Raw genomic sequence first — 72,089 nt, forward strand, 5'->3', positions numbered from 1 at the left:
TCTTGTACTAATGTTATCACAAGTTTCTGTTTAAGTTTTGTGTTGTGAAGTTTTCAAGTTTTGGGTGACGTTCTCATGGACATAGAGATAAGGAGTGGAAGAAGCTCAAGCTTGGGGATGCCCAAGGCACCCCAAGCCAAAATCAAGGACACCAAAAAAGCCTAAGCTTGGGGATGCCCTCAGAAGGCATCCCCTCTTTCGTCTTCAATCCATCGGTAACATTACTTGGAGCTATATTTTTATTCACCACATGATATGTGTTTTGCTTGGAGCGTCTTGTACCATAGGAGTCTTTTATTTTTGTTGTTTCACAATCATCCTTGCTGCACACCTTTTTGAGAGACAGAGACATGCACTCATCGTGATTTTGCTAGAATGCTCATTGTGCTTCACTTATATCTTTTGAGCTAGATACTTTCGCTCATGTGCTTCACTTATATCTTTTGAGCTAGATACTTTTGCTCACGTGCTTCACTTATATCTTTAGAGAATGACGGCGCGTGATTTGGTAGTTGGTTTATGCTATGAAAGTAGTCCCATGTGCTAGGTACCCAAAGAGTATGCAAAAACCTCCATCTTCATGTGCATTGAGTAGAAAGAAAAGTTTCAATTCCTCTCAATTAGTTTTGAGACATGGATTCGGTAATATTAAAAGCTATGTTAGTAGGGTGTTGTGAATCTAGAAATACTTGTGTTGAAGTTAGTGATTCCCGTAGCATGCACGTATGGTGAACCGCTATGTTAGGAAGTCGGACCATAATTGATCTATTGATTGTCATCCTTTGTGTTGAGGTCGGGATCCAGCCATGGTTTACACCTACCAACCCTTCCCCTCGGAGTATGCGTTTAGCACTTTGTTTCGATTACTAATAAAAACTTTTGCAACAAGTATGTGAGTTCTTTATGAGTAATGTTGAGTCCATGGTATAGATGCACTTTCACCTTCCACCATTGCTAGCCTCTCTAGCGCCGCGCAATTCTCGCCGGTGCACAAACCCACCAAATTCCTTCCTCAAAACAACCACTATACCTACCTAGTATGGCATTTTCATAGCCATTCCGAGATATATTGCCATGCAACTACCACCGTTCCTTCTCATGACTTGTGCCTTCACTCTCATATTGCCATTGCATGATCATACTAGATCATTGCATATCCCGGTACACTGCCGGAGGCATTTCCTATGGAGTCATCATCATTGTGATCTTCCAGCTATGAGTAAATAAAAGTGTGATGATCATCATTATTAGAGCATTGTCCCATGTGAGGAAATAAAATAAAAAAAGAGCCCAAAAAGAAAAAAAGAAAAAAAAGAGGCCTAAGATCCCAAATAAAAAAGAGAAATGAGAGAAAAAGAGAGAAGGGACAATGCTACTATCTTTTTCCAGACTTGTGCTTCATAATAGCACCATGTTCTTCATGATTGAGAGCTTCTTGCTTTGTCACTACCATATGCTAGTGGGAATCTTTTATATAACTTGGCTTGTATATTCCAATGATGGGCTTCCTCAAAATTTCCCTAGGTCTTCGTGAGCAAGCAAGTTGGATGCACACCCACTAGTTTTCCTTTTGAGCTTTCACATACTTATAGCTCTAGTGCATCTCTTGTATGGAAATCCCTACTCATTCACATTGATATCTATTAATGGGCATCTCCATAGCCTATTGATACGCCGATTCTATGTGACCATCTCCTCCTTTTTTGTCTCACAACCACCACCACACTCTATTCCACCTATAGTGCTATATCCATGGCTCGCGCTCATGTATTGCGTGATAGTTATAAAAAGTTTGAGAAAGTAGGAGTGCGAAAACAATTACTTGGCCAATTCCGGGGTTGTGCATGATTTACATTAGTTGTGTGAGGATGATGGAGCATAGCCAGACTATATGATTTTGTAGGGATAACTTTCTTTGGCCTTGTTATTCCAAAAGTTCATGATTACTTTGCTAGTTTAATGGAAGTATTACTGTTTTCATGTCAATATCAAACTATTGTTTTGAATCTTACGGATCTGAACATTCATGCCACGTGAAAGAAGTTGCAAAGTACAACTATGCTAGGTAGCATTCCACATCAAAAAATCATTCTTTATCACTTCCCTACTCGAGGACGAGCAGGAGTTAAGCTTGGGGATGCTTGATACGTCTCCAACGTATCTATAATTTTTGATAGTTTCATGCTATTATCTTGTCAAACTTTGGATGTTTTGCATGCCTTTTATTTATTTTCTGGGACTAACTTATTAATTCAGTGCCAAGTGCCAGTTCGTGTTTTTCCCATTTTTTTGACCCCTTTCAGAGGAGATTTTGAAGCGGAGTCCAAACGGAAGAAAATCCCTGAAAAGTTTTTTTTGGAACGGAAGAAGATCGGGGGACTTGGGAGCCAAGCCAGAAGAGCCCCAGGGGCCCCACAAGCCCCCACCCCGCGGCCAGGGAGCGCGCCATGCATGCTTGTGGGCCCCGTGGAGGTCCCCTGACCTAGATCTTGCGCCTATATATTCCCAAATATTCCCAAAAAAATCAAGGGACCATCGTAATCACTTTTCCGCCGTCGCAAGCTTCTATCTCCGCAAGATCCCATCTGGGCACGTCCTGGTGCCCTGCCGGAGGGGGGATTCGGACACAGAAGGCTTCTCCATCAACACCATGACCTCTCCGATGATGCGTGAGTAGTTCACCATAGACCTACGGGTCCATAGCTAGTAACTAGATGGCTTTTTCTCTCTCTTGGATCTTCAATACAAAGTTCTCCATGATCTTCATGGAGATCTATCCGATGTAATCTTTTTTTGCGGTGTGTTTGTCGAGATCTGATGAATTGTGGATTTATGATCAGTTTATCTATGAATCTTATTTGAGTTTCTTCTGATCTCTCTTATGCATGATTTGATATCCTTGTAATTCTCTTCGAGTTGTGGGTTTTGTCTGGCCAACTAGATGTATGATTCTTGCAATGGGAGAAGTGCTTGGTTTTGGGTTCATACCGTGCGGTGACCTCACCAAGTGACAGAAGGGGTAGTGAGGCACGTATCGTGTTGTTGCCATCAAGGGTAAAAAGATGGGGTTTTCATCATTGGTTTGAGATTATCCCTCTACATCATGTCATCTTGCTTAAAGCGTTACTCTGTTCGTCATGAACTCAATACACTAGATACATGCTGGATAGCGGTCGATGTGTGGAGTAATAGTAGTAGATGCAGAAAGTATCGGTCTACTTGTCTCGGACGTGATGCCTCTATACTAGATCATTGCCTTAGATATCGTCATGACTTTGCGCGGTTCTATCAATTGCTCGACAGTAATTTGTTCACCCACCGTAATACTTGCTTTTTTGAGAGAAGCCTCTAGTGAACACTATGGCCCCCAGGGTCTACTCCACACCATATTTTCAGCCTTACACTTTTTACTTCGTTGCACTTTCCGCCTTCAGATCTCACTTTTGTAAACAATCTTGAAGGGATTCACAACCCCTTTGAAGCGTTGGGTGGAAGTTTGTTTGTGTTTGCGCAGGTACTCTGGACTTGACGAGACCCTCCTTCTGGATCGATACCTTGGTTCTCAAACTGAGGGAAATACTTACTGCTCCTGTGCTGCATCACCCTTTCCTCTTCAAGGGAAAAACCAATGCAAGCCCAATCTCCGTCAACGTGTCAATTTCTGGCGCTGTTGTTTGAGAAGTAGCATTAACTCCTTGAGAATCTTGTTCAATTCTCCTAGGATGTCCCTCGGGATACAAAGGTTCCCGAGTCATTCTACCACCTCTAGTGACAACTCTAACAGAATTGTCATTCAACTCATTGAGCAAGTCATTTTGGGCCTTAAGTACTTGTTCTACTTGAGTAGTGACCATAGAGGCATATTTACTCAAAAGCTTAAGATCATTGACATTTCTATCCACACAAGCACTTATATGATTAATCATGCGAGCATTTTGTTCCAATTGTCTGCTAACATAATCATTGAAACTTTGTTGTTTGGAAACGAAGTTATCAAATTCATCTAAGCATAAGCTAGCAGGTTTATCATAAGGAATATCACTCTCATTGAATCTACGAAGAGAATTTACCTCTACTACCTGTGTCGGGTTATCAAGACCATGTAATTCTTCAATAGGTGGTAGATTCTTAACATCCTCAGATTTAATACCTTTCTCTTGCATAGATTTCTTGGCTTCTTGCATATCTTCAGGACTGAGGAATAGAATACCTCTTTTTCGGAGTTGGCTTCGGAGGTGGTTCGGAAATAGTCCAAGCATTATCATTGCTCAAGATATTATTCAATAGAATTTCAGCTTGTTCCAGAGTTCTTTCCCTGAAAACACAACCAACAGAACTATCTAGGTGGTCCCTAGAAGCATCGGTTAGTCCATTATAAAAGATATCAAGTATTTCATTCTTCTCAAGAGGGTGATCAGGCAAAGCATTCAGTAACTGGACAAGCCTCCCCCAAGCTTGTGGGAGACTCTCTTCTTCAACTTGCACAAAGTTATATATATCCTGCAAGGCATCTTGTTTCTTATGGGCAGGAAAATATTTCTCAGAGAAATAGTAGATCATATCCTGGGGACTACGCACACAACCAGGAGCAAGAGAAGTAAACCAAGTCTTAGCATCACCCTTTAGTGAGAAAGGAAACAACTTAAGGATATAGTAATGGCGAATTTTTTCGTCATTCGTGAATAGGGTGGCTATATCATTCAGCTTAGTAAGATGTGCTACAATCGTTTCAGACTCATAACCATGAAAAGGATCAGATTCAATCAAAGTGATCAACTCAGGATCAACAGAGAATTCATAATCCTTATCGGTAACAAAGATGGGTGAAGTAGCAAACTTAGGATCGTATTTCATTCTAGCATTCAGAGATTTTTCTTTCCACTTGCGCAATAAATTCTCAAGATCATAGCTATCCTTACAAGCAAGAAAGTCTTCAGCTACCTCTCCCTCCATAACATAACCCTCAGGTATATTAGGCATTTCATATGTAGGAGAGCTAGGCCTAACAGGTGGAACAACAGGTTCTACTTCAATAATTTCATCAGTTTCAGAAGTATCATCACATTCAGCAGTAACTCTAGCCATTTGTGCATCAAGAAATGCATCGAGTGGCAAATCATTATCAAGCAAAGCATCATCATAGGCATCATGGATAGCAGAAGTAGCATCATCAAGCACAGGCGACATATCAGAATTTCTAGTATGTGGTGGTGTTGCAAACTTACTCATAACTGAAGGTGAATCAAGTGCAGAGCTAGATGGCAGTTCCTTACCTGTCCTCGTAGTTGAGGGCAAGACTTTAGTTTTTGGATCTCTCGGATTCCTCATAGTGATTGCTACCTCTTGAGCTTGCGTTGGTTTTTCCCTTGAAGAGGAAAGGGTGATGCAGCACAACAGTAGTAAGTATTTCCCTCAGTTTGAGAACCAAGGTATCAATCGAGTAGGAGTATCAAGGCAAGTCTCCAAAGTACCTGCACAAAAACAGCAAAATTGCACCCAACGCTACAAAGGGGTTGTCAATCCCTTCACGATTGATTGCAAGGTGAGATCTGAAGGCGGAAACTGCAACAAAGTAAAAGTATAAGGCTGAAAATATGATGTGAAGTAGTCCCGGGGGCCATAGTGTTCACTAGAGGCTTCTCTCATGATAGCAAATATTACGGTGGGTGAACGAATTACTGTCGAGCAATTGATAGAACCGCGCAAAGTCATGACGATATCTAAGGCGATGATCATACATATAGGCATCACGTCCGAGACAAGTAGACCGATACTTTTTGCATCTACTACTATTACTCCACACATCGACCGCTATCCAGCGTGCATCTAGTGTATTAAGTTCATGACAAACGAAGTAACGCCTTAAGCAAGATGACATGATGTAGAGGGATAAATTCATGCAATAGATATAAACCCCATATTTTTACCCTTGATGGAAACAACACGATACGTGCCTCGCTACCCCTTCTGTCACTGGGTGAGGTCACTGCATGGTATGAACCCAAAACCAAGCACTTCTCCCATTGCAAGAATTATAGATCAAGTTGGCCAAACGAAACCCACAACTCGAAGAGAATTACAAGGATATGAAATCATGCATATAAGAGATCAGAAGAAACTCAAATAAGATTCATAGATAATCTGATCATAAATCCACAATTCATCGGATCTCGACAAACACACCACAAAAGAGGATTGCATCGGATAGATCTCCATGAAGATCATGGAGAACTTTGTATTGAAGATCCAAGAGAGAGAAGAAGCCATCTAGCTACTAGCTATGGACCCGAAGGTCTATGGTGAACTACTCACGCATCATCCGAGAGGCAATGTTGTTGATGGAGAAGCCCTCCGTGTCCGAATCCCCCCTACGGCAGGGCACCAGAACGTGCCCGAGATGGGATCTTGCGGAAACAGAAGCTTGCGGCGGCGGAAAAGTATTTTCGTGGCTCTCTCCCGTGGTTTTAGATTTTTAGGAATTTATAGGCGGAAGAACTAGGGCAGGGGGGACACAGGGGGCCCACAAGCCTGCTAGGCCCGCCCCTAGGCCGGGCCTGGGTGGCTTGTGACCTCCTCCGAGGTCCCCTGCCTTGGTTCTCAAGTCTCCTGCATGTCTTCTGTTATGGAAAAAATCATTCCGCAGGTTTTATTCCGTTTAGACTCCGTTCAATATTCTCCTCTGAAAAAGGTCAAAAACACGGAAAAAACAGGAACTGACACTTGGCACTGAGTTAATAGGTTAGTCCCAAAAAAAGAAATAAAATAGCATATTCATGCATACAAAACATCCAAAGATGACAAGATAATAGCATGGAACCATCAAAACATATAGATACGTTGGAGATGTATCAAGCATCCCCAAGCTTAACACTTGCTCGTCCTCGAGTAGGGAAGTGATAAAGACTGAATTTTTGATGTGGGATGCTACCTAACTTATTTGTCCTTTGTAACTTCTTTCTTGTGGCATGAATATTCAGATCCGTGAGGTTCAAAACAATAGTTTTCTATTGACATGAAAAAAATAATACTTGAAGCAAACTAGCAAGGTAATCATGAACTTTTGAAATAACAAGGCCAAAGAAAGTTATCCCTACAAAATCATATAGTCTGGCGATGATCCATCATCCCCACACAACGAATTTAAATCATGCACAACCCCAGTATTGGCCAAGTAATTGTTTTTACACTCTTACTTTCTCAAACTTTTTTCAACTCTCAAGCAATACATGAGCGTGAGCCATGGATATAGCACTATAAGTGGAATAGAGTGTGGTGGAGGTTGTGAGGCAAAAAGGAGGAGATGGTCACATCGACTCGGCGTATCAAAGGGCTATGGAGATGCCCATCAATAGATATCAATGTGAATGAGTAGGGATTACCATGTAACGGATTCACGAGAGCTATAAGTATGTGAAAGCTCAAAACAAGAACTAGTGGGTGTGCATCTAACTTGCTTGCTCACGAAGACCGAGGGCAATTTTGAGGATGCCCATCATTGGAATATACAAGCCAAGTTATATAACGAAAATTCCTACTAGTATATGGAAGTGTCAAACCAAGAGACTCTCTATCATGAAGAACATGGTGCTATTTCGAAGCACAAGTGTGGAAAAAGATAGTAGCATTGTCCCTTCTCTCTTTTTCTCTCATTCTTTTTTTTGGGCTCTTTGGCCTCTTTTTTCTCATTTTTTTGGTGGGAATCTTTGGCCTCTTTTTTTTATTTCCTCACAGGAGACAATACTCTAATAATGATGATCATCACACTTTTATTTACTCACACCTCAATGTTTAGAACAATGATGACTCTATAGGAAATGCCTCCGGCAGTGTACCGGGATGTGCAACGATCTAGCTTAGCGTATGACGTTGAAACATCTCGCTAGCTATCTTACGATCATGCAATGGCAATATGAAACTGACGGCACATGTTATGAGACGGAACGGTGGGAGTTGCATGGCAATATATCTCGGAATGGCTATGAAAATGCCATAATAGGTAGGTATGGTGGCTGTTTTGAGGAAGGTATATGGTGGGTTTGTGCACAGACAAAAGTTGTGCGGCACTAGAGAGGCTAGCAATGGTGGAAGGTGAAAGTGCATCTATACATTGGACTCACATTAGTCATGTATAACTCATATACTTATTGCGAAAGTTTTTATTAGTAATCGAAACAAAGTGTTAAACGCGTACTCCTAGGGGAAGGGTTGGTAGGTATTAACCATCGCGCGATCCTGACCGCAACACAAAGGATGACAATCAATAAATCAATTATGCTTCGACTTCCTAACATAGCGGTTCACCATACGTGCATGCTACGGGAATCACTAACTTCAACACAAGTATTTCTAGATTCACAACATCCTACTAACATAACTCTAATATTACCATATCCTTGTCTCAAAACTAATTGAGATGAATCAAACTTCCCTTCACTAATCAATGCACATGAATATGGAAGTTTTTATTATATCCTCTTTGGATGCCTATCATCTTTAGGACTACTTTCATAGCACAAGCCAATTACCAAGCTACTCAAAGAGAGCACTCTCAAAAAGATATAAGTGAAGATCGAGAGTTCTTATTTCTCCAAAATATGACACCGCCGTGCTCTTAAAATATCTAAGTGAAGCACTAGAGCAAAGTTATCTATCTCAAAAAGATATAAGTGAAGCACATGCGAGCTAAATTGCCTAACTCAAAAGATATAAGTGATGCTCAAAGAGTATTCTAGCAAAATCATGATGAGTGCATGTCTCTCTCAAAAAGGTGTGCAACAAGGATGATTGTGACACAACAAAAAGGAAAAGACTCCTATAATACACGACGCTCCAAGCAAAACACATATCATGTGGTGAATAAAAATATAGCTCCAAGTAACGTTACCGATGGATTGAAGACGAAAGAGGGGATGCCTTCTCGGGGCATCCCCAAGCTTAGGGTTTTTGGTGACCTTGAATTTGGCTTGGGATGCCTTGGGCATCCCCAATCTTGAGCTCTTTCCACTCTTTATCCCATTTTCCATGAGAACATTACCCAAAACTTGAAAACTTCACAACACAAAACTTAAACAGAAACTTGTGATATCATTATCTTAAGAAAACAAACTACCAACTTTTTAGATACTATAGCAAACTTGATTTCTATTTATAGTGGTGTTATATTACTGTATTCTCACTTTTCCATGGATAGTACCCCCCGATACTATCCATAGTTTCATCAAAATAAGCAATCAACACAACAAAAACAGAATCTGTCAAAAACAGACCAGTCCATAGCAATCTGTATACTTCGTATGTTTCTGTTATCTCAAAAATTCTGAAAAATTATGACAATTTGTTAAATTTTCATATCAACCAGCAGCAAAAAGAATCAACTCAAAATCTCTTTCTGGATAAAAATGAAAAATACTTTCGTGAGCGAACAGTTTCTGTCTTTTTCAGCAAGATCAAACAACCACCACCAAAACTAGTCATAAAGGTTTTACTTGGATCAAACACAAAAAGAAACACAAAAAACACAATCATAACAGAATTATGATGGTGTGGAAGCAAAAAAACAGAAAGCAAAAAGCAAAGATAAATTGAATGGGTTGCCTCCCAACAAGCGCTATTGTTTAACGCCCTTAGCTATGCACTGATAATTCAATGATGCTCACATAAAAGATAGCAATCGGACACGAAGAGAGCATCATGAAACATGTGACAAACATGTAATAGTCTAACATACTTCCTATGCATAGGCATTTTATAGGAAAACAGATTGTCAAGATAACCAATAGTTACCATATGCAAGGAAGAAGAACGAGACAATAGCAATCTAAACATAACGAGAGGTGATTTAGTAACATGAAAGTTTCTACCACAATATTTTCCTCTCTCATAACAATTACATGTGGGATCATATTCAAATTCAACATTATCGATATCACATAGGATATTATTTTCATGATCCACATGCATCCAAAGTTGACGCTCTTCAAAAATAGTGGGATTATCATCAACTAAAGTCATGACTTTTCCAATCCCACTTTCAATATTATTGCAAATATCATAATCATCATGAGGCTTAAACAAATTTTCAAAGATCATAAGAAAGATGATTACCCCAATCATGATCATTGCAACAAGTAGTGGACATTCCAAAACTAGCATCCCCAAGCTTAGGGTTTTGCATATTTTTAGCATTATTGTCACTAATAGAATTCATAGTGAAACCATTGCAATCATGCTTTTCATTCAAGGAGCCCTCGTGAATCACTTTGTAAATTTCTTCATCACGATTTTTCAGATTCACGCATCTCAAGCAAAACTCCATAAAGATAGTCAAGTGCACTCAACTCACTAGCAATTGGATCAACATAATTGGATCTCTTAAAGAGATTAGCAAGTGGACGAGGATCCATATCAATAGATTTTCAGCAAGCGAAGATGCAAGCATATTGAAGGCACATAGCACACAAGCAAAGGAAAGGCAAACAAAAAAGGCAAATATTTTTGTAATTTTTGTATTTTAGAAGTGGGGGAGAGGAAAACGAGAGGCAAAAAAGGTAAATGCAAGAGATGAGTTTGCGACAGTTACTTGGATAAGCTTCACTTAGAAGAGTCCCCGGTGCGAGAAATTGACACGTTGGCGGAAGACTATTCTAGACTTGATACTCCCGGCAACAGCACCAGAAATTGGCACGTTGACGGGAGATTATTCTTGTCTTGATCCTCCTCCCCGGCAACGGCGCCAGAAATTCTTCTTGCTACCTCTTGAGCTTGCGTTGGTTTTCCCTTGAAGAGGAAAGGGTGATGCAGCACAGCAGCAGTAAGTATTTCCCTCAGTTTGAGAACCAAGGTATCAATCCAGTAGGAGTATCAAGGTAAGTCTCCAAAGTACCTATGCAAAAACAGCAAACTTGCACCCAACGTTACAAAGGGGTTGTCAATCCCTTCACGATTGATTGCAAGGTGAGATCCGAAGGCGGAAAGTGCAACAAAGTAAAAGTGTTAGGCTGAAAATATGATGTGAAGTAGACCTGGGGGCCATAGTGTTCACTAGAGGCTTCTCTCATGATAGCAAATATTACGGTGGGTGAACGAATTACTGTCGAGCAATTGATAGAACCGCTCAAAGTCATAACGATATCTAAGGCAATGATCATACATATAGGCATCACGTCCGAGACAATAGACCGATACTTTTTGCATCTACTACTATTACTCCACACATCGACCGCTATCCAGCATGCATCTAGTGTATTAAGTTCATGACAAACGGAGTAACGCCTTAAGCAAGATGACATGATGTAGAGGGATAAATTCATGCAATAGATATAAACCCCATCTTTTTACCCTTGATGGCAACAACACGATACGTGCCTCGCTACCCCTTCTGTCACTGGGTCAGGTCACCGCATGGTATGAACCCAAACCCAAGCACTTCTCCCATTGCAAGAATTATAGATCAAGTTGGCCAAACGAAACCCACAACTCGAAGAGAATTACAAGGATATGAAATCATGCATATAAGAGATCAGAAGAAACTCAAATAAGATTCATAGATAATCTGATCATAAATCCACAATTCATCGGATCTCGACAAACACACCGTAAAAGAGGATTACACCGGATAGATCTCCATGAAGATCATGGAGAACTTTGTATTGAAGATCCAAGAGAGAGAAGAAGCCATCTAGCTACTAGCTATGGACCCGAAAGTCTATGGTGAACTACTCACGAATCATCGGAGAGGCAATGGTGTTGATGGAGAAGCCCTCCGTGTCCGAATCCCCCCTCCGGCAGGGCACCAGAACGTGCCCCAGATGGGATCTTGCGGAGAAAGAAGCTTGCGGCGGCGGAAAAGTATTTTCGTGGCTCTATCTTGTGGCTTTAGATTTTTAGCGAATTTATAGGCGGAAGAACTAGGGCAGGGGAGCCATAGGGGGCCCACAAGCCTTGTAGGCCCCCCTAAGCCGGGCCTGGGTGGCTTGTGACCTCCTCCGAGGTCCCCTGCCTTGGTTCTCAAGTCTTCTGCGTGTGTTCTGTTATGGAAAAAATCATTCCGCAGGTTTTATTCCGTTTGGACTCCATTGAATATTCTTCTTTGAAAAGGGTCAAAAACACTGAAAAAACAGGAACTAGCACTTGGCACTGACTTAATAGGTTAGTCCCAAAAAAGATATAAAATAGCATATTCATGCATACAAAACATCCAAAGATGACAAGATAATACCATGGAACCATCAAAAATTATAGATACGTTGAAGACGTATCAGTGATCAACAGACGTAAATCCCAAGTGACTCGGAGAATAGAGCTATGCTTCCCCGGCAACGGCGCCAGAAAATAGTCTTGATAACCCACAAGGATAGGGGATCGCAATAGTTTTCGAGGGTAGAGTATTCAACCCAAATTTGTTGATTCGACACAAGGAGAAGCCAAAGAATATTCTCGAGTATTAGCAGTTGAGTTGTCAATTCAACCACACCTCAAAGACTTAGTATCTGCAGCAAAGTTTCAGTAGCAAAGTATTGTGATTGTAACGGTAGCAGCGGTAACAGTAGAAGTAGTGACTTGTATAGCAATTGTGACAACAGTAGCGGTAAAATAACTTAGCAAGGACCAGTAGGAAAAACTCGTAGGCATTGGATCGGTGATGGATAATTATGTCGGATGACATTCATCATGTAACAATTATAAGATGGGGAGATATGTAACTAGCTCCAGTTCAATGTAATGCAGGCATGTATTCCGTATTTAGTCATACATGCTTATGGAAAAGAACTTGCATGCCATCTATTGTCCATCCCTCCCGTGGCAGCGGGGTCCTAATGGAAACTAAGGGATATTAAGGTCTCCTTTTAATAGAGAACCAGAACAAAGCATTAGCACATAGTGAATACATGAACTCCTCATACTATGGTCATCTCCGGGAGTGGTTCCGGTTATTGTTACTCCGGGGTTGCCGGGTCATAACACATAGTAGGTGACTACAACTTGCAAGATAGGATCAAGAACACACATATATTGATGAAAACATAATAGGTTCAGATCTGAAATCATGGCACTCGGGCCCTACTGACAAGCATTAAGCATAGCAAAGTAGTAGCAACATCAATCTTAGAACATAGTGGATACTAGGGATCAAACCCCATCAAAACTAACTCGATTACATGATAGATCTCATCCAACCCATCACCGTACACCAAGCCTACAATGAGATTACTCACGAACGATGAAGAGCATCATGGAATTGGCGATGAAGGATGGTTGGTGATGATGACGGTGTCGATTTCCCCTCTCCAGAGCCCAGAACGGACTCCAGATCTGCCCTCCAGAGGAAGAACACGTGGTGGCGGCGGCTCTGTGTCGTGAAACGTGATGAACTATTCTCTCCTATTTTTTTCCGGGCGAGAGAGAATATATAGAGCTGGAGTTGGAGGCTACGGAACCACGAGGGCCTCACAAGCCTGCTAGGCTACGGCCGGGGGGGGGGGGGGGGCAGGCCTCCTGGGCTTGTGGGCTCCTGGCTCCGTGTCTCCAGGTGATTCTTGCGCCGGTATTTTTTATATATTCCAAAAAAATCCTCGTAAATTTCCAGGTCATTCCGAGAACTTTTATTTCTGTGCAAAAATAACACCATGGCAATTCTGCTGAAAACAACGTCAGTACGGGTTAGTTCCATTCAAATCATGCAAATTAGAGTCCAAAACAAGGGCAAAAGAGTTTAGAGAAGTACATATGATGAAGTCGTATTAGTCTTCATGGATGATTCTTCCGTTTACGAACTTCTTTTGATGATTTCTTAAGCAACCTTTATCGAGTTTTGGGGAGATGTGAGCAATCTAACCTTGTCATGAATTGGGAGAAGTGTCACTTTATGGTGAATGAAGTTATTGTCTTGGGTCATAAAATTTCCAAATGAGGTATTGAGGTGGATAAGGCTAAAGTTGATGCAATTGAGAAGATGTCATGTCCTAAACATATTAAAGGTATTCATAGTTTCCTTGGTCATGCTGGTTTCTATAGGAGGTTTTTTAAAGACTTCTCTAAAATCTCTAGCCTCTTACCAATCTATTACAAAAGGATGCTCCTTTCATTTTTTATGATGATTGTGTAGAAGCCTTCGAAACACTTAAGAAAGCCTTAACTTATGCACCTATTGTTCAACCACCTGATTGGAACTTGCCTTTTGAAATTATGTGTGATGCTACTGATTATGCTGTCGGTACTGTTCTAGGACAAAGAGTTGATAAGAAATTAAATGTCATTCATTATGCTTGTAAAACTCTAGACAGTGCCTAGAGAAATTATGCTACCACTGAAAAAGAATTCTTAGCAGTTGTTTTTGCTTGTGATAAATTCAGATATTACATTGTTTATTCTAAAGTAATTATTCACACTGATCATGCCTCTATTAAATATATTATGGAAAAGAAAGATGCTAAGCCTAGACTTATTAGGTCGGTTCTCTTGCTACAAGAATTTGATTTGCATATCATTGATAGGAAAGGAGTTGAGAACCCAGTAGTTGATAACTTGTCTAGGTTAAAAAACGTTCCTGATGACCCACTACCTATTGATGATAGCTTTCCTCATGAACAACTAGTTGTGGTCAATGGTTCCCATAATACATCGTGGTTTGCTGATTATGCTAATTACATTGTTGCTAAATACATACCACCTAGTTTCACCTATCAACAAAAGAAAAATCCTTCTTTGATTTAAGACATTACTTTTAGGATGACCCACATCTTTATAAAGAGGTAATAGATGGTATTACTAGACATTGTATACCTCAGCATAAAAAGGAGCAAATCCTTCAGAAGTGTCACTTCGAGGCTTATGGAGGACACCATGCGAGAGATAGAACCGCACACAAGGTATTACAGTCTGGATTTTATTGGCCTACTCTTTTCAAAGATGCTCGTAAGTTGTCCACTATTGTGATGAATGTCAAAGAATTGGTAACATTAGTAGACGTCAAGAAATGCCTATGAATTATTCACTTGTTACTGAACCATTTGATGTTTGGGGATTTGATTATATGGGACCTTTTCCTTCCTCCAATGGGTATACACATATTTTGGTTGCTGTTGATTATGTCACTAAATGGGTAGAACCTATTCCGACCAATAGTGCTGATCATAACACCTCTATTAAGATGCTGAAGGAAGTTATTTTCCCACGCTTTGGAGCCCCTATATACTTAATGACGGATGGTGGTTCACATTTTATTCATGGTGCTTTCCGTAAGCTGCTTGCTAGATATGGTGTTAACCATAGAATTGCATCTCCCTATCATCCTCAGTCTAGTGGTCAAGTAGAATTAACCAATAGAGAGATAAAAATAATATTGCAAAAGACTGTTAATAGGTCCAGAAAGAATTGGCCTAAGAAATTAGATGATGCATTGTAGGCTTATAGAACAGCTTATAAAAATTCTATGGGTATGTCTCCTTATAAAATGGTTTATGGGAAAGCATGTCATTTACCTCTTGAGTTAGAACATAAAGCCTATTGGGCAATTAAAGAACTCAACTATGATTTCAGATTTGATATTAGCTCATTAGATGAATGGAGAGCCCAAGCTTATGAAAACGCCAAACTATTCAAAGAAAAGGTTAAAAGATGGCATGATAAAAGAACCCAAAAGCGAGAATTCAAAGTTGGTGAATATGTTCTATTGTACAATTCGCGTATTAGATTATTAGTAGGAAAACTTCTATCCAAATGGGAACGACCATATATTATCGAGGAAGTTTATCGATCTGGAGCTATTAAGATCACTAATCCCAAAGGCACTAACCCGAAGGTGGTCAATGGACAAAGAATAAAGCACTACATCTAAGGTACACCAATTATGTTGAAACAAATATTATCCAAACGGCCATGACACCGAAGGAGCACATTAGAGAGACCTTCTAGAACACTCTAGAACCCTTAAAAGGAAGAGGTATGTGATACGGTAAGTAAACGTGCTTAGAAAAATCCGCAAAAATATTTTTTGGCAGTTTTGGAATTTTAGAAGATTTAGGAAACTGAGAAACACATAGGAAGGCAACCTAGGTGTCCACTAGACACCAAGGCGCACTTTCCCCCTGGCACGACCTGATGCCTAGTGGGCCCCTCACGTACCCTCCGACTCCGTTTTCTTGTGGATCACATATTCCCTTGTATAAAAATTCTCTGTCTGTATCTCCCGATGATTTGACCCCAGTACCATGGAGAAATCCTCTGTTCTTGTTTCGTGCTATTTTTCTGACAGATCTAGATTACCATGGCCTCATCAATCTCTTGCAAGGACAAGTTCTCCAAGAAGGTCATCATCCCCTATTTGTCAGAGGTGATGAAGAACCCTCAGACTATTGAGATTTGTAATGGGGTGCTTCACATCCGGATGTTCAAGTGCCAAATAATATGGGAATCGTGGAATCTAGGCTTGAGGCAATGGAGCGGGAGGTCTTCAGGTGCCAAGGCATGGTGGAGCGTGGACTCAATGCCAACCACACCATGATCATGGAATTCACCCATGATCTAAAGGTGGATGGCAGGCCCTTGGAGGATATCGTCTTCACCCTCAACGATCAAATCAGTTTTCTGCAAGGCCAAGTCTTTGATCTCCAAAACTAAATCTTTGAGTATGAAGAAAGGTTTAAAGATATGACTTTGGATGCTAGTTGCAAGACTTTGGAGACTCGTGTCTCTTCTTATAATGGTGAGCCACTGCCATGGAAGCCGGAGGACAAGTTTGACGCTACCTCAACATCTACACCACCACCGCCATCTTCATACCCAAAGAAGGATACTTGAGTTCACGGGTATGGGCACCCCCCTTGGCTTGTGGCAAGCTTGCGGGAGGTGCCCGTGTAACGTATCACCATACCCTTCTTTTTCTTTATCCTTCCTAGTTTTATCTTTAGCTATTTTGAAATCTAGTCAAAGAAAGGTTTAGTTCAATCTTTTTCTTTTGAGTGCTAGTTTTGTGATCTATATGTCTATCTATCTATCTATGTAATCAAGTGAGAGTTATATAATAAAGTTTAGTTTGAGTTTTTGTTCTTTACCTTCTCGCTACAATCAAAATAAAGTAAACTAATGAAAAAGATCATATGCCAATCTTATAGTAAGTAGTGATCTCACATAAGGAAACGTATAAGTGGTAAAATTTGTTGAAGGTTGACAAACATAGCATTGGCCGGTGATGCAATACTTGAAAGAATTAATAAGAGAAGAGAAGATTTACATGCAAATGCACTATCCTTGACATCTTTTGTGATTCTGAGCCCCCGTTAATTATAATATGCCAAAATTGTTGACATTGGACAAGGAAGACTACATAATGATTTATGCTTGTTCATATTCACACAGAAGTTATATTATTATAGATCCTCTAACACGTGGTTCTTGCCCAATCCCTTTTCTAGCCAAAAACTTCGCACTAAGTAGAGATACTACTTGTTTCGTGGGTATAAGCCTGACAGTAGATGTGTAGGGTACGAAAGGATGGGCAGAGCCTTAGCTACGGCGAGGTCGTATGAGTTCAGGCCCCTCTATGGTGGAGGTAAAAGCCCTACGTCTCAGTGCTCTTGGGAGCTTGTTGTCGAGTGGAATATGGATTACAGTGAATTGCTAACCCTTGCACCAGTGGGGAAGGGTGGCTTATATAGAGTGCGCTACCCTTCACAACGGTTCGGTGCACAGGGGTGGAGTAGTGGCGAATAAATGACTACGTTACAGGTAACGTATGTCTTAAATGCTAATAAAGGCACAGGGAAACGTATGACCGTTTCCCTCCAGGGGGCTTACGATGCACAGAGTGGAATCCAGTCGGTTAGTTTGATATACTCCAAATGCTCATCTCTGACTCGATGGAGGAGGATTCGTTACCGACTGGATGATGGGAAGTCCTTAATTCAGTCGGAACTGACTAAGGGCCTTATCCCTTATGAAGGGTAGTCCTTGGGTAGGACTTATAGGGCAGGCCTATCACCCTACCCTAGGACTGTAACCCCATCATTAGTCCCCGAATGGATTGGGGTTGGAACGGCGAAGCGATGCTTGGAGTACGGATCCGACGGATACGGATGCGACTTTGGCGTTGCTTGCCTCGATCCATTTTATCTTCCTTGACCAACGATCCGAGTGGATGTATTTGTGAAACGAACTGTCGTGGACCGAGTGCTTCCGAGGTATCTTTTGACGTGACCAGTCAACTGGCAACGGCGGATTTTCCGGGATCCTCAAATTTTAGTTGCCGCGCGCTCAGCGGGGATGACGACATCGCACTCGAGTAGTACCTGACGCCTCGATTCCCGCGCCTTCATCTTCTCCACTAATATCGCAGCAACCGGTCGGGGGATAAGATTTCGGGGCCACTTGCTAGTGACCCAGTCGGAACCTCGTTTAAACTTCTGCGGCGAGGGTTTTTTGTTACGCTCGCCGGATAACTTGCATTTGCCCTGCTTCTCTCGCCATCTCTTGCGCATCCCAAGCTCCTTCCTTCTCCTTCTCCCTTGCGGGTCTGCAGTCTCCGCCATGACAAAGGGGCAGACTAGCAAGTTAGAGGCGCGGAAGATGAAGGGGAAAGCGGCGGCTCCTGCTCAGCGGCGGCAGCGAGCGCTACCGGCGGGGTGGATCCAGGGGGATTTCCTCCCCTCCACGGTGACGGAGGAGAACTTTCTGGAGTTGGTGGAGCACGGAATGATTGCGCACAAGTCGTTGAGGTTGCCGGAGGAGGGCGAGACTGAGCTGGCGCCCCGGGAGGGGGAGCGTGTCTTGCTGCTCAGCCACGTGCACCGAGGTTTCTCTCTGCCTCCTCATCCCTTCTTCAAAGGTATTATGAACCACTTCGGGGCGCAGCTCCACCATTTTCCCCCAAACGCCATAGCTCATCTCTCTGCCTTCGTCGTGTTGTGCGAGTGTTTCATCGGCTGTCCTCCCCATTGGGGGCTTTTCAAACACATCTTCTCTGCTAGATCCCAAACTATCAAACGACTTAACCAGTCGGATGATAAAACTCACCTCCTCCAGCTCTGCGGAGGCTTAGGCTTCCAAAAGAAGAGTAAAAGTAGCTATCCCGCTCTTCAGTTGAGTGAATATGTTAGGAACTGGCAGTCGACATGGTTCTACTGCCAGGACGTTGCTTGCCAGAATGCCACGACAGGACTGCCTCCCTTTAGCTTAGACCGACCGGCTCCGCCTAAGCAGCTCACGCTCACGAAGGCGGAGAAGATCCATATCCAGCCTTTGGTCGATGCGCTTGTAGATGTCGTCCGAAGGGGAGTCACCGGCATAGATTTGCTGGAGGTTTTCCTGGGTCGGCGTATCCATCCCCTACAAGCTCGACACCACGCCATGTGGCACTATACGGGGCCTGAAGACTCCACTCGGACTAATGTCGAGTGCGTGACCGGGGAGACGGTGGCGTCGTGGGTCCTCAACATCACGGGTGCCTGCAAAAACCCTAGAGGGGCCCGGCGAGTGAAGGCCTTCCGCGCGGACAACCCTCCTCCGAATGAGGTGAGTAAAACTTGTCGAGTGCATCCAATTGTCTTAGATTTATCGCTTTTTCTTGTTTTACCAACTGACGTCTGATGTTGTCGACTGTATCTTGTGCAGACGTGGACCAACTGGTTCTCTCCTGTCTCAAACGAGAATCCGGCCGAGGAGGAGGAAGGCAGCCAGGAGGGCAGCGTGGAGAGCGTCGAGTACGTCTCTGACAGTGGGGAGACGGAGGATGAGTCTAAAGAATAAGAGGAGGAAGATGAAGAGCAGAACTCGCCACCCCCACCGCCAGAGCTTCGAACCAAATGCCGTCATGAACCCCCGGCTCCTTCGGCCCCTCCAGCATCCTCGAGTGCCCCGCCAGCCGCTCATGTGGTTCCGAGTGCCTCGCCAGCCGTTCCCGTGGTTCCAAGTGCTCGGAGCACCAAGAGGACCAGGGACGCTGCTGCTGAGCCTGCGGGTCAGCCCTCTAAGGTAGCCAAACCGAGTGGATCTAAGCCTCGGAAGGCTTTGCCGCGGATGAGGGTCACAATTCCCATCACCTCAACGTAAGTGCATTGTTCTTCTATCTTCTTCCGGTATTCGATTGAACTCCTGCTTATTGGTCGAATGAATTTCACTCGACAGAGTTGCCACCTCTGCCACCTCTCCGGCACGCCAGGGGGACGATCCCATGGACATGGACAACGTTGTCACATCCCAGCCAGGTGCGTCGTGGCGATTCCGAGAGTTTACATTATTGCATCACGACTTCTGTCTTTGGTCTTGTCTTTTTCCTGTGGTCTCACGCCGTTCGGTCGGGTTTCCCTCAGGGGTGATTTATGTGGAGGAGGGCGACCAGAGGAGGTCCGAGCAGGCTGCGGTGCCTGTCCTTGAGGCTGTTCCGTCGGTTACTACTCTCGCCATGGACGCGCCGCCGACTGAGGCGATGCCGTCGACTGAAACGGCGCTGATTGCTGCTGAACCGACTGGAGCAGGCCTTGGGATGCCCAAGGAGCCTCCTACGATGCCAGGCCCGTTGACTGTCGAGTACAACGTCCAGCGCCTCCCGGAAGATCAGGTGGGAGCTGCCAAGGGGGCCATGGTGCAGGCGGAGCTGATGGCGGGAGAGGCCAAGAAAGCGTACGACTCCATCGCGTCCGTGTACAAGCGAAGCTTGGAACTGCGGGACGATATCCGAGTAAGTGGGCTAGTAAGTATTTACTTTCCTCCTGTAACCCACTGGGTGTTTGATCAATGCACTCGGATATTGTATGATTGTTTTGCAATGGGTTCACTCTTAGTGAACCCAGTGGGTGTAGTCCCCGAGACTTCTGTCGAGTGCTTGCACCGGCAGTTGTCTTTATACACATTTTCTTTAACTTGATCAGATCAAAAACTAATCTGTTCGAATGTTAGCAGTGGGGGCACTCCGAGTGCACCTACTGGATGAGTCCCCGAGAGTAATTTTACTCAGGTCGGGTAGTAGTAACCTCATAGGCTTGTTTGTTGTCATGTATCTCAATAGGGCGGACCTGTTTGAGCTTCATCCAGTGGGGTCACTCTTAGTGAACCCACTGGGTGTAGTCCCCGAGACCGCTGTCGACTGCTTGCGTTGGCAGGGGTCTGAAGAACTTAGAACGTTTATTGTTGTCCTTGTTGAATTTGGCTGATCGTCTCTTGGCGCTGACTTGCAGAAAACTTGCGAGATGGGAGCAGCGTACGAGACTCTGAGGGCTGAAAAGGTGCAGTTTGCTGGGGAACTGGATGCAGCAATGGTTGCCTTGGCTGGTATGAAGGATGTCCTGGCTGAACGAGAAAAGTCCTTGGAGGAGGCCCGTGAGGCAAACAAGGTGTTGACTGCTGAAGTGGATAAAATGGGGAAACAAAGGACCGAGCTGATGGGACAGATGAAAGTGTTGAACAGGCGGTGCATAGCACAGGAAAATTATGTCAGTGACTGGGCCCGGAAGATGATAGCGCTTCTCGGTGGTAAGTTCTGTTTTTCCGAGTGCTTGTGGATTGTGCATTTCATTCTGCGCTGACTGTTTGCTCGTCCTGTCTCTGCAGATTTTTGCATGGACGCTGAGGTTGAAGCAGCTGACGTTGAGCGGTCGATTCTTGCGAACGTTCCACTCGGCGAGGATGCCAATCGAGATATGCTCCGAGCGCACATTCGCCTGGGCAAGGTGGGGCCTTTCATCGGTCGACTGAGAGAGGTCGTCGGCCGAATCGACAAGGAGCTTTGGCCGGAAGACGAGTCTCGGCACGAGATGGAAGGCTTGATGACTCGGCTGGAGGAGGTCCCGAACCGAGTGCAGGCGTGGAAGAAGTGTGCGGCTCGCTGTGGTGCGGACGTCGCTCTGTCGCTGGTCCGAGTGCACTGCAAGGAGGCTCGGGAAGAGAAGCTGAAGGTGTTGCAGGTCGCCAACATGAAAAAGCTTCAATTCGAAGACTTCATGGAGACCTTCCTTGAGAGCGCCACTCGCATCGCCGACGGGATCGACCTCGACACATTCGTGGAGCCTGCCAGTCCCAGTGCCAGTCCTGACGACGTTTAAGAAAACTTTTACCTCGGTATGCCGAGTGTTGGTTGTAAGAAACTTTGGCCACTGCTGTTGGCCATCACATTCGTGGTTCGGTGTGGATAAGCTTGATCTACACCGAGCCAACTATCCTTAGGTGAACTTTGAATTTGAATCGAATCTTTTTCTCCTCTTTTGCCAAACAGTTGTTGATACGATTTTGGCTCGTGGTGTTTGTTTGGCGTTTCTTGGTGAAGCCAATGGCAAACATGCGGAGCATGTAATTGTCAGTTATCTTGACATCTACATGAGCCTCACTGAGGGTCTGCTGAGTCTCCGAGTGGATCTGTAGGATACACTCGAAGGCAATAGAGTACTTAGGCGATTCAGGATCGCGGCTAAGTCTACGAGTGCGACTGTCAGGTCGTACTCGGAGCGAGTTGTTACTCATGTAATTGTCAGTGGTCTTGACATCTACAAGAGCCTCAATGAGGTTCTTCTACTCATGTAATTGTCAGTGGTCTTGACATCTACATGAGCCTCAATGAGGTTCTGCTACTCATGTAATTGTCAGTGGTCTTGACATTTACATGAGCCTCAATGAGGGTCTGCTAAGCCTCCGAGTGGATCTGTGAGATACACTCGAAGGAAGCTTTCTATTTAAGCGATTCTTGATCGCAGACAAGTCTCCGAGTGTGACGTTAAGTGCACACTCGGTGAAAGTGTGTAGTTAGGCGATTCGTGATCGCAGCTAAGTCCCCGAGTGCGACGTTAAGTGCACACTCGGAGAAAGTTAATACTTAGGCGATTCTGGATCACAGCTAAGTCCCCGAGTGCGACGTTTAGTGCACACTCGGAGAAAGTTTGTACTTAGGCGATTCTTGATCGCAGCTAAGTCTCCGAGTGCGACGTTTAGTGCACACTCGGAGAAAGTTAATACTTAGGCGATTCTGGATCGCAGCTAAGTCCCCGAGTGCGATGTTTAGTGTACACTCGGAGAAAGTTTGTACTTAGGCGATTCTTGATCGGAGCTAAGTCCCCGAGTGCGACGTTTAGTGTACACTCGGAGAAAGTTTGTACTTAGGTGATTCTTGATCGCAGCTAAGTCCCCGAGTGCGACGTTTAGTGTACACTCGGAGAAAGTTTGTACTTAGGCGATTCTTGATCGCAGCTAAGTCCCCGAGTGCGACGTTGAGTGCACACTCGGAGCAAGTTTGTACTTAGGCGATTCTTGATCGCAGCTAAGTCCCCGAGTGCGACGTTTAGTGCACACTCGGAGAAAGTTTGTACTTAGGCGATTCTTGATCGCAGCTAAGTCCCCGAGTGCGACGTTTAGTGCACACTCGGAGAAAGTTTGTACTTAGGCGATTCTTGATCGCAGCTAAGTCCCCGAGTGCGACGTTTAGTGCACACTCGGAGAAAGTTTGTACTTAGGCGATTCTTGATCGCAGCTAAGTCCCCGAGTGCGACGTTTAGTGCACACTCGGAGAAAGTTTGTACTTAGGCGATTCTTGATCGCAGCTAAGTCCCCGAGTGCGACGTTTAGTGCACACTCGGAGAAAGTTAATACTTAGGCGATTCTGGATCGCAGCTAAGTCCCCGAGTGCGACGTTTAGTGCACACTCGGAGAAAGTTAATACTCAGGCGATTCGTGATCGCAGCTAAGTTTTTTTTTTGAGACCGGAGTCTGCGACTGCGGAAGAATTTTGAATCTGTAAAAACTCAATCTGCTTTGTATTATTTCACAGATACTTGTTCTTTACATTGCTTGAGTCGACGGTCACGTGTAGAAGCGCTTCAGGATATCTCCGTTCCATGCTCGCGGCTCATCCGTTTCCCTGTCGATGTTGTAGAGTCGGTATGCTCCGTTGTTCAGCACCTTGGAGATGATGAAGGGTCCTTCCGAGGCGGGAGCCAACTTATGAGGTCTCTGTTGATCCACTCGGAGCACCAGGTCGCCTGCTTGGAATGTACGACTCCTGACGTGTCGCGCGTGAAAGCTCCGTAGATCTTGTTGATAAATGGTTGAGCGAGTCAGTGCCATCTCGCGCTCCTCTTCTAGAAGATCCACTCCATCTTGCCTTGCTTGTTCTGCTTCAGCTTCGGAGAAGAGTTCAACTCGTGGAGCGTTGTGAAGCAAGTCACTCGGAAGGACTGCCTCTGCTCCATAAACGAGGAAGAACGGGGATCGCCCTGTAGATCTATTTGGGGTTGTGCGGAGACCCCAAAGCACCGAAGGTAGCTCGGTGACCCATGCGCCTGTAGCATGTCCCACCTCTCACAGGAGTCGAGGCTTCAAACCTTGCAGAATAAGTCCATTCGCCCGCTCTGCTTGCCCGTTTGTTTGGGGATGCGCCACAGATGCAAAATCCACTCGGATACCTTGGCCTGTATAGAAACCTTTGAATCTGTCCGAGTCAAAGTTTGTTCCGTTGTTAGTGATTATGCTGTGAGGTAACCCGGATCTGGAGATGATGTCCTTGACAAACTTGATGGCCGTTAGGGCGTCGAGCTTCTTGATGGGCTTGGCTTTGATCCACTTTGTGAACTTGTCGACTGCCACCAACAGATGTGTGAATCCCCCTTGGCCTGTCCTGAATGGACCGACTATATCTAATCCCCATACGGCAAACGGCCAAACAAGAGGGATTGTCTTCAACGCAGATGTGCGTTTGTGGGATTTGTTAGAGTAGAACCGACAGCCTTCACATCGATCGACCATATCTTTCGCCATTTCATTCGCCTGCAGCCAGAAGAAGCCAGCTCTGAATGCTTTCGCGATGATTGCTCTTGAAGAGGCGTGATGACCGCAGGTTCCCGAGTGAATTTCTTCCAGGATTAACTGTCCCTCCTCAGGGGAGATGCATCGTTGAAGGACGCCTGAAACGCTTTCCTTGTACAACTGGTCGTCGATGACAGTGAACGACTTTGACCTTCGGACGATCTGTCTGGCTTGGACTTCGTCTTCTGGTAATTCTTGTCTTAGTATGTATGCAATGAATGGCACAGTCCACTCGGGGATGATAGCAAGAACTTCCATGATCAAATCAACCACAGCAGGGACCTCGACTTCAGTCGTATCTGTAGAGCTCTTTGGTTGTACTGGTTCCTCTGTGAAAGGATCTACTTTAACTGAGGGAAGATGGAGGTGCTCGAGGCAGACGTCACTCGGGACTGGTCTCCGAGTGGATCCGAGTTTTGCCAACTCATCAGCTACTTGGTTTTTCAGTCGCGGAACATGGTGGAGTTCCAGACCTTCAAACTTTTTCTCGAGCTTCCTCACTGCATTGCAGTACGTGGTCATGGTGGGGTTCCTGACGTCCCACTCCTTCATCAGTTGATTGACCACCAAATCCGAATCACCATAGACCATCAGGCGACGGACGCCGAGTGAGATGGCCATGCGTAGTCCATAAAGGAGAGCTTCATACTATGCCTCGTTGTTGGAGGAATCAAAGTGTATCTCCAGCACATACTTGAGCTTGTCGCCCTTTGGCGATATGATCACAACGCCAGCGCCGGAGCCATTCAACATCTTGGACCCATCGAAGAACATTGTCCAATGAGCCGAGTAGATGTGGGTCGGTTGCTGTTGTTCTACCCATTCTGCTATGAAGTCAGCCAGAGCTTGAGACTTTATAGCTTTCTTGACCTCGAACTTGATGTCGCAGTACAACATCTCCATTGCCCATTTGGCCACTCGGCCCGATGCGTCCCGATTGTGGAGGATTTCCGACAACGGAGCATCAGAAACGACAAACACCGAGTGGTCTTGGAAATAATGAGCTAACTTCTTCGCAGTCATGTAAATCCCGTAGATAAGTTTTTGATAGTGGGGTAACTCTGCTTGGAAGGAGTCAGGACTTCGGAGACATAATACACTGGCCGCTGAACTTTGTATGCTTTGCCTTCTTCTTCTCGTTCGACTGTGAGAACAGTGCTGACGACTTGATTTGTAGCCGCGATGTACAAAAGAAGGGGCTCTTTACTGAGCGGAGCAGTAAGAACCGGGTGGGTGGAAAGTAGGACTTTGAGGTCGTCGAATGCGACTTGGGCTTCGTCTGTCCACTCGAAAGTATCTGATTTCTTCATGAGTCGGTACAGAGGAAGCGCCTTCTCGCCGAGTCGACTGATAAACCTGCTCAAAGCCGCTACGCAACCCGTGAGCCTTTGAACATCGTGTATTCTGACCGGCCGCTCCATTCGGACGATGGTCCCGATCTTTTCGGGGTTGACATCGATCCCTCGTTCGGAAACGAAGAAACCGAGTAACTTTCCGCTGGGAACACCGAATGAACACTTGGCTGGGTTGAGCTTGATATCGTACCTACGAAGGTTGGCGAATGTTTCTGCCAAGTCAGTCAGCAAGTCGGAACCTTTGCGTGACTTGACTATGATATCATCCATATACGCCTCCACATTCCGACCGATCTGGTCGAGGAGGCATTTTTGGATCATGCGCATAAAGGTTGCTCCTGCATTCTTCAAACCAAATGGCATAGTGATGTAGCAGAAGCACCCGAATGGGGTGATGAAGGCTGTTTTTAATTCATCGGGGCCATACAGACGGATCTGATGATAGCCCGAGTAGGCATCAAGAAATGACAAACGCTCGCAACCCACAGTTGAATCGACAATTTGATCGATGCGGGGGAGCGGAAAATGGTCTTTCGGGCAGACCTTATTGAGATGCTTGAAGTCGATGCACATTCGGGGCGACTTGTCCTTCTTGGGTACCATGACAACATTGGCGAGCCACTCGGAGTGGTGTACTTCGCGAATGAAGTTGGCTGCCAAAAGCTTGGCCACCTCTTCTCCGATTGCCTTCCTCTTGTGCATGGCGGACCGACGCAGGCGTTCTCAGACAGGCCGAGCGGCGGGATCTACATGCAGTCGGTGCTCAGCCAACTCCCTGGGTACACCTGGCATGTCAGAGGGCTTCCATGCGAAGATGTCCCAGTTCTCACGGAGGAATTGGATGAGCCCTGCTTCCTATTTAGGATCGAGGGTGGTGGAGATGTTCGTCGGGGCAGCGGTGTCGTCCGTCGGGTGGATGCTGACCTTTTTCGTCTCTCCCGCCGACTGGAATGCGGACTCCGAAGCTGGCTTCTTCGAACACATCAAGTCAGCGGGGTCGACTGTTTTCTTGTACTCGTCAAGCTCGAGGACAGCCATCTGCTGATCGGCGATCCTTGATCCCTGCTGCAGACACTCCTCGGCCCGCTGTCGATTGCCCGTGATAGTGTTCACGCCTTTTGGGCCTGGCATCTTCAGCTTCAGGTACACGTAACATGGACGGGCCATGAAACGTGCATACGCCGGGCGGCCCAGAATTGCGTGGTACGCGCTCTGGAAGTCCACCACCTCGAACGTCAGCTTTTCTTGCGGAAGTTCTTGTCGGAGCCGAAGACGACGTCCAACGCGATCTGGCCGAGTGACTTGGCCTTTCGTCCAGGGACGACTCCATGGAACTGCATGCTGCTCTCGCTGAGTTTGGACATCGGAGTGCCCACCCCCTTGAGAGTGTCGGCGTACATGATGTTCAAGCCACTGCCACCGTCCATGAGGACTTTGCGCAGTCGGACTCCTTCCACCACCGGGTCGACGACCAGAGCCTGTCTCCCTGGGGTGGGTACATGTGCTGGATGGTCTGACTGGTCAAAGGTGATCGCAGTCTGAGACCATTTGAGGAACGTGGGGTTGGTCGGCGTGGCCATGTTCACCTCCCTGTTCACCAGCTTCAATCGACTCTTTCTCTCAACGTCAGCAAAAATCATCAGTGTTGCATGGACATGGGGGAACGGATCCTCCTTGTCCTCCTCATCCTGTTCATTGCCCTTTTCACTCGACTGTCCTTCGCCGAACCCCTGGATCAGGAGGCGACATTTCCGAGTGGTATGCTTCGGATATATGGCGTTGCCCTCTTCATCCATCTTCGTGTGAATCGGACATGGCTGGTCCACGATGGGGTTATTGAACTGTTTCTTCTTGGGGGTGAATTGAGCCTTCCCCTTGCCTTTGAACTTGGCATTGGTAACAGCTGCGACTTCTGCCTGCGGAGTGGACGGAGCTTTCTGCTTCTGCTTTCGAGTGTTATTCCCATCTCCATCGGCGACTGCTTTGTGCTTGCCGCTACGAATGCGGTCCTCTTCTTCGCCATTTGCATAGCGTGCTGCTATCTCCATCATCTTTCTCATGGAGATGTCGCCTGTTCGACCAAACTTCAGGTACAAATCTCTGTACCGCATGCCTGCCTTGAAGGCGCAGACTGCTTGGTGCTTTGTGACGTTCTCCACCGTGTGGTAGAGGGTCGTCCAACGCTGAATGAAATCGTGCAGGGGTTCATTCTGCTTCTGGACACAGTGTTGGAGCTCCGCGAGGCCAGCAGGGTGCTTGCACGTCCCTTCGAAGGTCCTGATGAAGACACGGGCCAGATCTGCCCAGCTGTAGATGCTTGAGGGAGCCAACAGGTTCAGCCACGCTTGTGCCGAGCCGTCGAGCATCAGAGGGAGATGCTTCATGGCGACGTGGTCGTCCCCTCCTCCAATCTAGACTACCACTCGGTAGTCGTCCAGCCACGTTTCCAGCTTGGATTCTCGTGTAAACTTGCTGATCCCCGTCGCCAATCGGAAGTTGGGAGGGATGTCAGCCGAACGGATGGCTCGGCTGAAACACTTGGGACCAGAGACGATGGCCCTGCTTCCACTCGGATGATCTATATCGCGACCATCGCGGTGGGCCCGGCCCCTGTCGACCCTCCTCTGAGCGATATGCCCTCTTGCGTCGGGCCTTGGATCATAAGTGTCACCGACTGAACGCCGATCATCATGATGTCGGGGCCCGTAAGGCCCACACTGCGGAGGGGTGCATGAACGGTGACGATCTTCGGGATTTATCGAACGGCTGCCTCCCCTGTGTCGCTGATGAGAACCACGGCTGTGAACAGACCGATGCGTGTTCGCATGAACAGAACTATTGTGGATCCTGTTGTGCGATTGGGAGACCGCCGAATTTTGCTGTTGCGCCGTGTGCAGCAGGGCGCGGATTTTCTCGATCCCCCTGCCAGCCTCTGAATCAGTCGGCTGAAGGGAATCGGCTATCTTGGCGGCGGCAGCCAGGTTGAGGATGGGTGTGCGGAACACCTCCACATTGCTCCGCCGAGTGTGCCGACTGGCAGAACGGCGGTGCTGGCGACGAGCGTCGTATGTTTCGCCGACCTCGTGCTCGTTCCGACCAGATTGGCGGGGACTTTCATGGGAGTTGGCCATGTGCACTTCTGCGGCAGGACCGCGACCCAAGTACTCGGAAGGAAACTCAGTCGGAACTGAGTCCGAGCGCTGGGACGGCAGGGCAACCACAACCGACTCTAGGACCGCCACTTGTGAAGACGCGTTCTGGCGCGCCTAGGCGTGTTGTACCCAACGCTCGAGCCGCGGATGGCGGGACCGCTTGTTGCGGCGCGCGATGACGGCACAGGTCGACACTGGAGCCGATTGCTGGAGAAGAAGAATACCGCGGGCGCTGGCACGGAAGTGCGTAGCCCCGCGGCTGGGGAGCGCCTCGACGTCGAGAGGGGCATCCTGGAGCCATGTCGAATCGTCGACGATGAAGGAGAGAGCACCGAAGAGGATCTCGTGACCCATGCTCAAATCTCCACGGGATGACATGATGAAAAGATGTAGTCGCAAACTCGCCGGAAGTCGCTTAGACGCCTGCCCCACGGTGGGCGCCAACTGTCGTGGGTATAAGCCTGACAGTAGATGTGTAGGGTACGAAAGGATGGGCAGAGCCTTAGCTAAGGCGAGGTCGTATGAGTTCAGGCCCCTCTACGGTGGAGGTAAAAGCCCTACGTCTCAGTGCTCTTGGGAGCTTGTTGTCGAGTGGAATATGGATTACAGTGAATTGCTAACCCTTGCACCAGTGGGGAAGGGTGGCTTATATAGAGTGCGCTACCCTTCACAACGGTTCGGTGCACAGGGGTGGAGTAGTGGCGAATAAATGACTACGTTACAGGAAACGTATGACTTAAATGCTAATAAAGGCACAGGGAAACGTATGACCGTTTCCCTCCAGGGGGGTTACGATGCACAGAGTGGAATCCAGCACGTTAGTTTGATATACTCCGAATGCTCATCTCCGACTGGATGGAGGAGAATTCGTTACCCACTGGATGATGGGAAGTCCTTAATTCAGTCAGAACTGACTAAGGGCCTTATCCCTTATGAAGGGTAGTCCTTGGGTAGGACTTACAGGGCAGGCCTATGACCCTACCCTAGGACTGTAACCCCATCAACTTGTGCATCCAAAACCTTAAACCCAAACCTATGTTTCAAGAGTCCATCATACCTACCTATGGATTGGGTAAGATCCTTCAAGTAAGTTGTCATCGGTGCACAAAGCAATAAAAAATGCTTCTAAACATGTTTGATCATTTAGATTAAGGGAAATTAAGTGTTGTACAAACATGTGATGGTGATAATAAAAGTGACGGACTGCATAATAAAGTTTGCCATCACAAGGGGCAATATAATGTAACGTTCCTTTGCACTAAGAGATTTAGCATACAACCAAAAAGCGCATGACAACCTCTGCTTCCCTCTACGAAGGGGCTATCATTTACATTTAAGTATTTACTTTTGTGCAAGAGTCAAAGTATTTTCCTCTACCTCCTTTATCTTTTCCTTGGCAAGCATCATGCAGTGGGGAAAGATCTAAACATATATATCCAGCTGAATGTGGATGGTATGAATTATTATTGTTGACATCACCCTTGAGGTGAATACATTGGGAGGCAACACCATGAGCCCCTATATTTCTGTGTGTCCGGTTGAAACCTTTTGTGCATAAGTATGCGGTGAGTGCTAGCAATCGTAGGAGACTAAATGATGGTTGAGTATGTAGACTTGCTTAAAAGCTCCGACATGTGACCCTTCCTGAAATTATGATGAATTGTGTTACAAAGTTGACTCAGAACATAGTTTGTTAGTTTTCAATAGTGTTTATGCTTTATACTTCAATGATTGTGATGAATTGCTACTTGCTTATAAGAAGCCTTTATGATAAAAGTTATATGATGAAAATGATGCCAGGAAGTACTTTATAAAATTTTATTTGCTATTATAGTAATGAGCATGATGAGGCCATGTCCGTATTTTGAATTTATCGACATTTCTCTCTCAAAGCATGTGGTCAAGATTTTCGCTATCGGCTTTCGCTTGAGGACAAGCGAGGTCTAAGCTTGGGGGAGTTGATACGTCCATTTTGCATCATCTTTTATTATTGTTATTTATAGTGTTTTTAAGCTTTTAGCCACTTGGAGGAGTAATTCTAATGCCTTTTCTCTCATAACATGCAAGGTTTATATCAAGTGGGAGAATATCGACAGATGGAATTCTGTACCTCAAAAAGCTATGTCAGAGATACCTATTCTGCACACCTCCAATTGAGCTGAAAATTTATGGAGATTTATTTTAGAATATATAAAAAATACTGGAATGAAGAAGTGCCGGAGGGGGGTCACGAGGCGGCCACTAGACACGAGGGCACACCAGGGCCCCCCTGGCGTGTCCTCGTGTCTAGTGGGCCACCTGGCCAACCTATGATGCCCATCTTGTGGTATATATTCTCCTCCAACCTAAAAAAATTAAGGAGAGGCCTTTAGGGACGAAGCGCCACCGTATCGAGGCGGAACCTGGGCAGGAGCACTTTTGCCCTCCGACGGAGCGATTTCGCCAGAGGAACTTCACTCCCAGAGGGGAAAACAGATGCCATCGTCAACACCAACAACCCTCTCATCTTGGGGAAGCCAATCTTCATCAACACCATCTCATCTCAAAACCCTAGTTCATCTCTTGTACTCTATCTTGTACTGTAACCTCGATTGGTACCTAGGGTGTGTCTAGTAGTGTTAATTACATCTTGTAGTTGATGCTTTATGGTTTACTTGGTGGAGGATCATATGTTCAGATTCATTATGATATATAATACCTCTCTGATCATGAATATTACTTGTGAGTAGTTACTTTTGTTCTTGAGACCACGAGAGAAATCATGTTGCAAATAGACATGTGAAGTTGATATTCGTTCGATATTTTGATGATATGAATGTTGTGATTCCCTTAGTGGTGTTGTGTGAACATCGACTACATAACATTACACCATATTTTGGGCCTAAGGGAATGCATTGTGGAGTAGTAATTGTAGGGTGGGTTGCAAGAGTGACAGAAACTTAAACCCCAGTCTATGCACTACTTCGTAAGGGGCTGATTTGGATCCCTATGTTTAATGCTATGGTTAGAACTTATTCTTAATACTTTTCTCGTAGTTGAAGATTCTTGTGGGATGGTTAATCATAAGTGGGAGTTTGTTCAAGTAAGAACAACACCCAAGCACCGGTCCACCCACATATCAAATTATACAAATACCGAACACGAATTAACCCAACATGACGAAATTGACTAGATGAAATTCCCGTGTGCCCTCAAGAACGCTTTGCTATTATAAGAAATTGTTTTGGCCTATCCTTTGCCACAAAAGGATTGGGATACCTTGCAGGCCCTATTGTTACTATTGCTACTTGTCACTTGTTACAATTATCTTGCTATCAAACAACTTGTTACCACCTTTTCAGTGCTTGCAGAAATTACCTTACTGAAAACCGCTTGTCATTTCCTTCCGTTCCTCGTTGGGTTCGACACTCTTACTTATTGTAAGGACTACGATTAACCCCCTATATTTGTGGGTCATCACACCTCATGTGCATAGAGAGGCACAACAGAGCAGCAAATAGATCTCGCCCACCTTCTACGGCCAAAAAAACAGAGGAAAGGGGCGCATGGGTATATATAGGCATCTTATTAGTCTTGGTTGTTGGAAATATGCCCTAGAGGCAATAATAAATTAGTTATTATTATATTTCTTTGTTCATGATAATCGTTTATTGTCCATGCTATAATTGTATTGATTGGAAACACAATACTTGTGTGGATACATAGACAAAACACTGTCCCTAGTAAGCCTCTAGTTGACTAGCTCGTTGATCAAAGATGGTCAAGGTTTCTGACCATCGGCAAGTGTTGTTACTTGATAACGGGATCACATCAATAGGAGAATCATGTGATGGACTAGACCCAAACTAATAAACGTAGCATGTTGATCGTGTCATTTTGTTGCTACTGTTTTGTGCGTGTCAAGTATTTATTCCTATGACCATGAGATCATATAACTCACTGACACCGGAGGAATGCTTTGTGTGTATCAAACATCGCAACGTAACTAGGTGACTATAAAGATGCTCTACAGGTATCTCCGAAGGTGTTCGTTGAGTTAGTATGGATCGAGACTGGGATTTGTCACCCCGTGTGACGGAGAGGTATCTCGGGGCCCACTCGGTAATACAACATCACACACGAGCCTTGCAAGTAATGTGACTTAGTATAAGTTACGGGATCTTGTATTACGGAACGAGTAAGGAGACTTGCCGGTAAACGAGATTGAAATAGGTATGCGGATACCGACGATCGAATCTCGGGCAAGTAACATACCGAAGGACAAAGGGAATGACATACGAGATTATATGCATCCTTGGCACTGAGGTTCAACCGATAAGATCTTCGTAGAATATGTAGGATCCAATATGGGCATCCAGGTCCCGCTATTGGATATTGACTGAGGAGTCTGTCACGTCATGTCTACATAGTTCTCGAACCCGCAGGGTCTGCACACTTAAGGTTCGACGTTCTTTTATGCGTATTTGAGTTATATGGTTGGTTACCGAATGTTGTTCAGAGTCCCGGATGAGATCAAGGACGTCACGAGGGTTTCCGGAATGGTCCGGAGACGAAGATTGATATATAGGATGACCTCATTTGATTACCGAAAAGTTTTTGACATTACCGGGAATGTACCGGGAGTGACGAATGGGTTCCGGATGTTCATCGGGAGGGGCCAGCCCACCCGGGGGAAGCCCATAGGCCTTAGGGGTGCCACACCAGCCCTTAGTGGGCTGGTGGGACAGCCCAAGAAGCCCTATGCGCAGGAGAAAGAAAAATCAAAGAGAAAAAAAGGGAAAGTGGGAAAGTGGAGAAGGACTCCACCTTCCAATCCTAGTTGGACTAGGATTGGAAGGGGAGGACTCTCCCCCTTGCTTCGGCCTAACCCGGCAAGGCCCCTCCCCTCCCACCTATATATACGGAGGTTTTAGGGCTGATTTGACACAACTTTGCCAGAGCAGCCCGACCACATACCTCCACGGTTTTTTCCTCTAGATCACGTTTCTGCGGAGCTCGGGCGGAGCCCTGCTGAGATTAGATCACCACCAACCTCCGGAGCGCCGTCACGCTGCCGGAGAACTCATCTACCTCTTCGTCTCTCTTGCTGGATTAAGAAGGCCGAGATCATCGTCGAGCTGTACGTGTGCTGAACGCGGAGGTGTCGTTCGTTCGGCACTAGATCGGAGCGGATCGTGGGACGGATCGTGGGACGGTTCGCGGGGCGAATCGAGGGACGTGAGGACGTTCCACTACATCAACCGCGTTTATTAACGCTTCTGCTGTGCGATCTACAAGGGTACGTAGATCGGAAATCCCCTCTCGTAGATGGACATCACCATGATAGGTCTTCGTGCGCGTAGGAAAATTTTTGTTTCCCATGCGACGTTCCCCAACATTGGTTGGTGTCTAAAACCGGGATAGAAGACAGACATGTAGTCCCGGTTTGATACACCAATCGGGACTAAAAGGGGTTGCGCCATGAGCGAGGCCCTTTAGTCCCAGTTGGTGTCTGGAACCAAGACTAAAGGTCCCAGTCGAACCGGAACTGATGCTTGTCGAGGGACGGCCGACGTACTATCCGCTCGAACCAGGACTGATGCTCACATTGGTCCTGGTTCATAACAAGACCGGGACTAATGCTCTGATCTGGCCAGAACCAAAGCCCTGTTTTCTACTAGTGCGATGAAGATATTCGTGGAATACGTACGAACTAATATGGGCATCCAGGTCCCACTATTGGTTATTGACTGGAGAGGTGTCTCGGTCATGTATACATGATTCTCGAAGCCGTAGGGTCCGCACGCTTAACATTCGATGACGATATAGTGTTATTGAGTTATGTATGTTGGTGAATGAATGTTGTTTGGAGTCCCGGATGAGATCCTGGACATGACGAGGAGTTCCGGAATGGTCCATAGGTAAAGATTTATATGAAAAGTTGTTTTTAGGGTTCTGGAAGAAGTTTAAATTTTTTCGGTATTGTACCGAAAAGCTTCCAGAAGGTTCAAAAAACTTTCAGAGGAGTGTGGAAGTCCACCATAGATGCTCTTATACACCTATTGAAAGCTTTCTGATCGGTTTTTTATAACATTCTACATGGTTCCCAAAACCGCTTCTTTCTTTACTATTCTATATCCAGGTTTTTTACTTTCTTTCCTTTTTCTATCCCTTTCTTAGTTTTCATTTTCCTTGAAAAATTCCAGAAGAAGGATCAAAATCTAAAAAATGGGACTTCAAAAATTGTTCACACGTTCCAAACTTGTACGCGGATGAACACCGGATTGCGGACAACCTTATGTGTATGTTGTCCTCCTTCCCCGTAGCATACATGGAAATGTCGTTGTCTGATTATAAGATCCTGATCCAGGACTTTGACCTGCTTATGCGACGTTTGCGCCTAAGTCGGAGCCATGGCATGGGAGATTCACTTGCAAAGGGAGTAAATACATGTTATCGACTTTTGTCACTCTATCATCCCACGTATATTGGTGTTATATATTTTGCCAGAAGGCGTGCATAGCACCTTTGACAAGGATCTCTTGTGATTCATCTCGTACATGACCAATGTGCCTGAGAAATACCATATGGTTAAGTGGGCTTAAATCTGCTTGCCTAAGGACTGAGGGGTTATAGGTATTCTCGCATCCCACTACGTGAATGTAAACCTTATGATGAGATACGTGTGGTGGATTCTTAGGAATGATGTGGACTTATGGTTGCAACTTATTAAAACAAAATACGTGAAGAGCATACCTCCTCACTAATGAGTAATGACCACAGTGAGGATTCCTGGATCTGGAAGTCTTTCTAGTCGATCAAACACGAGTTTCTCCCCGGGCTCATCATCTCCATAGGAAATGGAGAAACGATCCTCTTTCTCACTGGACCCGTGGCTTTGTAGATTTCCGCCTCACGCCGAGTTCCCTAATCTTTTTTTGTGATCTGCTCGAACCTAATGCTTTTCATTGCCTCGACAGTCCATAATGGGAGTTGGAACATTTCATTCTGCCAAACCTCTAGCCGTGAGGAGACTATATCTTGAACGGACGACCCTCCTACCGATGTTGGCCGACACTTCATAAGTTATTTCTTAGCATCTGGCCCCACCCAGGTTCTTATTTGTTGACTCCACTTATCGTGTCCTCTACCATGCGTTGCCTCTTATGTTGACCATCCCTTTGTGAAAAGTGCCCCTTCCGATGAATATTAATATTTTCATATGGACAGCTTTTGTGTGATCATCTTCTTTCACAGGCGAAGGTAGCCAAGTGAGATGCGTCTCGCGACGGGCTATGCCCCCTTTGCGGTGTCTCCGAGTCTGAGACCCATATTTTTTTATACTGTCATGTTGCACACTTCATTAAAGCTTTGTTCGTGAGGCTCTTGGGCTTGAGTGGCGAACCTATATTTTACTTTTTGCATGTTTGTGTCGTTGTCTCAGTTGACTTATTTTCTTGCCTACAATGTGAATTTGTTGTGTGGATTTGCTGATTTTCTTGTTATAATAAAAGCGAGATAAAAACATGTTTTATTAAAAAATGAATCAATTCTGTAATTGAATGGTTAGAGGGATAGTGGCAACCCTAACCCATCAGGATTCAAGTCCTGATGCTCGCATTAATTTTTAATTTTTTTTAGAATTTTTGATGATACACATTTAGTGGGTTCCATCAGTCTTTTCTAGGTGTTCATAAGAATAGTACTCCCTTTGTATCAGTGCATAGGGCACTTTACAAAAACCAGATTTTCTCAAAACGCTTAAGGGTGCTTCAATAACTTCCCTCATCGTTTCCCTCCAAGCCTCGTTCGCTGCCTCTTAGTACCTTTGCATTGGGTGCGTCTACTCGGTAATTAGTTAAAAAGACACCCACTTAAATACTGCATCCGATTTGATTGGAAGGATGACCGGCCTTGTTTTCTGTTGCTCTCCAATCAGCTACCATCTTGGTCGCTCTGCACCTTCTAAAGTGTCCTATGCACTGGTACGGAGGGACTATATGTGTGTGTATTTATAAGATGAATTTATGCGCGTATGTACGAGCAATTGCCTCTGTATTGTGTAAAAAAAAAGGCCTGTCTAAAAAAATGTATACATACTCCACGTAATTACCGGTTTCTAAAACTAGAAAATGACTGATACGTATGTCGATCAAGTCAAGCTCAGGCGGCCATTAACCACGACCACAATAAAAACCCGGCGGCCGCCGGGGCCGGGGGCGCCTCCGAGGAAGAAAGAAAAGGAAAAAAGCCCGGCCGCCGCGTCGCCAGCGGCCACCCAGCCTCGCTTGTCTCCTTCCTCCCCGCGCCACTCCCACTTCCCCCAGAGACACGGGAGGCCCGACACCGCAGTCACTGCCCGTCCCCCTCCCCCGCCCCCGCCCCCGCCCCCGCGCCGCGGTGAAAGGAAAATATCTCGCCCGGCCCCGCGGTAACAAATCCTCCTCCGGCGGCGGCGGTAGATCCCCCTCCTTCCTCCGCCTCCCCCCCTTCTCTCTTTTCCGGAAACCCCCAATTTATTCCCCCACGAACCCCGCAGCGACACCAAATCCGCCTCTTCCTTATCTCGCCGCCGCAATCCGTCCGGCCGACTGACCCCTGCCGCCGCCCCGCGAGCCCCGCGGAGCGCTGTCAAGGTTGCCTTTTTCCTCTTCTTTCGTCCGGGGAACAGGTCGGCGGTCGGCCATGGCGGCGGAGGAGGCGAGCAGCAGCGGCGGGGGCGAGGAGGGGTCCGGCGCCGGGGCCGGCGGGTGGACGCGTGAGCAGGAGAAGGCGTTCGAGAACGCGCTGGCCACGGTGGAGGAGGAGGAGGGGGAGGCCATGTGGGACAAGATAGCGGACGCCGTCGAGGGCAAGTCGCCCGAGGAGGTCCGGCGGCACTACGAGCTCCTCGTGGAGGACGTGGACGGCATCGAGGCTGGCCGCGTGCCGCTGCTCGTCTACGCCGGCGACGGCGAGGAGGGGGGCTCCGGCGGTGGCGGCGGGGGCGGGAAGAAGAGCAGCGGCGGAGGAGGGGGAAGCCACGGGGAGAAGGGCTCGTCCAAGTCCGCCGAGCAGGAGCGCCGCAAGGGGATCGCCTGGACAGAGGACGAGCACAGGTTCGTTCGCGCTCCTGCCTCCCTTCGTTTTCCTTCCGTTGACCGAATAATTGAGCTGCTTGCTGCTCTGATTGATTTGATTAATTGCTGTGATTGATTGATTGCTTGCTGAATTGACAGTTTTGTTAGAGAATCTGATCCGTGTAATGGTCCTATGATATCAGGGAACATACTGGAAATCTGATGCTTGCATAGTTTGTCTGCTCTCAGGGTACTGGTCTGTGAGTGAAATCAGTAGGGTTTCTTACCTGCTCTCTCCTCGTTGTACTGGGGTGTGAATAGATCAGTGGAGCTCCCTTTTGCGCATCTGGAAATTAGAGTTATGCTTTGCAAGGAACTTTATTGTCTGCACAGCGAAGCGAGCACATTTTGAGCTCCATTCTCTCACCTTAAATCTGTTCATTGAGCGATTTCGAGCGGTACTGCCTACATGTTTGACTGATTGGTGGGTTGGGTTGGCTAGGAGGTAAAACATCACTGCTATTTGATTGGCGATTCTGCTGACCCACTCATTTAATTGTCGAAATGTGCTGAGTATTTTGGATATTTGCTCTTTAAATGTACTGCTGCTGCTTTCCATTTGTGACTGGACGCATGTAGTTTGATGGTTTGTCGTAGTTTGTCCTGCTGGCGCCCGTAAATCTGCTCCTCCGCTCCCTTATTGAAACCCCCCAATTTATTACCCTAAACCCGCAGAAATACAGCCCCCTACTCCCTCTCCTCCCATATCTAGCCGCAACAGTCCTGAGGAACCTCTGACCTGTATTGCTGCCCTGCGAATCCTGTAGAGCTGTCTAGTTTGGAAATCTTTGCTTTAAATGTGCTGAGTATATTTCAGATATTTGCTCTTTAAATGTGCTGCCGCCACCGCTTCTGCTTTCCATTTGAGAATGGACGCGTGTAGGTTTGACATTCTGTCATAGTTTATCCTGCTGGCGCCCATAAATCTGCTCCGCCGCTCCCCTGCGCCCTCTCTCTTATCGAAACTCCCCAATTTATTAGCCTAAACCCGTAGCCATTCCGGCCCCCTCCCCCCTCTCCTTCTCCCATATCTCGCTGCCGCAATCCTGCGGAACCTTTGGCCCTATTGCCGCCCGGCGAATCTTGTAGAGCTATCTAGTTTTTTGCTCTTTCTTCTTCAGGGCCGAGGAACATGTCGGCCATGGTGACTGAGGGGTTCGGGTCCGGAGGGTGGATGTGGGAGCAGGACGTGGTGTTCGAGAATGCGCCGGTGTTGGTGGACCTGCAGGAGGGTGATGCTGTGTGGAACAACATAGCCGATAACATTGAGGGGAAGAAGGGGTTAGGATCCGGGTCTGGGCCTGGAGTGTGGACGTGGGAGCAGGACAAGGCGTTCGAGAATGCATTGGCGTTGGTGGATCTGGGGGAGGGTGAGGCAGTGTGGAACAAGATAGCCAATGTTGTTCCGGGGAAGACAGCCGAGGAGGTCAAGCGGCAATATGAGCTTTTGGTGATGGATGTGGACGCCATCGAGGCGGGCCGAGTGCCGCTGCCTGTGTACACTGACGGCGGGAGTCCCGAGGAGGGAGGCTCTAGCGGGAAGAAGATCGGCGGCAGGGTAGGAGGAGGATGGGGAGGGCATGTGCAGAAGGGGTCGCCCAAGTTTGTCGAGCAGGAGCGCCGGAAGGGGATCCTCTGGACCGAGGATGAGCACAGGTTCGTGCCTCCAGCCTTCGTTTTATTGTCTGCAGAGGAGCGAGCACATGTTTGCTCCACTTTTTAACCTTAAATCTATTCATCGAGCAATTTTGAGTTATACTTAGATGTTTGATTGATTGGGTTGCCCGGGAGCTAAAATATCACTACTATTTGACTGGCGATTCTGCTGATCCACTCGTGTAGTTGTCGTAATGCCCTGAGTGTTTTGGAAATTTGCTCTTTCGATGTCCTCATCCTCCTGCTGCTTTCTATTGGAGACTGCACGCGTGTAGGTTTGTCGATTTGTTGTATTTTGCAGATTAGGTCGCGTCTTGCGTGGTTGTTCGTAGATTCGGGGCCTCCATTGGTGGATTAGATAAAGAATTGCATGATTGTTTTCAACTGGAATTTATGTGCCAGAGCTGTTGTTATTTTGTTAGTTTGGCAGTACCTATAACTACTGTATTTCGGATGCAATACATTGGTTAGATAGTGAACTGCTTCCCAACATGGGTTAAATGCGTGGCTGTTGGAGTTGCATCCTTGAGCTGTACATTGTGTATGTTCTTACATTTTGTTGGACTAATACTTTAGTTTTCACATGTTACCTTATGCATGATTTTTTTTTACTCAGATGTCAGAATCTCAGAAGTGTGGTTACTTATGGAAAAAAGGTTTTTTAAATTTGTTATAGGTAAAACAGATTTAATTGTTTAAGTGAAGGAACATTTTGGACTATTTCTTCACACATTTATTTTCATTCTCCGGGTTGATTGATTTTAGTAGGTTTTCTCATTCTAGTTTGCTATCCTAGATATACTAAAATGTCAGAAATAATCTCTTGTTTGATAGCTTGTTGTGTCAAGTAAAACTCGACTTCCATTTAGTTGAGTGAATATATTTCAGATACGGAACATTATACAGTACATTTTTTTCCTTCTAAATGTGAACTCAAGTACATCATCAAGCATTTCACATTTACTGTACCACTACATAATGATGTACTTCTTTTAGAAATTCTGCTCCTTCTATAAATTCTACATGTTCCATATGTATAGTTTCTCACCAGTTGGTGTGTATATATAGCACCTTTTGGGCAATGAATTATTCAGTGTTCCGTGTTAAAGCTTTCAACCCTGAAAGCACATGATCGTTTGGCATGTGCTATATGTACCATTAGAAGTAGTCCACATTTTTCTGTCATTTGCCATTCTTGTGAAATGCCAAAGTATATGATCACAATGGCTGTGATCATTTGAATGGCTGAATGAGAAAGATAAGGCTATTCATAATTAACTTGAGAAGCTAATTTCAGTATTGAATAGATTTAAATATTGAAGGAGAAGTGCTCGGTTGCAAAACTGATGGATACTGCCTCCTCCAGGGTTCTCTTTACCAGTCACTGATCTATGCTATGACCTGATTCCAAACCTGCAGGTTGTTCCTTCTTGGACTTGAAAAGTATGGCAAGGGTGACTGGAGGAGCATCTCAAGAAACTTCGTCATCTCAAGGACGCCCACTCAGGTCGCCAGTCACGCGCAGAAGTACTTCATCCGCCTCAACTCGATGAACAGGGAGAGGCGGCGATCAAGCATACACGACATCACCAGCGTGAACGGAGAGGCATCAGCCGCTCAGGGCCCAATCACAGGCACGAATGGACAGGCCGCAGTCCCTGGCAAGTCCCCCAAGCAATCTCCACACCAGCCAGGGAGCCTGCCCCCAGGGGTCGATGCCTTCGGCACCACGATCGGGCAGCCGGTCGGCGGCCCCCTCGTGTCCGCCGTCGGCACCCCTGTCACGCTCCCAGTCGCCGCTCCGCCTCACATGGGGTACGCCATGCATGCCCCGGTCCCAGGGACCGTGGTGCCCCGCGCTCCGATGTACCCGATGCCGCCCCCGCAGTCACGGTGATGGCCCGTCTCCTCCTGGAAAATAGACATCGTTAAACGCTGCTGGCCCCCCAGCCAAACCCAGAACCTTCTCCATGTTGTCCAGCCTTGCAGTGAAATGCTCTGTTATGTCTGAATAAAGGAATAACCTATGAACTCTTGTACATTACAGATGGTGTTATGGTTGTTGCGGATCATATGTTATCGTGTTGCGTTTATTCATCGTCGTCGTCGTTCGATGTTCGATGTTCGCCTTCGGGTTGGATGGATGGATACTGGGTGTGTGTTTCCGTTAGTGATCTGTGTGATGCAGGCACAGGAGAGGAGATACTTAGCAACAATGTTACTTAGTAATGTATGAATTGGTTATTACAGCGTATTATTATCTGTGGGGATCAACAAAGATTTTTCCAGGAGCATTATCTTCATCGTTCTCATTTCAAACTTTTTTGCGGCAAAATTTCAAAATTCACAGTTGGTTTGATCGATCGTCACCACAGCTGTAGTTTCATATGCTGACGACGGTGATATGAAAACGGACATCTTTGGGCATTGATTAGCGACGAAGCATCCATCCACCATCCATCTGATCAACGGCCTCTTGGTCATCGTGAGCGATGTCATTATTGATAAGCTCTATCTTTGCCAGCCTTGCGCAATTAATCAGTGGAGATTGGACGGCAAAGCTTGACCCGCAATGGAAGAAGAGAACAAAAGAGGGAGCGTCAAGGCCTCATGAGCGTTGCCACTGCCCACTGCGGTGGGGTTACTGCTGGAGACGCCGAGGGGACCACATGTCATGCGGCGCGGCGGGGACTGCATTGTCATGAGGGCGGCGCGCGGCGGTGGACAGGTGTCATGAGACTTGGGACGGCGGGGACACTTGTCATGTCGGCTGAGTCATGGGTTTATCGTGAATCCATCGGCGGCGCAACAAACGAGGCGACTTTAAATTACACTCATTGATGTTTTTATTTTGTGTGATATATGTGCATATATGTCCCTATGTGAAATAAATATATAAATATAGCTTCTTTCGGAAGCGGTTGAGAATATATGCATACGAGTCCCTGTGTAAGATATGTATATGAGTATGGATCCATTGGTACAATAAAGGGGTCAGTTGAAAATATATCATTTGGGGTAAGAACTCCCTTGTTTTGTTTTTAAGTAGATGATAATTTCCTTAAATAGAAATACCTTGAATACATAATTTGTAGTTCAAGACATTGACATATTTCACACTGAACGCTAGCGAAAACACATGCTAGCATACCAATTATCATCTCGAGGGTGGCCATAATACCTCTCGTGCATAGTAAAAACTCGTTAATCCGATGCCCGATGCACATGAAGTTGACTCTATGGATGCCCACGAGTTCATGGTGCGCATAATTTTTTGAAATACAAAATAAGAATCATTTTGACCATAAAAATAATAATAATAAAATCTCACAAGTTCTACACCAAAGACAATGGCACACAATCATGGAGGGAGGGAGAGGGACTGACACCCCACCCGCCCCTCTCCAAAATGGTCGCACACTATGTAATACTAAGAGGGTGTTTGGTTGGGCTTCCAGCCAGCTTCCGTCTACCGGCTTCTAAGCCAAAAGCTCCTATTTAGGGGCTTCCGGTTGCAGGTGTGGCTTTCGGCCTTGTCACAGCCGCAGCCGAAAGCCACAGCTGCAGCTGGAAGCCCCTAAATAGGAGCTTTTGGCTTCGAAGCCGGAAGCCGGAAGCTGGCTGAAAGCCCAACCAAACACCCCCTAACTCTTCGAGTTCGAGAAATGATTGGCGATGTTGCCTACTTCAACTTCTCTCACAAACATTACTGTTTCATACAAACTTATCATCAGCTAAACCTTAGAGATAAAAAACCTCAAAAATTATGAAATGAAGGGTATTATCTTCGTATAGATATGTCATCATAGTCTTATTCCACGGCCGATACATGGCATATTCACGCGATACATTAGCAAATTATAGCAAGCAAGGCCGGAGATAAGCCCCGGCCACATAGGCCGTGACCTAGGGCCTGACGCTGCTCGCAGGCTTTCGGAAGAGCCATTCAAGGCCCTATAGCCACAATATAGTGAAGCCAGTCTGGGGTGTAGCCTAATCCTACCTCCACCCTTGATAACAAGACCACATGTCATGCCAATTATCACGCTAGGGGGTGCCAAAATTTTATTTCCTAACATACCAACCTGTGAATGAAAGCTCACAAACATAGTTCGATAGTAGGCGGCTCGGGGTGCAACGACCTCACGGGCTTCCAGAAGCATTGTTCAATGCTTTGTAGCTACAATATAGTGAAGCTGGTCTGGAGCCTGGTCCAATCCTACCTCCGCCCTAAATAGAAAGGACCAACTATCATGCTAGGGGGTATCAACAATTTCTTTCATAACTTTTCGACCTACAAATTAAAGCTCACAATCAGAGTTTGATAACTAGCGGCCTTGGGCTGACGGCCGTGCGAAGGCTTTCGGTAGCATAGTTCACAAATACCTTGATACAACATAGTGAAGCCCGTTTGGGGCCTGGCCCAATCATACCTCCACCCATGATAGCAAGGGCCACATGCAATACCAGTTATAACGCTAAGCGGTATCAAAAATTTCTTTCCTAACATTTCAGCCCATGAATTAAAGTTCACAATCAGAGTTCGATAGTTGGTGGCCCGAGGTATGATGACGTTACATGCTTTTGGAAGCACTGTTCAATGCCCTATACTACAATATAATGAAATTGGCCCGGAACGTGGCCCAAATCCTACCTCCATCCCTGATAGGAAGGGCCACATGTCATGCCAATTATCATGCTAGGGGGTACCGAAAATTTCTTTCCTAATATTCCAGCATACGAATTAAAGCCCATAATCAAAGTTTGATAGGCCCGGGGCGCAACGGCCTCACGGGTTTTTGAAAGCATTGTTCAATGCGATGTAGCTACAACATAGTGAAGTTGGCCAGGGGCCTGGCCCAATTGTACCTCCGTCCTAGATAGGAAGGGTCAATAATCATGCTAGGGAGGTACCGACAATTTCTTTCTTAACTTTTCAACCTATGAATTAAAGTTCATAATCAGAGTTCGATAACTGGCGGCTCTGGGCCGACGGCCGCGGGTCGGCTTTCGGCAACACGATTCAATGCCCTATAGCTACAATATAGTGAAGCCGATCCGGGGCCTGGCCCAATCGTAACCCCGCCCCTGGTAGCAAGGGCCACATGTCATGCCAATTATCATGCTAGGGGGTACTAAAAATTTCTTTCCTAACATTTCGGCCTACGAATTAAATTTCACAATCAAAGTTCGATAGTTGGAGGCCTGGGGTGCGGAGACCTCATAGGCTTTTGGAAGCAATGTTCGATGCCTTGTAACTACAATATAGTGATGCCAGTCCGGAACCTGGCCAAAATCCTACCTCCACCCCTGCTAGCAAGGGCCACATGTCACACCAATTATCACGAAAGCTCACAATCATATTTCGATAGTTGGTGGCCCGTGGCGCGATGGCCTCACGGGCTTTTCGAAGCATTCTTCAATGCTCTGTAGATACAGTATAATGAAATTGGTCCAAGGCCTGGCCCAATCCTACCTCTGCCCTAGATAGCAAGGGCCAGTTACCACACTAGGGGGTACCGATAATTTCTTTTGTAACTTTCTGACCTACGAATTAAACCTCATAAACGGTCGTGTGTAGGCTTTCAAAAGCATAAACCAATGCCCTTGGCTAAATGAAACCGGTGAGGGGGCTGGCCCAGTCATACCTCGACCCCTGATAGGAAAGGACACATGTCACAATCAGAGTTCGATAGCCGGCGGCTCGAAGCGCGATGACCGTACATGCTTTTGGAAGTACCATTCAATGCCATGTAGATACAAGATAGTGAAGCTGGTCCGGAACCTGGCCCAAATCCTACGTCCACACCTGATAGCAAGGGCCACATGTCACACCAATAATCACTCTATGGCGTATCGGAAATTTCTTCCCTAACATTCGATCATATGAATTGAAGCTCACAATCAGAGTTTGATAGTTGGTGGCCCGGGGTGTGATCTTTTTCCATTATAAAACATATAATTTTGAAAAATCAAGCAGTTGCCACATCATCAACAAATTGGCAGTGCAATGGCGGGAGAGGGAAGAGGGATCAGTGAGAGGCCGCAACCCTTGTCCCTCTGCACTCGCAGCACAATAACCAATACTTAACTATTTGGATTTCAGGAAAAGATCAACAATGTTAGCAATAACATTATTGCCTCACAAGAGCTTTCAGGATAAAAACCCCGCCTATTTTTTGAAGCACATTGAAATTTCCTCGGATAGAGACGTCATCCGAATTGGATTTGACGACCGAAACACGATATATTCACGTGACACCTTAGCAACTCATAGAAAGGCTAATATTTAACGCCAGTTATCACATTCGGGGTAGCGGCAATTTCTTTCCTAACATTCGGGCGTATGAATTAAAGCGCACAATCAGGGTTCACCAGCTGGCACCAGTGGGGGCATGGCTACCCCATCGAATCGAATTGAATCAAACCAAATCGAATAAAACCAAACCAAATCTTATATATTGGAAAGAATGTGTGTCGTAATAAAGCATATAACTACAAAAACCGCGCAATCACCGGATCATCAAAACATTGGCGGCAGAATGGCGGGAGAGGGAGGATGGACTCAACACTCCCTGTTCCTTGAGCGCGCAATACTTGGTACTCCGTAGCCCTTTGAATTTAGAGAAAGACCCGACGATCTCCGACGCTTCGCCTTCCTTAATTAAACGGTGGCTGTGCAATACCTGGTACCACGTAACTCTTTAGATTTAGAGAAAGATCCGATAATCTCCGCGCGCTTCGGTTTCTCCTTGTCGTGTTATTGCTTCACAAGGCCTTGGCTTTCACCATTTTGGTAGGTTTGAATTGCTCACATCTCACAAAACCCCTCAACATTTCCATTTTCACACCCATTGTGGCTCCGCCCCCTAGAAAAAAAAATGTCCCCGAATCTCTCAATAATTAGAGAGCAGCACACGCCGCACGCACGCCCGCCTCTTCAAAAGCCACGGCCGCGGCCACCGTCTCCCTCTCTCGTCTGTCTTTCAGTGTCCACCCATACACAAACCAAACGCAAACACAGAGCGCGCACGGAGCACGAGGCTGCGCTAGCTGGCTGCCTCGAGCGACGACATGGCCGACGCGAATGGATCATCATCGCCGTCGCCGCAGCACTCGTCCGGCGGCCAGGCCGTGACCGGCGACTTCGTGGCGGTGCCCGGGGCCGGCCCGCACGGGTCGTTCCAGGCGCTGCTCGCGTCCGTGGGCGGCCACGCCCCGCCGGGCGCCGCCCCGGCGAACGTCCTGCCGCAGCACCAGTACCAGCAGTACCACCACCAGCTGTTCGGGCCCGTCGGCGCGCTGATCCAGGCGCCGCCGCAGCCAATGCCCCTCCGGGTCCAGCCCCCGTCGCCGGCCCTGCCGCCGCCGCACTGCGCCCAGTCCAACCTGCTGCTGCCCGCCGGTCAGTACCTTGTTTCCTTCTTCTTTTCTGCATCGTCTTGGACTCTTGGTACGCCCTTGCGCCGTCGTCGCCGTCGCCGGCGCGATCGTTGGCTCCGTGATCTGCCCGTTCCCATCCCAGGGGTTTGTTCCAGGCCGCTCGCTTAGGTTTTGACGCGCCCGGATCCGCGCGCCGCCATGGACGTGCGCGAGATCCGCACGTCGTTCTAGGTTTTCTGTCCTTGGTCGTCAGGACTGCAATCTTGGCCGCCACTCTCCGGGAGGAGTGGATCACCGAGGAAGATCGCGCAAGCGAAATTCTGCACAATCTACTTGCTAGATCAGGCCGGACTTTCCATTTGCAGCATGTTAAATCACGCATTTCTGTCATATACACATGGTCATCTTGGCCGCCACTCTCCTAGTTCTTACTTTCCTTTTCTTTTTCCTTGCGTTTTTGTTGTTCAGTGGCCTTGATTAATGCTATTTTTTTGCGAATGTTCAGGGAGGCACTACTACCAGCACTGGCAGCCGCCGGCCCCGCAGATCGGCGCCGCAGCGCAGCCGCAGGTCCCGATGGGAGCAGGGGGTTTTGGGGACTGGACCATGTATAACGTTAACAGCAGCACGTTTGTGTCCGTCGCCTGCGGTAGCAGCAGCAGCGTCGTCCGCGGTAACAATGGCTACCATCAGAGCTCCAGGCTGTGCTCCGCCACGGCATGGCCTAACTTCAGTCCGAGGAGCCCTTACGCTACTGTTTACCCTCATGGCATGCAGCAGGATCACCAAGCTATTACCTACCATGGCAACAATAACAATCAGCAAGGTTCAGGTATACCGTATACATACATTTAGATGTGGATCCGTTTAAGATTCTGGTATATATGCCACATGCATTGTGTGGATCTCTTTCATAAATTCTATGTATCCGACAACTCCGGGTTCAATTCTTCGATATGCAAGGTTTATAGTTGAATTTATTCGGTATTCAAGTTTGTGTACTGTTTAGTGCGGCATTGTCTTGAACCCAGCAGCCGTGTAAGGGGTTTATGATGATGGTATTGAATGTGAAGACTCTAGATGCTTACAAATTTTCTGAAGCGATTTGTCCATATCCTCATTCCATAAAAATCTGAGTCATATATATCCAGCTCTTACTCTGCATAGACCAAATTGCATGCATGTTACGATTTCCAAATTTCATTTTGCATGTTACTATTGCACATTGATTCATTCTGTACATCTCGTGCTGCAGGCTTTGTATCCAACTTCAGGGTGGATCAACCAATATCTCCGGCGTCAAACAATCACTCTCCTCCACAATTATTAGACGAGGCCACATACACCAAAAGGGCGAAGAGGAACACCATGCGCACCCAGAAGGGGAGGAATTCAGAGGTAACAACAACAGGAAGCATGTAAATTATTTATGCTTATATAATTCAAATTAGCATGAGCTAGAACACCTGATGTGAGATTAATTTCCAGGACCCGCCTGAGATGGAAAGTGAAAACAGTGATGTACTAGATCACCCCATGCTAGATGAGAATCACAACTTGAATCAGGGCCAGGAAATTTTCACTACTGTAAGTATAACTTCACTATGCATGCTGTTCTTTGCTGTATATGATTTTTTTCTTCATTATATTAACAAGATAAGCTATTCTGCATTAATTGCTTCATAGTAGAATAATGGAAAAGACACTCTACTTAGACAATTACTCCATCAATTTGCCACTATAATCGGTTCCAGCTTTAGATTCTTGTTGGGCAAACAACTGGAACCTGATGGTCCTACGAGTTGTAAGTTATGACAAGTAGCAAAACATGCTCCCCTAATTTTCTGTATTAAAATGAAGAAAGGGCATACCAAAGTAATTTCCAAAAATCCAAATCTGAAAAGATCATCAGTGGTTTGTAGCGCATTCCCACTGAACTAACTTGAATTTGTTCCTGCAAAACTATTGACAGAGGTTCAACTGTAAAGACTACTATATGATTGTGTGGAAGGAGTTGACCAACAGTGATGTTGGAAATATTGGAAGAATTGTACTGCCAAAGGTACGTAGATGCATGACACTATTACTCTAATTGACGTGAAAGTTATCTGTTAGATGCTTCGTAATCTCACTATACTGAATTTCGCAGAGGGATGCAGAGGCTAACCTTCCAGCTTTGCTTGAAAGGGATGGCCTGATACTCAAGATGGATGACTTGAAGCTTCCTGTTACATGGAACTTTAAGTTCAGGTAATCACTAGTTCAGACTTCAGAGTAATATTTTTTTTTTCTGCAATAACGTCGTAAGCCATAGTTTCGCAGTGTCCTAGAGTTAATATCTGCCCAATTCTCACTAGTTCAACTGTATATATCACACTGATGATGTAAGATACTTCCCAGGTTCTGGCCTAACAACAAGAGCAGAATGTATGTCTTGGAAAGTACTGGTATGTTTTAACACTGACTGACTGAAGTAAACACTTCAAACATTTGTAAATATGTACATGTGTTTTATGATGAATTGCATTGCCTTATTCTCAGGAGAATTTTCAAAGAACCATAATCTAGAGCCACAAGACACCTTCATCATCTACAAAAGCCTGGAGTCCGGCAAATTTGTACGTGAAAACTCGATCTAATCTCCCCCACTTTCTCTTGCTTCTCAGTAATAGTCCATCCAACTTCCCATCTGCAAACTCGCTAGCTCTTTCGACATCAACTTCTCATTGTGGAAGTCACTCTTATGATATTAGTATGACATATTTCAATATTCTTGTTGTGATCTCTTGATTGATCAGCTTGTCCGTGCGGAGAAGGTGACCGGGCAGTGCGCTACCTTACTCTGTCCGGAATGCAAGGAGGAAGGCCGCATAAACAAACAATGCGGGTTCACCAGGAACCTGAACGCCAAGAAAAAAAGGTAGATGCCGTCTTCAGTTCAGCACCAGAAAGCACCATCACAATGATATGGTGCATGTTGACTTGTTACAGAACACCTAGAAGCAATCACAAAAAAAGAAGAGGGAACACCATGAAGCATCGTCGAGAGAGTATCACCCTAAATTATCATCATTGACATGTTGTACCATTGGAACTGAATTTCAGACACAAGTCCTGCTGTAGGCCTTAGTAGCTGGTGAATAGCTCTGGCCCCAAGAGAACATCTTTCCAGTTTTTAGATGACTTAAGTTTGCTTCACCGTGTAGCAGTTGGTGTTTTGTTATGTATTTGTAAGAAAAATAATTTGTTCTGTAGTGTTGTACCTCATTCTGGATGATTCCCACCATTTGTAGGATGTATGTTTGGCTCTGAATCGATCTGCTGAATCTGTCAACAGAATTGATGAAGCGATCCTTTTTGCAGCACTTGTGATGGTAAACAAGCAGCCAAGACAACTTGTAACTTGTGAGAGAATGCCATAATATTTCCATCCGGCTTCAAAGCACGTCTCATCGTGGTGGATAGCTAAGAGCATCTCTAGCCCTTCCCCTAAAATCCTTACTCAAATTTTTCTCATCTCAGGAGTTAAGCCACAAAATCTAAGGAGTTACCCCTCAAATTGAGTTACTTGATACCTCTGCCCAACTTTGAGCAATCGCGGGCAAGCTTCTCTTCATTTTCTCTCCCCCGTGAGCTTCTCTTTCTCATCCTCGCGCCGTCACCACCCTCCGCCACCTCTTTCGCCGATGGAATGGTTACACATGTCCCCTCCCCACACGCCGCCACACCTTTCCCCGCTCGTAACACGTCAGAGGAGACCGCTAGAGTGGCCGACCGCCCCACAAAACACGCAGGTGTGCTCGGGAAGAGCAACAAGGCATGACTTTCCATGGCTCACGTGAGATGGAAATACTAGTTATATGACCTGAAATTGCGTAATGATTGGTATCAAATCCCAGGTGCCGGAATAAATGTCTGGAGCGAGTTGTCCAGTCACTTTTAGCCATCCAACGCGGATCACTAAATTAGGTCGGTGAGGTATGGACGTCCGAAATATACATATTTTCCCCAAACCTTTTTTGGGAGGGGGGGGGGGAGTGTCCGGACATCCGCCACGTCGAATGCCGACACCCCCTATGTCACTCAGCCCAAAAATCCTTTCCGACCATCTGGCTCTAGAACCCTCTAAAAGATCAGTATGGTTGACTAGGAGGGGGGGGGGGATATCAACATGAAAGCATGATGCAAAATGGACGTATCAACTCCCCCAAGCTTAGACCTCGCTTGTCCTCAAGCGAAAACCAAGTTCCATAAACATGTCCACATGTTGAGGGACGAAGGTGTCGATAAAACATAATACGGACATGAGGACATCATGATCACACATAGGACAGCAATACATCATAAAGATTCTTATGAGAAAGTAACAATTCCTTCACAAAGCAAAGCATGAAGCAAAAACCTTACCGAGAAGTAACCAACAATAGTCCAAAGTCATTGAGGCAATTGCAATTTATCACAACATCAGAAAGAGTCAAGTAAGAGCTTGTAAGGCAAATCCACATACTCAATCATCTCTTTTGTTTTCCACAATTGTTACAACTCACGTGGTACTCATGGTGTCAAAGTTTCAGCTGGACATAGAGGAAGATAGGGGCTTATAGTTTTGCCTCCCAACTATTTACCTCAAGGGTAAAGTCAACAATAATAAATAATAAGTACTCAACTCCAAGTTAATATATGAATATAGATATTTCCCAAGCATGTGACGGTAGCCAAGACAAAGGAAAAAATAGGGAATTGGTGGAGATCACCATGACTGTTACAAGTGCAAAAAGTAAAGGTACAATATAGGCCCTTCGCAGAGGGAAGCAGAGGTTGTCATGCGCTTTTGAGGTTTGAATGCGTGTCCTCTTAGTGCGGAGGAACGTCACTTTATATTGCCTCCTGTGATAAAGAACTTTATTATGCAGTCTGTCGCTTTTATGTCTTCCTCATCACAGGTTCGTACAAAGCTTATTTTCCACACACTAATAGATCATACATATTAGAGAGCAATTTTTATTACTTGCACCGATGACAACTTACTTGAAGGATCTTATTCAATCCATAGGTAGGTATGGTGGACTCTCATGGCAAAACTGGGTTGGAGATTTATGGATGCACAAGTAGTATCTCTACTTGGTGCGGGAGTTTTGGCTGATATGAGGTGGAAGCAATCGTCACATGCTAAGGGATCTCTAATCATATAACATTGTTTAGAACCAAGCAAACACAATTCATTATGTTGTCTTCCTTGTCCAACATCTACTCCTAAGCATGTAATAGTTTGGTGAGTGCTCACAATTGTAAAAAGTGTCTAAGATGATATATTTGTATGTGAACCTCTCTTTCCTTATTACTTCTTATTAGTTGCAACAATGACTGAGGTCTATGTTGATTTATTCTCAACAAGTTTCAATCATCATACGTGTCATATGTGAAGTTATCACTTTCCATAAGACCGTCTCATGATCTTTCATGCTATCGTTCTTTTCATACTTTTGATCATGTCACAAAGCAAAGCCCTTGACTAAGATACTCTTTATTAAATAGCTCGTAAGCTCGAATACATCGGGGGAGAGACAAAAGCAAAAGACTCAAACTAAATACTAAAGACTTATTCCTCTAAGAGAATAAATAAAAACTGAAAAGGAAAGAACTAAAACAAAGGTAAAAGCAAAAGATATAAAGGTGATACGATACCAGGGCAACTCCCCCAAGCTTGGCAGAAGCCAAGGGGATTGCCCATACCAATGCTTAGTTGTCTTTCTTTGGTGGTGATGGTGGTGGACTTGTCGAAGTAGTCTGATCCTCCGTATTCCAAGGCATAGGTGCTCCATCATGGCAGGATGAACGAGTCGCCGGAATCCTCAAATCTGCAGCCAACCTTATTGATTTAAATCTGTACTCATACTCACAGTTTTGGTTCTGCAGGTCATAGATCTGGCCCTGAAGTTGGTCAACCCTGTCATAGAGCCTGGAGAGGTGTTTCCCAATGTCAATGGCATCCATCTTGTGATTGCTGGTGAACTCCGTGATCATCATGTGGTTGGCGTTGAGTCCATGCTCCACCATCCCTTGGCACTTGAAGACTTGTTGCTCCATTGCTTCGAGCCTCGTCTCCACACTTCCGGTCTTCTTAGGCCCCTCAACATCACGGATGTGCAACATCCCCTCGCTCATCTTGATAGATTGAGGGTGTTTCAGCACTTCCGTGAGGTAGGGATTGATGACCTTCTCGAAGATCTTGTCCTTAGGAGCGTTTGGGGAAGTCATGATGATCTAGATCTGCCACAGAAACAGGCTCGAAACGAAAACAGAGGAAGACCGCGCGATATGGAGATCAAAACCTTCGGGCGAATATATATTGATTTTTTCTGGACCAGAAGGAGTGCTCCGCAAGAAAATGGAGTTCGGGAGGCACACGAGGTGCCCACAAGCCCTCGCTCCACCACCAGGGGGGTAGGTGGAGGCTTCCAAGCTTGTGGCCGCCTCGTGCGCTCTCCGGACTGCTTTTTATTTTTCTAATTTTCCAAATATTCCAAAACAGAGGAAATTTCCTATTGGAAAAGCATCAGAGTCCAATTTCTTACCGAAACAGATACCTCTTCGTTTTCACGGTCTGAAACAGGCTGATAAACATCCCTTATGTACTCCTGTGGAGTTATGACATTGATGATATTGGTCTCAACATTTATGGGAGTACCAGAGATGTAATGCTTGATTCTTTGCCCATTTACCACTCTAGGAAAATTTCCTTCCGTGTTATTGATTTTGATGGCACCGGAACGATATACTTCCCCAATAAAGTAAGGACCTTCCCATTTAGAGAGAAGCTTGCCTGCGAAGAATCTTAAACGAGAATTGTATAGCAGGACATAATCACCTACATTGAACTCTCGTTTCTGTATTCGTTTGTCGTGCCATCTCTTAACCTTTTCCTTGAACAACTTGGCATTCTCATATGCCTGGGTCTCCATTCATCTAATGAGCTGATATCAAACAACCGCTTCTCACCGGCAAGTTTGAAATCAAAGTTGAGCTCTTTGATTTCCCAATAAGCTTTGTGTTCCAGCTCAAGAGGTAAATGACAGGCCTTACCGTAAACCATTTTATACGACGACATGCCCATGGGATTCTTATAGGCAGTCCTATAAGCCCATTGTGCATAGTCAAGTTTGCTAGACCAATTCTTTCGAGATCTATTGACGGTCTTTTGTAGGATCAATTTGATCTCCCTATTACTCAACTCCACTTGACCACTAGACTGAGGATGATAAGGAGATGCAACTCTATGGTTGACATCATACTTAGCGAGCATCTTGCGGAAAACACCATGAATGAAGTGTGAACCGCCATCAGTCATCAAATATCTAGGGACTCCAAATCTTGGGAAAATGACTTCTTTAAGCATCTTAATAGAGGTGTGGTGATTAGCATTTTTAGTGGGGATAGCTTCTACCCACTTAGTAACGTAATCCACAACAACTAAGATGTGAGTGTACCCATTGGAACTCGGGAAAGGTCCCATATAATCAAAGCCCCAGACATCAAATGGTTCAATGACAAGTGAATAGTTCATAGGCATTTCCTGACGCTTACTGATATTCCTTATTCTTTGGCATTCGTCACAAGACAAGACAAACTTACGGGCATCCTTGAAGAGAGTGGGCCAATAGAAACCTGATTGCAATGCCTTATGGGCAGTTCTATCTCCAGCGTGGTGTCCTCCATAGGCTTCGGAATGACACTTCTGCAAGATCTGTCCCTGTTCATGTTTAGGCACACAACGTCTAATAACACCATCTACTCCTTCCTTATAAAGGTGAGGATCATCCCAAAAGTAGCGTCTCAAATCAAAGAAGAATTTCTTCTTTTGCTGATAGGTGAAACTGGGTGGTATGTATTTGGCTACGATATAGTTTGCGTAATCAGCATACCACGATGCAATATGTGAAGTGCGGATGACACTTAATTGCTCATCAGGAAAGCTGTCATCAATAGGTCGTGGGTCATCAAGGACATTCTCTAGCCTAGACAAGTTATCTGCTACAGGGTTATCAGCACCCTTTCGGTCAACGACGTGCAAATCAAATTCATGTAGCAGGAGAACCCATCTGATCAGCCTAGGCTTAGCGTCCTTCTTCTCCATAAGGTACTTAATAGCAGCATGATCAGAGTGAATAGTGACTTTGGAGTCAACTATATAAGATCTGAACTTTTCACATGCAAACACGACTGCTAAAAATTCCTTCTCCGTAGTGGCATAGTTTCTTTGGGCACTGTCTAGAGTTTTACTAGCGTAGTGAATAACATTCAACTTCTTGTCAACTCTTTGTCCTAGAACAGCACCACCAGCATAATCACTAGCATCGCACATGATTTCAAAGGGCAAGTTCCAGTCAGGTGGTTGAACAATAGGTGCAGTTATCAAAGCCTTCTTAAGTATTTCGAAAGATTCCTCACAATCCTCATCAAAAACAAAAGGAACATCCTTCTGCAAGAGGTTGGTAAGAGGCCTAGAAATATTAGAGAAGTCTTTAATGAACCTTCTATAGAAACCAACATGACCTAGGAAACTTCGTATACCTCTGATATCTGTGGGGCAAGGCATTTTCTCAATTGCATCAACCTTAGCCTTATCAACTTCAATGCCTCTTTCAGAAATTTTGCATCCTAAGACGATACATTCGTTAACCATAAAGTGGCACTTCTCCCAATTCAAGACGAGGTTGGTATCTTCGCATCTCTGTAAGACTCGATCAAGGTTGCTGAGGCAATCATCAAAGGAAGACCCGTAAACGGAGAAGTCATCCATGAAAACCTCGACAATCTTTTCACAAAAGTCAGAGAATATAGCCATCATACATCTTTGAAAGGTGGCAGGTGCATTGCATAAGCCAAAAGGCATACGTCTATAAGCAAAGGTACCGAAGGGGCAGGTGAAAGTGGTTTTCTCCTGATCAGATTGTGCAACAGGTATTTGCGAGAAACCTGAATAACCGTCTAGAAAGCAGAAGTGTGTGTGTTTTGATAGCCTTTCTAGCATTTGGTCAATAATCGACAATGGATAATGATCTTTCCTGGTTGCCTTGTTCAGTTTTCGGAAGTCTACCACCATCCTATAGCCGGTAATAATCCTTTGTGGGATTAGTTCATCCTTATCATTAGGAACGACGGTGATACCTCCCTTCTTAGGTACGCAATGTACTGGACTTACCCAATCACTATGAGCAACAGGATAAATGATTCTTGCTTCCAGAAGCTTTAATATTTCTTTTCTAACGACCTCTTTCATCTTAGTATTTAATCTCCTTTGATGATCAGCAACTGGTTTAAAGTCAGGATCGGTTTTAATCTTGTGCTGACATAGAGTGGGACTAATACCCTTAAGATCATCAAGAGTATATCCAATAGCAGCACGATGCTTCCTCAGAGTTCTTAGTAACTTCTTCTCTTCGTGCTCTGAGAGGAGAGCACTAATAATAACATGATATATCTCCTTCTCATCAAGATAGGCATACTTAAGAGTATCAGGCAACTGTTTAAGCTTGAACACAGGATCACCCTTTGGTGGGGGAGGATCCCCAAGCAGTTCAACAGACAGATTATTCTTGAGAATAGGATATTGTTCTAAGACAATTTTATCTATCTCATCTCTCTCCTCCATATGCATATCATTTTCATGCTCAAGCAGATATTTCTCTAAAGGATCCGTAGGAGGTACGGCAATAGAGGCAAGAGCAATGATTTCATCCCTTCCAGACGACACTTTTTCATGGGGTTGTCTTCCAAACTTGGAGAAGTTAAATTCATGAGACACACCCTCGAGACTAACTGTGACGGTCTGCTTAATGCAATCAATGTGAGCATTGACAGTGTTGAGAAAGGGTCTACTAAATATGATGGGACAAAAGTTATCTTGTGCAGTACCATGGATGAGGAAATCAGTAGGATACTTCGTCTTACCACACAGGACTTCTACGTCTCCCACAATTCCCAGAGGGCAGATATTGTCTCTATTAGCTAGCGTAATAGTGACATCAATGGGTTCTAACTCAGCAGGTGTCAATCTCGTCTTTGATTTCATCATATAGAGAACGGGGTATTGCACTAACACTAGCTCCCATATCACATAAACCATGGTAACAGTGATCTCCTATCTTGACAAAAACAACGGGCAGGCCAGCTACAGGTCCGTATTTGTCTTTCGCGTGAGGTTTAGCAATTCTAGCGGAGTCCTCACAGAATTTGATAACATGCCTGTCTACGTCTTCGGCTAAGAGATCTTTGATAATAGCAACACTAGGTTCAACTCTAATTTCCTCAGGGGGTGCAAGTGGTCTAATGTAACCCCTACGTATCACAGTTGGAGCTTTAGAATAATCCTTTATCCTAGCAGGGTAAGGTGGTTTCTCAGTGTAAGCACAAGGAACAACAGGATCACTAAAAGCAATGACTTTCTCCTCAAATAGATTGGTTTTGGCTATGTTGCTTTCTACAGGAGGATGATATTTAAACCACTTCTCTTTGGGAAGATCACCATGAGCAGCAAAATATTCACATAGAAAAGCTACTATCTCAGAGTCAAGTCCATACTTAGCGCTAAAATCTCTAGAAGCGTTTGTCTCAACAAAAGATTTAACGCAATCAAACTGGAAATTCATACCTGACTCCTTACCTTCCTCCAGCTCCCAATCTTCAGAGTTACGTTTGATTCTTTCCAATAAATTCCACTTGTGATCATTATCCTTCTTCATAAAAGAACCGGTACAAGAAGTGTCAAGCATGGTATGATCTTCATGAGAAAGCCGAGCATAAAAGTTTTGAGTGATGATTTCTCTCGAGAGCTCATGATTGGGGCATGAATATAGTAAGATATTTTCAGTAGGTACCTCAGGTCGAGGAAAAATGCCTCGTGCTTCCGTTCGTGGTGAAGGTACCCCGAACAAACTCCTCAAAGGAACAGTTTCCACAGTGACAAGTGACAATAAATTTCAGCACAGTATAAAAATGTTTCCTTACCAATTTCCACTTACCAAAGGCGTTTATCTCCCTGGCAACGGCGCCAAAAAAGAGTCTTGATGACCCACAAGTATAGGGGATCAATCGTAGTCCTTTCGATAAGTAAGTGTGTCGAACCCAACGAGGAGCAAAAGGCTCTGATAAACGGTTTTCAGCAAGGTAATAACTGCAAGCACTGAAAGTAGCGGTAACAAGTGATGGTGTAGTGAGGTGAAACGTAGCAAGCGAAAAGTAACAAGTAACAAGTAGTAGCAATGGTGCAGCAAGTGGCCCAATCCCTTTTGTAGCAAGGGACAAGCCTGAACAAAGTCTTATAGGAGGAAAAACGCTCCCGAGGACACACGTGAATTAATGTCATGCTAGTTTCATCATGTTCATATGATTCACGTTCGTTACTTTGATAGTTTGATATGTGGGTGGATCGGCGCTTGGGTACTTCCCTTAGTTGGACAAGCATCCCACTTATGATTAACCCCTCTCGCAAGCATCCGCAACTACGAAACAAGAATTAAGACAACGTCTAACCATAGCATTAAACTAGTGGATCCAAATCAGCCCCTTACGAAGCAACGCATAGACTAGGGTTTAAGATTCTGTCACTCCAGCAACCCATCATCTACTTACTACTCCCCAATGCCTTCCTCTAGGCCCAAATATGGTGAAGTGTTATGTAGTCGACGTTCACATAACACCACTAGAGGCAAAAAACATACATCATATCAAAATACCGAACGGATATCAAATTCACATGACTATTATTAACATGACTTATCCCATGTCCTCAGGAACAAAAGTAACTACTCACAAAGCATAATCATAATCATGATCAGAGGTGTAATGAATAGCATCAAGGATCTGAACATAAATCTTCCACCAAGTAATCCAGCTAGCATCAACTATAAAGAGTAATCAACACTACTAGTAACCTTACAAGTACCAATCGGAGTCGTGAGACGGAGATTGGTTACAAGAGATGAACTAGGGATTGGAGAGGAGATGGTGCTGATGAAGATGTTGATGAAGATGCCTCCCCTTCGACGAGAGGAGTGTTGGTGATGAAGATGGCGATAATTTCCCCCTCCGGGAGGGAAGTTTCCCCGGCAGGATCGTCCTGCCGGAGCTCTAGATTGGATCTGCTCAAGTTCCACCTCATGGCAGCGGCGAAACCACGAAATAGCTCTCGATTGTTTTTTGGAACAAAACCCTTTATGTAGCAAAAGAGGGGGGCCAGTGGGCCGTCAGGGAGCCCACAAGCTTGCCATCCGCCACCAGGGGGGTGGCGGTGGCAGGGCTTGTGGCGCCCTGGTAGCCCCCCTCTGGTACTTCTTTAGCCCAGTATTTTTTATATAATCCCAAAAAATTCCACGTAACTTTTCAGGGCATTTTGAGATGTGCAGAATAGTGGACTAAGATTTGCTCCTTTTCCAGTCCAGAATTCCAGCTGCCTGAATTCTCCCTCTTCAAATAAACCTTGCAAAATAAGAGAGAAAAGGCATAAATATGGTACCACAAAGTAATATAACAGCCCATAAAGCAATAAATATCAACATGAAAGCATGATGCAAAATGGACGTATCACCTCCCTTTTCCTATTAGGATTGGAGAACATGCTAATGCTACAACAGTGGTTAATAAGAGTTATGTTAGGACACCTACACCTTCTGAACAATTAAATGTTGAGCCTAATATTGTTAAAGTTAAAGATCTCCTGGTTGATAATATTGATGGGCAGGTTATTTATCTCTGTGATGAAGCTTCTAGAATTGCAAAACTTGTTAGAAACAAATAAGATGAACTTGATAAAAGTAAACTAGTGGTAGGCACGCCTGTTATCTCAGTTAAAATTGGAGATCATTGCTATCATAGCCTATGTGATATTGGTGCTAGCATTTGTGCTATACCTTTTACATTATATCAAGAAATTATGCATGATATAACACCCTCTGAAATTGAAGACGTTGATTTCACTATTAAACTTCCAAACCAAGATACTATTTCACTACTTGGGATTGTTAGAGATGTTGAAGTCTTGTGCGGAAAATTCAGGTACCCCACTGATTTCCTAGTACTTGGTTCGGAACAAGATAACTTTTGTACCATCATATTGGATAGACCTTTCTTGAACACAGTTAATGATGAAATTAATTGTGCGATCCACTATTGTTGTACCTCTTACCGATCCACTAGAGCAATACTTGCTAGACCATGAGAATGATATGCATTTGAATGAAAGGAATCAAATAGATATGATACTCCTTGATCAACAACCTATCCTTAACCATAACTACCAGTTGAAATTTTAGGTGATCCTCCTCCACCTAAGGGAGATCCCGTATTTGAGCTTAAGGCTTTAGGTAATACTTTGAAATATGCTTATCTTGATGACAAGAAGATATATCCTGTTATTATCAGTGCTAACCTTTCAGAGCATGAAGAAAAGAGATTAATCAAAACTTTAAAGAAGCACGGGGATGCTATTGGAAATACTCTTGATGATCTTAAGGGCATAAGCCCCACTCTCTCTCAACATAAGATTAATATGGAACCGGATGTTAAACCAGTCGTTTATCATCAACACTGTCTCAACCCTAAGATGGAAGAGGTGGTAAGAACTAAAATACTAAGTCTTCTGGAAGAAGGTATAATTTATCCTATTCCTGATAGTAGATGGGTAAGTTCTATTCATTGTGTTCCTAAGAGACGTGGCATAACTGTTGTTCCTAATGATAAAAATGAACTTATTCCACAAAGGATAATAACTCATTATAGGATGGCAATTGATTTTATGGAATTGAATAAGGCTACTAGAAAAGATCAATACCCCTTGACTTTTATTAATCAAATGTTAGAAAGATTATCTAAGCACACACTATTTTGCTTTCTTGATGGATATTCTGGGTTCACTCAAATACCTGTGTCAAAAGAGGACCAAGAGAAAACTACCTTTACTTGCCCTTTTGGAACTTATGCTTATAGGCGTATGCCTTTTGGTCAATGCAATGCACCTACTACCTTTAAAAAATGTATGACTGCAATATTCTCTAACTTTTGTGAAAAGATTGTTGAGGTTTTCATGGATGGGTTTTCTGTTTACGGGACTTTCTTTGATGATTGCTTGAGCAAACTTGATCGAGTTTTGTAGAGATGTGAAGAAACTAATCTCGTCTTGAATTGGGAGAAGTGTTACTTTATGGTGAATGAAGGTATTGTGCTTGGGCAAAAAAATTCTGAATGAGGTATTGAGGTGGATAAGGCCAAAGTTGATGCAATATAGAAAATGCCTTGTCCAAAAGATATCAAATGTATAAGAAGTTTCCTTGGTCATGCTAGTTTCTGTAGGAGTTCCATTAAATATTTCTCAAAGATTTCTAGGCCATTAACTAATCTTCTCCAAAAAGATGTTCCTTTTGTTTTTTGATGATGATTGTGTAGAGCTTTTGAAATACTTAACAAAACCTTAATTTCTGCACCTATTGTCCAACCACCTGATTGGAACCTACCATTTGAAATTATGTGTGATGCTGGTGATTATGCTGTTGGTGCTGTTCTAGGGCAAAGAGTAGACAAGAAATTGAATGTTATTCATTATGCTAGTAAGACCCTAGACATTGCTCAAAGAAATTATGCTAATACTGAAAATGAAATTTTAGCAGTCATTTTCGCATGTGATACGTTTAGACCTTATATTATTGATTCTAAAGTAACTATTCACACTTATCATGTTGTTAATAAATACCTTATGGAAAATAAAGATGTAAACCTAGACTCATTAGATGGGTGGTATTGCTCCACGAATTTGATTTGCATATCGTTGATAGGAAGGGAGCTGACAACCCTGTAGTTGATAACTTGTCTAGGATGGAAAATGTTCTTGATGACCCACTACCTATTGATGATAATTTTCGTGGTGAGCAAATTGCTGTTATAAACACTTCACGCAGTTCTCCTTGGTATGTGGATTATGCTAATTACATTGTGTCTAAATATTTTCTGCCTAGCTTCAGGTATCAACAAAAGAAAAGAAATGCTTCTATGATTTACGACATTACTTTTGGGATGACCCACATCTTTATAAAGGAGTAGATGGTGTTTTTAGACATTGTATACCTGAACATGAACATGAACAAATTCTAGGGAAGTGTCATTCCGAGGCGTACGAAGGACACCATACCAGAGACAGAACTGCACCCAAGGTATTACAATCCGATTTCTATAGATCTACTCTTCTTAAAGATGCTCGTAAGTATGTCATTTCTGGTGATGAATGCCAAAGAGTTGGCAATATTGGTAAACGTCAGGAAATGGCTATGAACTATTCACTTGCTATTGAACCATTTGATGTGTGGGGTTTTGACTTTATGGGACCTTTTCCTTCCTCTAGTGGGTATACTCATAATTTATTTGTTGTTGATTACATTACTAAGTGGGTAGAAGCTATTCCAACTAGTATTGCCGATCATAACACTTCTATTGAAATGCTTAAGGAAATTATCTTTCCGAGGTTTGGAGCCCCTAGATATTTAATGACTAATGGTGGTTCACATATTATTCATGGTGCTTACCGTAAAATTTTAGCTAAATATGATGTTAACCATAGAATTGCATCACCTTATCACCCTCAATCTAGTGGTCAAGTTGAATTGAGCAATCACGAAATAAAATTAATCTTGCAGAAGGCAGTCAAAAGATCCGGGAAGAATTGGTCTAAGAAACTAGATGATGCTCTTTGGGATTATATAGCTTCTTATAAGAATCCCATGGGGATGTCCCCATATAAATTGGTCTATGGAAAAGCTTGTCATTTACCTCTTGAGTTAGAACATAAAGCTTATTGGGAAATTAAAGAATAACCATGATTTTAAACTTGCCTTTGAAAAGTAGTTATTTGATATTAGCTCAATGGATGAATGGAGGACACAAGCTTATGAATATGCTAAGTTATATAAGGAAAAGGTTAAAAGATGGCATGATAGGAGAATTCAAAAACAACAATTCTATGTAGGAGACCTAATGCTTTTGTATAGTTCTCGTTTTAGATTTTTTGCAGGGAAAATCCTCTCCAAATGGCAAGGACCATATGTTGTCGAGTAGGTCTATCGCTCCGGTGCTATAAATTAATAAATTCGAAGGTAAACACCCGAGAGTGGTGAATGGGCAAAGAATCAAGCATTATATTTCAGGTACATCCATTAATGAGGAAACTAATATCATCCAAGTCGTAACACCGGAGGAGTACATAAAGGAAGTCTTGTGGAACACTCCGGCAACCCGAAAAAGGGGTAGGTACGCGGTACGGTAAGTAAGCTGACTACAAAAATTCCAAAAAATAATTTCTGTTGGCTTTGGTATTTTAGAAAAAGTATTAAAAAATAGTCCAGGGGACCCACGAGGGAGGCACAAGACATTTTTCCTAGGTCGTCCCTGATGGCTTGTGGGGCCCTCGTGTGCCTCCTGGACTCCGAATTCTTCCCGAGCACGTATTCTGACCTACAAAAAAACATTGTATATACTCCCATGTGTTTTGACCATCACATCGTAAGTTTCTCCTGTGTTCTTGTTTCGAGTTGTTTTTCTGACAGATTTAGATCGCCATGACTTCACCAAGCCCATCCAAAGAAGTGTTCTTCAAAAGGTCATCAACCCCTACCTGCCGGAGGTGATGAAGCACCCTCAATACATTGAGATGCATGAGGGGGTGCTCCACATCCGAGATGTTAAAGGTCCCAAGAAGGAGGGAAGCGAGAACGCCAGGCTTGCAGCAGTGAAGTAGGAGATCTTCAAGGGCCAAGGTTTGAGCATGGTTTGAGTTCCAACCACTCTATGATCATGGATTTCATCCGGGAAAACAAGGTAGACACAAGGAATGTGGGAGAGATTCTTTCTAAGCTCCAAGGACGGATCGATCACCTCTAAGATCAAATCTATGAACTTCAAGGCCAAAACTGTGAGTATGAGTCTAGGTTTAAGAGGATGAGCCTTGCTGCCGACTTCAGGATTCCCGAGACCAGATTTTGTTTCTATGATGGGGAGTCTACGCCTTGGAGGATGGAGGACATCCCTACCACATCACCACCACCATCAGCTAAGGAGGACGCTTGCGTACATGGGCATGGGCACCACCATTGGCTTGTCCCAATCTTGGGGGAGGTGCCCCGATATCGTATCACAATCACTTTTACCACCATTATCTATCTTAGTTCGGTCCTTAGTTGTTTCTTGATTTAAAAAAATAAATTTTAGATTTTCTTTGATTAGAATTTTGCATTGAGTTCCATCTATCCTTGTAATCGAGTATGCGAGTTATATAATAAAGATTAGTTGAGTTTTTGTGCTTTACTTGTGTGCACCCATCATCATAGCATGGCAATAAAAATAAATATAAAGATCATACACTCAAATCATGAGAAGTAATGACTTCACACAAAAGGGTATAAGTGATAAAAGTTTTTGATAGTAAACAAATATAGTACCAGTCATTGTTACAATCCAAGAAAGATTATGATAGATGAGAGGAGATTCACATATAAATATACTATCTTGGACATCTTTTATGATTGTGAGCCCTCATCAAATATTATGTAAAGATCAAGTGTTGATGTTGGACATGGAAGACAACGTAATGATCATGGTAGTTTATATTCACATAGAAGTTATATGGTCTTAGATCATTTCGCATGTGATTCTTGCTTTAGATACTTTGCTAGCCCAAAAATTCCGCACTAAGTAGGGATACTACTTGTGCATCCATAACCCTGAAACATAATATCTTGCCATGAGAGTCCACCATACCCACCTATGGATTCAGTAAGATCCTTCAAGTAAGTTGTCATCGGTGCATCTAGCAATTAAAATTTCTCCTAAATATGTATGCTCTTTTATTTTAAGGGAAAATAAGTTTTGTACGATCTTGTGATGGCAAAGAAGTAAAAGCGATAAAGTGCATAAGAAAGTTTGCTATGATCAGGGGCAATATAAAGTGACGTTCCTTTTGACGGGATACTACCCCCGGGTATACCAAGAGCGGAGATTAGTCGTTTCCAAGACATTTGGGGCCGCCTGGGCCCCTAGGCCGGCTGGCGATAGCCGGCCCATTCGGCCAACCCAAGTTCGGTCGGCTGGCAACAACAGACCCCTTCTGTGCACGAGTTCGGCCGGCTGGGGATAGACGGCCCCACTTCTAGCCCGCACATACCTGGCCGACTGACGGTAGCCGACCACCTCTTCAACACGTACCCGGCGGCCTCGCGGGGCTCGACCGGCCAGCTGGCCCCTCGCCAGCTGGACGGCCGGCTCCCATCCTATCCGGCCATACCGTCGTACGCAGACGAGACAAGACGAATGATCAGAGGCTATCGCGGCAGTAGTACTCGCTGACATGTACGGCCGTGCTGCAGCGTGATGATGGGAGGGTCAGCGAGGCTACAGGGACCCCTACCCTGACCGAGCAAGGATGTCCTATAGCCACGTTCCCCTGCGTCGCCCTCGCCCTGACAGCACGGCGCACCGACCGCTGCTGCACATGACCGGCGGGTCCCGCCACAAGACCCAACCACAGGTGGGCCCCGCAGCCGTCCCGAGAGGCTGGCAACCGGCCCCCACCTCACAATCCTGTCGTTACCATTGTAACCCTTGGCTGCACTATAAAGCCACGCCCGTGCCCACGGAGAGAGGCAGGCTGAGGCAGAAAACATTCCCACAACCACACGTAGAACACCACCCAAGGCAGCAAGACCGGCAGCGAGCGCTCCGTCTCCCTCCCCACGAACAACTCAAGGAGTAACCTTTGTATTGTGATTACCTTATAGTCACACATGCAGAACTAGGGGTTTTACCTCATCGGAGGGCCCTAAACCTGGGTAAACCGGCGTCATGTGTGTTGCGCCTACACCCGTTCCCAGACACCGTCGGCGTCCATCGGCCCTAATCCACGAGTTAAGCCACCCCATGACATCTGTCCCGGAAATAACACGACAGTTGGCGCCCACCGTGGGGCCGGAAGCGATGCCGGCCGGAGTAACATTCTGGGCGGGACCCTTCACCCCTTCTGGCGAGCACGTGGCGCACGGCCTGGTCGTGTGCTACGGAGCGCTCGACTGTGTCAACGACAACGCCCGTCGTCTCGAGGACGCAGACTTCTCCGTTGACGGCTCCATCATCACCTTCGGCTCTCACCGCGTTTACGTTGTGGTCGCCGCCGACGGCTACCCATCGCAGGGCTCAGCTGCGACAAGATGCCGCAGACGGGCGACATCAACCTCTCCCGTGGCATCTACGACCTGTGCGACTGTGTGAAGATGTTCACCGTCACCTCGCATGGCGGCGCGTCTGGGTACCAAGCCCCGACCCGCACGGCGATGAACAAGCTCCGCACCGCCATCCCTCCGGTGGCCGACCCCTCGGTTGCCACCCAAGAGCTCGACGGCCATCACTTGCAGCTGCTCCGTGAGGCGGAAGCGTTGGAGGCTACTCAGCGAGAGTTCGAAGCCGCCCGACCTGAGTTCAACGCGGCGCATGGTTTCACGCCGGCTGCCCCCGGGCCCAGCCAGCGGGATCGCGTACGACGCCGACGAGGCATGGCCGGCCAGGTGTTGGCCGGCGACCGCCCTGTCTATGGCACCCGTGTCCAGAACATGCGAGCCGCACACACTAGTAGGAAAAACCTAATAGATAGACGCTTACTAGTAGCACTGGTTTTTACCACACGCTACTAGTACTTACTGGTAGCGTTGGTTTTAAACAAGCGCTACTGCTAAGTTGATAGTAGTAGCGCAGGGTATAAAACAGCGCTACTGCTAAGTGGTGTTCACTGTGCCCCCGGGACAAGCCATACTAGTAGCGCGGGTTATAAAACAAGCGCTACTGCTAAGTGGTGTTCACTGTGCCCCCCGGGACAAGCCATACTAGTAGCGCGGGTTATAAAACAAGCGCTACTGCTAAGTCGTACTACAACAAAATAGACTTTAAGTAACACAATCATGTAACAGATTAAAATATGTGTGACAAGGAAAATTACTGTAACACATCATTTTGTGTCAAACGAAAGACAGTAACACACTATATAAAGCCTCAAAATTTGTTACTTGGATATTGTAATAGTAACATATACATATGTGTTGGTCGAATGTGTTACATAGACTTTTGACATGGTAACATATAAACATGTGTAATTGAAATGTTACGAGTTAGTAACACATAATCATGGTTGATACATAGTATTACAGGCTCTATTTTAGGTGAGACTAGAAAAACCTAAAATCATTTGCATACATAGATCATAAATACCTTGACACATGGGGCCGTGTGTCCATGATCTTTTATAGATATGTTCTTGTTTTGGTAAAGTGTTTTCATTTTTTGGTAATATGGTATAAAAAACAATACAGTTTGGTTGGTAAATACCGAACTATTTTTGATATGGTTGCAGTGAATGTCATATTAACCATATTTAAAGGAAAAATTATGATGACTCGATGACGATAAATGTGAAATGCACACTTTAAAATAATCATATGAAATTAATTATTTAATGTCAATACTCACGATGGAGTGGAATTTGTTTTCAGAACCGAACCGGCGGTCTGACCAGAAAAAAAGGAACCAAGGCCTCGTACAATTTTTAAGGTGTGTCGGTCTCTTAGCAAAAAATAGTAAATTATCAAAACAATCGTGCTTCTTTAGTGAAATAAACAAAACTTATGAAACTAAGAATCAGACCATCGACCTTGAGCCGCCCCCAGGGGTAGACTCATGTAGAGCCAACCGGTGTGTGTGACACCGGGTAATTTTTCTGATTACATTATACGTACATATAACACATATAAACGTGTGACACCGGTAAAAAATTATTGTTGGGCACCGGCAACGCAACCACCAGCGACTGATGAGCGCTCCTACGGCGGAACGGCCCATGCAGTCATGCACTCACGAGATCGGTTGATCAATCTGATTAATGGATCAGCTTTATTGTGTATCTGCCGATGTTGCCTGATGGTCCTCCTCACTGAATCCTCACAGCCTTGCCATTTTTCCTCGCATTGCCGCATGCTGACTTTTTTTTTTTCCAAGATGACTGGAGAAATTATTACGGCGATGTAACTCGCCCATCTACTTCAAGTCCAAACCTCTATTTTCTTTAATTCTTTCTTCGCCAAGAACCAAACCATACGACTAGATTTTAAAAATCAAAGGAATTATAATTGGAATTGGATATTGTAATTTTCCTGTTTTGGGTAGTGGTTCACGTCTGTTTGAGAATTGGGTTATTGCGACATTTCAAAATTTTATTGCTATGCACATCTATTTGATAATTGAATTACTGTGATTTTCCAGGTATTGGGGCCGATTCCCAATTTACCAATCATCTTTGTTTCCGCAGTTTAGAATTTCCTACCGTATATATTCAACTATTATTTTTAGCGAAACAGTCAATTTTACTATTTTATTAAAACATTTTTGTTGTCGACCGTTTTAAATTATTGAGGTGTTATTCTTATGCAAACCATGCATTACATGCATGATTTTAAATCGCATGATGGCGCACAACTATTTTTGTTGGAGAGCCTCACAACCATGGGGCAGCAAGGGCGATGCGATGTCGCCGCCAACCGTAACTACCATACGGCGAAGAGAGGCGATGCACCGATGACTGTGGCCACGACCTTCAATTAAGCAGCTTCCTCAAGTGGAACATCCTAGGCTAGAGGCTTGCTTGAGTGGGCAGCATCTTGTCTGCTGTTGCATGTGAAAGATTACAATGCTATCCAAACAACAGTTTTGGTTCTATTTTTTTTTACACCTGTATATCTTCCGTGCACAACATAATACCCTTCTAAAGAATCATAGGTGGATAATGTATCCAATATCCCAAGCAGGGCCTAAAGATCATAAGATCAAAAGCAAACAAGATATCAGGTTTGGCTATCAGAAACAAGATCACAATAGAACACGATATCAGGCTTGGCCATAAAAAACAAGATCACAAGAGAACATGCAACAATATATGATCGATCAAGAGACCAAATGCAGTGATCAAAGAATCACTTGAGTGGCTGGCAGATCAAGAGACCAAATGCAGTGATCAAAGAATCACTTGAGTGGCTGGCAGGCCATCTGACTTGGATCTTGAGAACTCACTCATTGATATTATAAATATATATCAAGAAAAAGATGGTCATTTGTAGAAAACTGTTTGTATGTCAGAGTAACAGATTCACAAATACGATGAGGACCTACTGTGAACATACTACAAATATATATGTACATTTTTTGTTGTCTGCCGCTGATGTCGTCACCAGCACGACGGCTTATTGTCCGAGTCTAGCACTCGTGTAAAAAATAACTTCGCGCACACACGCTGCATGATGATGATGATGATCTATTGATGTTGCCAAATCCTAGGGATCATCATTATTAGATGGTCAGAAGAAACTGAAAAGCAATAAAGAAAAACAAAAGGTAGGTTTATATGTTGAGTGGAAGGCCTCATTCCTTCGGATTTTCTGAAGGGTGTAAGCTCAGCCAACTATCTGCAAGAACATACAATGGTTCAATGTCATGCAAACTCAGCTTTGACTTCAGGTAAAACTACAGTGTAGATATAATCATGAAAATGTTGCTCGAACAGATAAATACCTTATTGATCAATCCATTATCAGTAGCATCCACAATTGTTCCCTCAATATCATATCATACCCAATGTTGATCTTTCCTTCTCTCTTTAAACATATCCGTGAGGTGAGAAACATGGAATGGCTCAGCTTCTATGTCTCGTGTGCGTTCATCATTTCCAGTGTCACATCTATTTCTAGGTAGTTTATCCTGCATCACCACTGACCAACCTGGGTTCAGTTCGTCTTCTAGGTAAAACAGTTGATCGGCTTGGTTAGGCAAAATTAAAGGCTCATGTTCAATCTTGTCTCCTTTGTGCATCAAATGTGAGAAGTTAACAAGTGTAACAAAAAGAAATGCAGTTACTTGGCTGAGTGACAAAAGACAAAACTAACATGTCTTCAACATTTTTTTAATACTTGTCCAACAGTTTGTAATACTTGTCCAACAGTTTGTAATACTTATTCAAGATTTATAGATACTTTCTTAACATTTTAGAATTTATTTAACATTTTTGAATACTTGTTAAACACTTTCCAAATTCTTAGGCAACATTTTCAATACTTATTCAATATTTTTAAATACTTATTCAATATTTTTTAAATACTTATTCAACATTTATTCAATTGTGTTTTTAATAGTGTTTTTAAATGTATATATTTTATAATATTTTGAAGTATAAACAAAAATAGAAAGGAAAGGAAAAAAAAGACGTACAAAAACAAAATAGAAAATAGGCAGGTGCTTTCCGTGCACGTCGACCATCCCATATGCTCGCTCGCTTGAACAATAGACATAGTCGTGCCCATATTGGAAGGGGTGATTGCGCGTGATAATGGAAGAAACAACGATGGTGGAAGGGGTGGAAATGGATTGATGTCCATCGATTTGGGATAAACCCCTAACTTATTGATAATGAATGAAAACTAATCAAACTATGGTCTTTTCTAGAAACACCGGTTTATATTAAAACACATGTTTCGAACAATTTTTTCCATTTGATTGCATGGACGGTCCATGGAGCTTAGCCAACTGCTTAGGTCATCGGTTCTGGTTTTCCAGTCCTGTCACCAGCATGGTTCCTTTTTTTGTAATTGAGGTCTAATGTAATGGAGAGGTGGTTGCGATGACCCATAATCTTGACGGTTGCCTAACTTCCGTCCGTGGACTCGGGTGACCGGTGCAAAGCCATGAAGGTGGAAGGAAGGAGTGGACTGGTTTGATGTGCCCACCTCTCAGATCTATCATTCCAGGACTGTCGGTGCTCGATCCCACCTAACACATCTCGTCGTGGCCACTTTGCACCACCACCACATTTGCTCTTAGCACGCATCAAAAGTCGTCGACCTTTTGGTTTCGGCTTTCTCCCACGCCGATCGTAGCTTACATGGGCAGTGGGTGTGGTTGGTCTCCTATTCCCTTATTCTCGGCCGCCGTGGGGCTGGAAGGAAGGAGGAGATTGGTTCGATGTGCCAACCACTCAGATCTGGTGTTGCAACACTATCGACGCTCAGTAGCACTGACACATCGACGCTCAGTAGCACTGACACATCGCATCGTCGCCACTTTTTAGCACCACTGCACATACTGTTTGCCGTTTTTTTTGTCCCACAAGTATGACCAAATTTTAAAACTGTGAGTGTAGTTGGTCTCCTCTTCACTTATTCTCTGTCGCCTTGAAGGTGGAAGGAAGGACAAGACTAGGTCGATGTGCTATCCTCTCAGATTTGTTGTTGCAGCACCGTCGGTGGTCGATCACAACTGGCTCATCTCGTCATCGCCACTTTGTAGCACCCCCACATGCATTTTCTTATAACATTGTCGGTGGCAACTTTCTCGCACGCTGGTCGTAGCTTCCATTGGTAGTTGTGTGGAATGATGTGATTTTGGCCCAGACGATTGATGAGGAATAAGGTCAGATGATCGAATTACAATGTTTTTGTTTAACCAACTGTTGTCGATGGTAATAACAACACCGCCCCGCCAATCGTCACTACTATTTAACTATACCTAATTTCCCTCTAAAATATATTTTTCATGCAAAAAATACTTTC

General features: G+C 44.9%; 2 protein-coding genes across 3 annotated transcripts; both read left to right on the top strand.

Moving 5' to 3' along the window:
• Positions 1–37,474: 37,474 nt before the first annotated feature.
• On the top strand, positions 37,475–42,102 carry LOC123428351 (transcription factor SRM1-like). 2 transcript variants are annotated; one of them, XM_045112552.1, is made up of 2 exons: positions 37,475–38,361; positions 41,458–42,102. In XM_045112552.1, the coding sequence occupies exons 1-2, from the start codon at positions 37,949–37,951 to the stop codon at positions 41,933–41,935; spliced, it is 891 nt and encodes a 296-aa protein (XP_044968487.1). In that variant the 5' UTR covers positions 37,475–37,948; the 3' UTR covers positions 41,936–42,102. The 2 variants fall into 2 exon arrangements, with proteins under 2 accessions (XP_044968487.1, XP_044968486.1); XM_045112551.1 differs by lacking the exon at positions 37,475–38,361 and adding an exon at positions 38,434–40,038.
• A 4,885-nt stretch (positions 42,103–46,987) lies between these two features.
• LOC123431194 (putative B3 domain-containing protein Os04g0676650) lies at positions 46,988–50,764 on the top strand. Its single transcript, XM_045115028.1, has 10 exons — positions 46,988–47,443; positions 47,927–48,253; positions 48,677–48,819; positions 48,910–49,008; positions 49,394–49,483; positions 49,571–49,671; positions 49,822–49,868; positions 49,963–50,039; positions 50,220–50,341; positions 50,413–50,764. The coding sequence occupies exons 1-10, from the start codon at positions 47,113–47,115 to the stop codon at positions 50,495–50,497; spliced, it is 1,422 nt and encodes a 473-aa protein (XP_044970963.1). The 5' UTR covers positions 46,988–47,112; the 3' UTR covers positions 50,498–50,764.
• Positions 50,765–72,089: the final 21,325 nt, after the last annotated feature.

The sequence above is a fragment of the Hordeum vulgare genome, chromosome 2H (assembly GCF_904849725.1).
Source record: "Hordeum vulgare subsp. vulgare chromosome 2H, MorexV3_pseudomolecules_assembly, whole genome shotgun sequence".
Taxonomy (NCBI): domain Eukaryota; kingdom Viridiplantae; phylum Streptophyta; class Magnoliopsida; order Poales; family Poaceae; genus Hordeum; species Hordeum vulgare.

Coding starts and splice junctions, on each gene's coding strand:
- LOC123428351 (XM_045112551.1), top strand. CDS start 39,515: ATGTCGGCCATGGTGACTGAGGGGTTCGGGTCCGGAGGGTGGATGTGG. Junction 40,039..41,457: donor TGGACCGAGGATGAGCACAG/GTTCGTGCCTCC, acceptor CCAAACCTGCAG/GTTGTTCCTTCTTGGACTTG.
- LOC123431194 (XM_045115028.1), top strand. CDS start 47,113: ATGGCCGACGCGAATGGATCATCATCGCCGTCGCCGCAGCACTCGTCC. Junction 47,444..47,926: donor CAACCTGCTGCTGCCCGCCG/GTCAGTACCTTG, acceptor GCGAATGTTCAG/GGAGGCACTACTACCAGCAC. Junction 50,040..50,219: donor GCCTGGAGTCCGGCAAATTT/GTACGTGAAAAC, acceptor TTGATTGATCAG/CTTGTCCGTGCGGAGAAGGT.